The sequence below is a fragment of the Mauremys mutica genome, chromosome 9, assembly GCF_020497125.1.
Source record: "Mauremys mutica isolate MM-2020 ecotype Southern chromosome 9, ASM2049712v1, whole genome shotgun sequence".
Classification (NCBI taxonomy): domain Eukaryota; kingdom Metazoa; phylum Chordata; order Testudines; family Geoemydidae; genus Mauremys; species Mauremys mutica.
The window spans coordinates 53,597,426-53,659,996 of record NC_059080.1 but is presented as its reverse complement, the minus strand read 5'-3'; the positions used below and the strand labels follow the sequence as shown (position 1 = coordinate 53,659,996).

At 52.5% G+C, this 62,571-nt stretch overlaps 1 protein-coding gene across 1 annotated transcript; it reads right to left on the bottom strand.

Moving 5' to 3' along the window:
* Positions 1-12,433: 12,433 nt before the first annotated feature.
* On the bottom strand, positions 12,434-60,459 carry PFKL (phosphofructokinase, liver type). Its single transcript, XM_045029697.1, has 22 exons — positions 60,309-60,459; positions 45,165-45,238; positions 42,370-42,447; positions 37,990-38,179; positions 36,943-37,108; positions 36,634-36,678; positions 36,004-36,112; positions 32,006-32,101; positions 31,817-31,909; positions 30,853-30,978; positions 30,315-30,379; positions 27,665-27,728; positions 26,520-26,666; positions 26,131-26,201; positions 23,890-23,977; positions 20,762-20,914; positions 18,481-18,645; positions 17,381-17,442; positions 15,462-15,573; positions 14,915-15,014; positions 14,279-14,384; positions 12,434-13,769 (listed from the first exon to the last, which is right to left on the bottom strand). Exons 1-22 carry the CDS (start codon positions 60,397-60,399, stop codon positions 13,622-13,624), a joined length of 2,349 nt encoding a protein of 782 aa, XP_044885632.1. The 5' UTR covers positions 60,400-60,459; the 3' UTR covers positions 12,434-13,621.
* Between the last annotated feature and the right edge of the window lie 2,112 nt (positions 60,460-62,571).

The window sequence follows — 62,571 nt, the reverse complement described above, 5'->3', positions numbered from 1 at the left end:
GGGGCCGGGGGCTAGCCTACTGGACCAGGAGCTCAGGGGCTGGGCAGGACAGTTGGCCTGTGGCCCCTAGTTTGCCTACCTCTGGACTAGCACAACACCTGCAATGCGGGCTTCACTAACACCACTCTGCTCCTCAGTGCCCCTCTCCACAGCAGGGTCGGGGTTTACATACTGCTTTGTTCCATTGGCCAGACCTCACCACAGTAGATGTAGCATGGATGTCCTTCCCTGTCATTGCCAGGCTTGGGGAGAGGATTCTGGTCCCCAGTGTCAGGGAGGTCCCTTGCACATGGCCCATTAACCTGGCCTTTGTATAGGAAAACAGTGTTTGACTTTGCTAATCTAGGTCCAGATCCTCAAAAGGTATGTAGGGGCCTAATTCCCATTGATTTCAGTGGGGGTTAGGCCCCTAAATACCTTCAAGGATCTAGAAGTCAAACACTCCTGCACTCTGTTCTCAGGGTCCATTCCAAAGGCTCCAATCCCGCATTTCCATTTTTTCCGTGCTTTTTCCTGCAAAGTTGAACAGCATTTCTCAATCTCCTTCACAACTGTCCTGTAATCTGTGCAACTGAAATCAGTTCTGTTATTTCTCTCCCCGCACTAGGAGAGTCTGAAACAGCTACAGGTCAGAACTCATGAGCCATAAAATGCTATCATCTTCTTTGTAATTCTCTAAGTAGCCAAAAAGATTAAATTCTCTTTTCTAATTACTGCTGTTCATAAATATATAATTGTCTGTTCTATGGAGCCTAGTGTTAATGGTGCTTTTCAAAAAAGAAAATCCACAGCTCTGCAATAAAAACTTTCCAGCCAAGCCAGTGTCACCCACCTCTTTCCAGCTCACTGCTCTGCACGGCTTACCACTCAGCTGCTTTGGCAGATGATACTGCTGAACTGGGGGGCATGTGTGCATGGGATACTGTAAGTCCAGAGGGGCCTTACTGTGCAGAATGCTGTACTCTAATGAAATTGCCCAGCGCTCTGCAGAATTTGACACAACTCTTGCTATGGCATGCACTGTGTTCAAAAGGCAATGGCATTTTTCATCTGGTTTAGGAATGGTTTTCAAAGAGGAGTCCTTTCCAGGATGTGCCATGGGGTTGAATGGTGTATGAGGATTAATGCACTTACCTTTCTCCCCAATCCAATCTATTCTACCTGGCTTAGCAATCAGGTGATGTAAGTGGAATGATGCTCCAGCTTTGCTTATCTCCACCTATTTTCCTCCCCCCTGAACTCTGACAGCAAATAGCCCTGAGCACTAATGTACAGGGCAAGTCTGGAGACGGGCTTTATTCCTGACTCTGCTTGGGCAGATCACTTTGCTTCTCTGTGCCTCTGTTTTTCCTCACCCTGAGTTTGTCTTGTCAGGTCCCGATAATTTCCATATGAGTTTTAAAAGAACTGGCCAAGGAGCTTGCTGGATTATTAAGGTTGCTTTTCAATAATGTTTGGAACACTAAGGAAGTTCTAAAAAGCTGGAGAACTAAAGTTGGGCCAATATTTAACAATAGTAAACACGATGGCCTGGGTAACTATAGGTCTGTCACTCTGACATCGATCCTGGGCAAGATAATGGAGAGGCTGATACAAGAATCAATAAATAAAGAATTAAAGGAGGCTAATATAACGCCAATCAATATGGGTTTATGAAAAATAGATGCTGTCAAACTAACTTTTTGATGAGATTACAGGTTTGGTTGATAAAGATAATAGTATTGATATAACATGCTTAGACTTCTGTAAAGCATTTGACTTGGATGGTAAGATAGTTTAATTAAAAAACTAAGTAATACAGAGTCAACATGGCAGGCATTAAATGGATTAAAGACTGTCTAACTGTTTGGTTTCAAAATGTAACTGTAAATCAGTGTGGGTGTGTTTCTTGTGAGGACTCATAGGGCTCAGTTCTTGGCCCTATCCTATGTGAGCTTTTTTGTCAATAACCTGGAAGAAAACAAGCTCATCAATGATAGTGTTTGCAAATGATACAAAGATTGGGGGAGTGAAATGATGACAAGGACAGGTCAATCATACAGAGCAACCTGGATGTCTTAGTAAGCTGGGTGCAAGGAAACAATATGCATTTTAATATGGCTAAAGGTCAGTGTATATATCTAGGAACAAAGAATGTCAGCGATACTTACAGGATGAGGGACTCTCTTCTGGGAAGCAGCGACTCCAAAAAATATTTGAGGGTTATGGTAAATAATCAGCCCAACTTGAACTCCCAGTGCAACTCTGTGGCCAAACCTTGGATGCACCCCCTCCCACACCCCGCACTCCCTCCCAACCCCCTGCCCCGGCCCTGCATACAATTTCCCCACCCTGATGTGGCCCTCAGCCCAAAAAGTTTGCCCACCCCTGCCCTAATGTCTCAAAAAAAAAAAAGTGGCTTTGCGTTTTAATTTAATCGCATGATACGCTCTTTTAGTTTTAAAGTATGGATTGTTGTATTATGCAATAAGTGCCAAATTGTGTAATATAGATGTTGTAGAAATGTATAGAAAGCCCGCGTTTGCTCACAGCATGCGTCCCCACTACTGCGGCGGCACATTACCATTGGTCCTCCCCTCCCCCTCCAACTACTATTCTAGAAAATTCTTTGACCTATATAAGCGGCCGCGTCAGGTGTGCCCAGCGCAGTGTCTACAGTGTTTGTAATCTTTGTCACATGTACTCTATTGAAATAGCATAACAAGCCCCTGGCTTTACATTTTAATTCAATCATATGATACCCCCTTTAATTTTAAAATATGGATCGGTTCGTTGTTAAGATAAGAAAAGGAACAGACAAACTGAATTATAATGAATGTGCTGATAGTAGTGCAAATACCTTGGACTCCTCGGTTAAGAACTTACATGAAGATAATGCCGCCACCAGTTCCAGTGCATGCAGTAAAGTGAGTAATGACCAGCAGAAACAGACTTTTGTCTCTTAGTTCAAGTCAGTGTAGTTCCTATTCAAAGCCATCAAACATACCATCTAATGACCCGGTCTGTAATATTCCAATAAATAGATTAGAACGCCCGTCTCGATTATCTAGAGGTCCTTATCAGCCTAACTGAGCATGTTTTCTAGAAGTAAAACAGGGAATAAACAAAAAAGTTTTCAGTCCAATTGGTATGGAAAGTATAGGTGGTTAGAATATAGCCCATCAAAGGACGCAGCATTTTGATTTTACTGCTGTTTCTTCTCCTCTAATGATGCAGCAAACAAAGGTCACACTGGTCCAGCATTTATTGATAAGGGATTCAGAAACTGGCATAGGGCTAACGAATGTTTTAAAAACCACCAACTGTCAAAAAATCATGTGTTGAGCTGTTCTTCATGGTCAAGTTTTAATGAAGGGAAACCTATTGATGTATTGGTGGATGAGGGCAAGCAGGCTTATCTGTCTAAACAAGAAGAAGAACAGTGCCATAACCGAAGAGTAATGGAGCGACTGATTGACATTGTTCTGTGTTTGGTGAAAGGTGGGAGACCATTCAGGGGTCACAATGAAAAAGCTGACAGTTTTGACAAAGGTTTATTTCTAAATCTTGTCAATATGCTCCAAAAATATGATCCCGTAATGGCAAAGCATGTGCAACAATCTCCTCGAAACACAACCTGTCCGAGTAATCACATTCAAATGATTTAATTGTGGCCTTGCACAACATTGTGCAGCAAAAGATTGTGTCTTCGCTAAATGGAAAAATGGTCTCAATAATTGCCAATGACACTACTGACTGTGGACACCATGGACAGATTTCCATCGTGGTGCTGTATTTTGACAATGAAAAACATAGTCCAGTTGAACATTTTATGCCTGTTCAGAGAATATTAACAGTTGATGCTCAGTCTATTTTTGACCAGTTAAATGATGTCCTTGGCATTCGTAAAATTGACTGGTCATCAGTGATGTCTGTCTGTTTTGATGGCGTGTCTACTATATCTGGATGTACTGCGGGAGTTCAAATGAAATGTAAAGAAGGAAACAGTGAAATACTCTATGTACACTTGTGACGAACTGGGAATGTTCTTAATGTCTCTTAATGTCTCTGAATACTGTGTCGGTGCATCAGTGTCCCCTATGCAGTTCTTAAGTATCTAGGTGGTGGAATAAGGGTGGGTGATTGCTGCAGAGCAAAGGACCAGTGCACATAAATGCCTGACACTGTCTCCTAGCAACTGATGGCCTGGGCCCCTTCTCTGCAAAGGTGCCAACTGAAGGTGTTGGAGACAAAGAGATCAGGTGACCTCCTGGCCTGGGAAAGGAACTGAGCAGAAGAGGAGGGGCTGGAGGGGTTTTCAGTCTGGAGCTGGCTGGGGACGAGGAGTGAAGTGCAGACGTGGGGGTCAATGGTGTGCACCCTGCATAACCTGCTGCAGGCACCACTGCCCATTAAGGTCCAGAAGTACCAGAGATCCAGGGGGAGACAGTGTGGCTGCACCTCAAGTGATAAGCAACCGAATCAACTGTATGCATTATTGCTTTATTATAAAGGTGCACTGAGTGAAGTCTTTTATGAAAGCCTATGACACAGTGGGGATTAATATCATGGTAAAATCTCCGTATTAACACTGTATAAGGAATTATGGATACCCAGTGGTATTAGGCTTTACCCAGTCTGTGTCCAACCAAAGGGAGAAACAGGTCTCCTTCAGCTAGAAGGGAAGGCAGCCATCTACCTGTCTCCTATGAAATTAAGCAAGGTGTGACCAGAAACAATGGAAGCCCCATTTAGATAAAGGTGGGTGGGAAGCCCACAGAAAGGGAAAAAAACAGCATGACAGCATCCTGCCTCTTGACACAAAGTCATTGAACTTTGGAAGATAAAAGCAAAGCCAGAAGCCATCGTTGGTATCCATCACTAGCCAGACACAAGGGAACAGAGCTCTTGCATGCTGAGAACGCTCGGTCCTTCAACCAATGGGGAAGACTGAAGTCTCTGGAGCCTGAATATAGGTGAGAAATCTGCTTAGGCACAGCTCTTTCAGCCAGGAAGACAAGGGCAGTCTGCACCTCATACTGCTAGGGAAGGTCGTGACGGAGGGGAAGTCAGCCATGGCTGGGAAGAAGGGAAATTGGTGAGAGAAGCTATCTGGAACAAAGCCTGAATCTTGCTAGGTTAAATATTAGACTTTTAGGTGCATGTTTACACTTTTGTTTGCTAGTAACCCTTTCTAACTTTATTCTTTTTCCTGGCATCACTTAACCTATGTCCAGGGCCGGCTCCACGGGGTTTGCTGCCCCAAGCAGCCAAAAAAAAAAAAGCCGCAATCACAATCTGCGGCAATTCAGCGGGAGGTCCTTCGCTCCAACCGGGAGGGACTCTCTGCTGAATTGCCGCCAAATAGCTGGACATGCCGCCCCTCTCCGAAGGGACCACCCCAAGCACCTGTGTGCTAAGCTGGTGCCTGGAGCCAGCCCTGCCTATGTCCTATTGTTAATACATTTGTTTTATTTTTACTACCAACCAACTCAGTGCTGAGTTTCCCGGGAAGGGTGTATTTACCCCAGTTAATAAGCTGTGATGTGCTTTTCTCTCTTTAAAGGAGCAACAGACCTTATTATTTCTCTGAGCCCAGGGGAGGGCTAGGCACTTCAGGGCGCTCAGTTTTGGGGATATTCAGGATTGCGAGTGTGTTGCGGTCACCGTGCTGGTTGTAACCGAGGCTGGTGGAAGCCAGAGTGGGGCTGTAGACAGGCTGCTGATCCAGGGCTTTCTAGCACACGGACACTCAGGGTGTGACCTGCATGCAGGTAGCTGGTTGTAAGCGTCCCAGGCTGGGAGCTACAGCAGCAAAGCATTGTAAGGCAGCCAGGGTTGCATGGCAAGTGGTAACACAACCCCTCCCTGCTCTGGATTGCACTCTGAAAGCCATGACATAGGGCTTGGCTGTGAAGGGCCTTGAAAGTGAAGACAAGTAGTTTCTCTCTGATGCCGTAGAGATTGGGGAGCCATTGGAGTGATGCAAAAAAAGGGGTGACGTGGTCAAAGCGATGGGCCAGGAAAATGACCTTGGCAGCAGCATTCTGAGTGGATACGAAGAGGGCAAGACTGCATTTGTCAAGGCCAGAGAAAAGGGTGTTGCCTGGATGAGAGCTTTAGCTGTGTGGATGGCCAGCAAGGGCCGTATCTTGGAGACGCTGTGCAGAAAGAATCTGCACGACTTAGCCATAGCCTGGATGGGAGCACCTAGGGACAGGTCTGAGCCAGAGATGACGCCCATGTTATGGGCGTGAGTGACAGGGAGGTGTTGCTATGGTTAGCCAACATAGCAACAGGGGCGCATATGTTAGTAAATATTAACCTTTTCATCCTTTACTTTCTGCATTTTTGATTTGTTTATTCATTCCCTATTCTTTAGGATCTTAACAAAGAGTATGTTGAATTCTAAGGCCCAGAACGCTGTCCTTGCCGGAAAGGTACCCGTTCAGGCATTCTAGGTGTTAAATGGTACTGAACCATCTTGGGTGCCTCTATGTCCATGGAACGGCTAGGAAACCATTCCCTTGATGTACGTATTGCTTGCATAAGCATCTATAGACCGGGGAAAGTGATAAGGGATAATTGTTACAGCAGATAGGAAAGAATAATTGGGGGGAAGAAAGACCCACTGAACTATAGTCTCGTTAGCCCTCTCAGGTGTAAATAATTACATTTGCTGTTTACCTGATTTGGGTGTGAAATCATATAGAAATGACATCAAAACATGGTTGCTTTTGGCAAAGAGATTTTCTTCGTTTGGAACCCCTATATAATGACACTGGTATGGGGACTTGGTTGGGGAATGAAATCTACCGCATGCCTCCACATATAGTGAAGGAGATACGTAGCCAGCCCTTTATCATCACATCAAAGGGTGGTCATGTATCTATTCTTTCTGTATAATGCTGTACTAATCTCCAACTGATAATCTTTGATTGAATAATTCCATCCTGAGCCTGGTTCTCCACAATCTTGAGTCATCATTAACTCAGACCTGCAATGCCGGCTAGAGATGTTGTCTGCCATCCTCTGAAAACCCCATCAGGTACTGAGTTGGGACTGGACTTCTCCTTGCTCGCGGCCCAGAGATCGCAGACTTGGGGGAGCTGCTCCATACAAGCACTACTGTGAGCATCCCCCGCACTCCATGAAGAGGAGACGTGCATGTGAACTGGCCCCCTTATCTTGAACTCTGGGGGAAGGGAATAAAAATTCCTGCCAAGAAAAAACTGTATCTTTTGGGCTGTTTGAACTCTGAAGGGCCAGAGATGCTAAACTGAAGCCAGAGAGCCTCAGGGGCTGCCTCCTGGGGCAGCCCTGAAAGACACTTTGAATTGATGGGTCACTACAGCTCTGTCACTCATAGGATTTAGATGGTAACTCATTGGTGTGGATATCTTCGCTTTACCTGTAAATAACTCTCATTTCTTTTTCCAAATGAGTAACCCTTTATATAGTTTGTTACAGGATTGGCTACAGGCGTTCTCTTTGGTGTAGGATAGGATACCAATTGATCTGGGATAAGTGACTGGTCTCTTGGGATTGGAAGCAACCTGACTGTGGTGTGATTTTTGGTGTAGTGATGTTTTATTACAAAGTCCAGTTTGCCTGGGTAGCAAGATAGGCTGGACAGGCTAAGGGGACTGTCTGTGACTCCATGGGGAGACTTACGGAGTTCACATTTGTTGCTGGCTTGGTGAAATCTAATGCTAGAACACACCATCTGAGGTCAACACTCTTGGTTGTGAGCCATACCAGGCAGCACTGAGCATCACAATGCCAACTTTAGGCACTTTGAAAATCACTGGGATCCAGAAAGCCTGAGTCAGGCACTGTACACTGGTGCCATCCCAGGGCACCCCTTCATGCCCTACACACTCTGCCTCAGTTTCTCTCTGAGGCCCCAGAAATAACTTACAGCAAAATGTCTTTAAAGTAATATTCCCCCTCTCTTGGGATCTGGTTTATTATGCACCACCAACCCCCTGTGTGCACTGACTGAGAGAGCAGAGCCTTGCACCCCCCTCCCACCCCTACAAAACACCTAGTCCTGGCCCTTAAAGAAACAGTGGCCTGGGACGGCCCTATGCCTTTCTTCTCCCAGACACTGACTACTCCCCCATACCATCTTCCTCTTACCCAGTGCCTGCGTCGGTTCTTCCCGACCCCTGGGACTGGGCGCTCACCCTCCCTTAAAGGGCCAGGACCCTGCTAAAGCCACCCAGGTTCCCTGTACAATGCATGGAGAGAGACGGGCACCTGTGAATGGGATTCACACAGCCAGTACGCTCAGTGGGGAGCTGCCTAAGCCAGCCAATGGGAGATACCGCCAACAGTGTAAGAACACCGCTAGGGCTAGTGGTTGGGACACTCACCTAGGAGATGGCGGACCCAGCGTCCAGTCCCCTGCTCCAAGGGTTATTTATTTATTCGCCTCCTCCTCCAGCTGGATTTGGAGCAGGTCCAATCTGGCAGGCGTGCTCTGAGCAACCAAGTGGGGGCTGTGTGGCTTTCAGCCACCACCCAGGATTTGGGCACTGAAATCCCTATGCAGAGCTGGGCCAGAATCTCCACTGAGACTTTCTCCAGCCAACTCAGAGCTCCGTCTGTGTCGCCCCCTATGTGGGGCTCATCCCCACAGGCTCCTTGGAGCTGTGCTCAGAGCAGCAGGCCTGTCCTAGGTCCCCCTTCTTTGTGCTTGTGCAGTGACAGCTGCAGTAGGAAGGATGCCAGATCGCTGAGCCCTGTAATATTTTTTTTCCTGTGCACTTTCAGAGAACAGGCTGTTGCTTCTAAGTATCTGGTCTGGTCCCCATCAGAGCTTCCTGCCTGAGTGCTCTATTTATTTGGGACCTTGCCACATCTGTGGCCAGGACTTTATTTGGTGATCTGATCTATCAGTGAGAAGGAAAGTTGCTGGGTAATGTTTATTTGAGTTGTCCCCACAAGGCCCCCACAATACTCTACAGGTTTCTGGCCCAGATATGTTTTTCCAACCATAGGACGCATGTGTTATCTGCTCTCTAGGAGGAAGCAGAGCTCATCATTTCCTAGGAATGTATTTTGACATCCATGTGTATTTTTGCAAATTGTGAGGGTCAGAATTAAGGTGGGAGAGCAGTGAGCTGGGAGGACAATGGTGAGTGATGAAGGCGTCATTGGCATTTGGCCCAGAATCCTTCCCAGACTCCTTAGTGTTTCAGGATGTATAACTGTTGTAAAGGTGAAAGCCAATGTGCGGGTGTTTGCTGAACTCCACTGAAACACACTGTGATGTTAGCTGATTAAAATATGTTCATATAGATCACTGTTGCAACCACTGTTATATATTTGCAACAAATCTTGTATAAAATGTGGGATGTAAGATGTCTATGACAAGGTTATGATTATGCTATCTGTATGCATGTATCATTTCTGTATTTGAAGTTATGAATATTGGCTCTATACCTCGATCTTAAATGTTTGCTCCTGGGGTAGCGCCCACAAGGTGGTTGGCCAGCACACCTTGGAGGGACTATCAGGGGCAGCTCCAGGCACCCTGGGGCGGCAAGCCACGGGGGGCGCTCTGCTGGTCGCCGCAAGGGCGGCAGGCAGGTTGCCTTCGGCGGCTTGCCTGCGGAGGGTCCGCTGGTCCCGCGGCTTTGGCGGACCTCCCGCAGACATGCCGCCGAATCCGCGGGACCGGGGACCTCCTGCAGACAAGCCGCCAAAGGCAGCCTGCCTGCCGTGCTTGGGGCGGCAAAATACCTAGAGCTGCCCCTGGGGACTATTCAAACTGAGTGGCCCATCAAAAGACCATTTAACTGACAATGAACCATGAGAGACGCCTATTACACTTAATGGAATTTCCTGCTGTGACTAGGCAAAATGCATGGACATGTGACTCCAACCACCATCTTGTTACTGTACTTTTCCACAGTAAGAACAATGGGATTCTCTCCACATGGCAGAAGCTATAAAAGGCACTGGAAACACCTCCATTTTGTCTCTTTCCTGCCCAAAACTCTGGACTGTACTAATGGGAGCATTATAACCAATGGACTGAGGACCTTCCAATGATTTGGAAGCAACCAGAGACTTGATGTAAGCCAGCAGTTTATTCCATCACTTCTACAAGCCTGAACCAAGAACTTTGTTATTACTGGATGTAACTGATTCCTTTAAATTCCTTTAACAATTTAAGCTCTCACCTTTCTTTCTTTCTTAAACCTTTAGATTTTTTATACTAAAGGACTGGCATCATCGTGATTTTTGGGTAAGATTTGAGTTATATATTGACCTGGGTATGTGGCTGGTCCTTTGGGATCAGGAGAAACTTCTATTTGATGATACTGGTTGTAAAAAACCACTCACCTTTAAATCTAGAGGTTTTGGTGGTGATATAAGAACTGGAATGCCTCAGGAAACTGCTTTTATGACTTCTTGTTAGCCAGTGTGGTGAAACAGAAGTTTACTTTTAAATTAAATTAATGGAGATATCCTAGCTCCTAGAACTGGAAGGGACCTTGAAAGGTCATTGAGTCTAGCCCCCTGCCTCCACTAGCAGGATCAAGTACTGATTTTTGCCCCAGATGGCCCCCTCAAGGATTGAACTTACAACACTGGGTTTAGCAGGCCAATGCTCAAACCACTGAGCTATCCCTGCTGGTTTAGTATAGCTTATGGGGGGGATTAGCCACCTGTCTTGCGGTGTATCTGCCCTATTTCTCTGCAGTTTGTACTGAATTTGGCATCCTCAGTTGTGGCCCACAAAGGCATGATTGCACACACTTGTAACCTTAATGCCTTAGAGCTCAAAACACATCACAGATGGCGCAGAATCATTAGCCTCTGAGGTTGCATGGTCCTGGTGCCAGGGGACTGGCCTGGGAGGCAAGATGTGGGCTCTATTCTCTTCCAGTGACCTGCTCTAGGGCCTTGGGAGAGTCACAACTTCTCTGGATCTCAGTTTCCCCATGTGTGAAATGATGATCATTGTGATGCTGGCAGACCTGGTGCCAGCTCACACCAAAGCTCCAGGCCAATTCATGTGTGTATTAGCGTAGATCAGGGGTCTCAAAGTCCCGGCCTGCAGGTCATCTGCGGTCTGAGAACTGCCCCAATGTGCCCCAAGCACCCCTGCGGCCAATGGGAAGCTGCGGGGGTGGTGCCTGGGGGAAGCAGCGCACGGAGGCCCCCTGGCCCACCCCGCCTTGGAGCCCCAGGTAACCGCTGCACCCCCCCATTCCCCTCCCAGACCCTGTACTCCCTCCCCACACCCCCCCAGCCCCCAAACTCCCTCAGAGCCTGCACCGCCCACCCCAACCTCTCACCCCTTCTGCACCCAAACTTCCTCCCAGAGCCTGCACCCTGTACCCCAATCCCCTACCCCAGACCTCCTCCCCCACCCAAACTCCCTCCCAGAGCCTTAGGCATGTGGGAGGTGGAGTTTGGGGGAGCGGAATTTTGGGGGGGGGGAGGGGCTTCTCGATGGCATGAGTGACATTGGCCCGCTGGGAGGATTTGAGGACTGGCCCTGGCCCCAAGGTAAATTGAGTTTGAGACCCCTAGTGTAGATTAAAGCAGTTGTTAATTGTATCAGAGTGTATTTGGTGTTTAAGCTTCATGAAAACTAATGGGATGTTACATGCATTTTCACTTATCTGTATCCTGTTATGATGTAATAAACATTTACATTGTGTGTACCCCAGTAACTAAATAACCCATCAAATGAGCAAGAAGCCTTATGGAATGCAAATGAAGAACTTTAGCAGGGAAGTGCTAATTCTTGCGCGTTTGAAGGCAAGTGGTCATTGTGTGCGATGATCAGAGATCGAAGACTCTAAATGCCTTCTCATCTCTCCACCAATCAAAGAAAGAGCCCACGCGGGTGGTGACCTGTCAGCTTGTTTTCTGGGTGAAGAAGCTGTAAGTATGAACTCAGAAAGCTGCTGGATCTCTGGACTCTTACAGGGAAGGGTACTCCGTGGTATGGGGCCTTGCCCATTATTCCTGGACAGCTGCACAGAGTGCTTAGAGCAGACGCCTAGCACTCAGCAAAGGCCCATGGTGGGCTGCAGAGATGCCGTCTACACGCTGCGTGTGCAGCTGACGCTTAGCCAAACCATGGCCTCGCCTGGGATTTCATGCTGCATCGCTGCCCTGCTTCCCAGCGAGCCAGACACCGTGCTGAGGCCTCGTTGGGTGGGGTTTCAGCATCTGGATGGACAAGATCACCACAGCGCGGGGGCAGTGAACCAGTGACAGCAGGGGAAGAGGGGCCTGTTTTCCAAATTAGCTCACCCCCCTCTACGATCTACAGCCCTTCTCTCTCCGCTTCAGTGCCACAAGACTCCGCCAACACGGAGAGCTGGGAGCCGTGCTCTCCCTTGGTCCAAGCCCCCATGGAGAAAAGCCACACTGGTGCTCGGTCACACAGGCAGGGGCGCAAGCACCTCTTTCCAGACACAGGTTCGGGTTCAGCAGGTTTTATCGCTAGGAGACACAAGCAGCGCCACAGACAGCACAAGACACAGATTGCACAGAGAACACCGGGACACAGCACAGCCAGAGAAGGTTTGGCTACAGCCATGGTGACTACCCCACAGCGTGCACTGGACATGGCGGTTCACGAAGAACATCGGCAAGAGCCGGGAAGGGAGCTTAGCACCTCGGCCATGCTAGGAGCCTGCGTGGGAGACCACGGAAGCCAAGCACTCGTGTGAAACAACATCTTCTGGGTGCTTGCTGCTCAGCACACAGCTGGGCTGGGCTGGCACTCAGCGCCCAGAGAAGACTCCAGCTGCCAGGAAGAAATGCAATTTAGCAAGTGTCCCAACAGAGGAGGCGAGCAGGAACATGCAGGTGAAACACATCTGCCAAGTTGAGAAGAACAGAAGGGGACTTTATTGGGTGCCTACATAATGGTGAGAGAAAGCCACTGGGACGTGCCTGCGGAGAGCTGACTCTCATCCCTGGTCCCTTCCAGTTCATTGCAGGTGACACTAACACCTTTGGCCACGTGAGTGAACCATGAAGAATTCATCAGACACTGAAGACATTAAGTAACGGGAACAAAATCCGAGTGTGAGCTAAAGGATCTGCCCTGCGTGGACTGGATGTGAGCACGCTCCTCCCCCAGACACCAGCCTCCTGGGCCGATCTCTTCAAACGGGACGAGCCCACCAGAAGAGCCTTACAGGGGCCTGGCTTGGGCCCAGACCCTGAAGGATCTTTAGACACCTACGTCCCTCTGAAACCAGTGGGAGTTAGGCACCTCAGTACCTTTGAGAGTCTGTCCACAGAGCTTGCTGAGAATCAGGCTCCTGTAAGGTGGCTCTAGCCAGGCACCCAACGCACTGATCACCGAACCATCGGTAGGCCTGGGATCCTGTAGCCCAGATCCAGCAGAGGAGAGGCAGATCACAGACCTGCTCTGCAGGCCAGGTGGTAGAGAGAAGTGTCAACTAATCTCAGAGGCGGGTTGAAATCCCCAGAAGGCAGGAGATCCTGGGAGTCACGCTAGCCAGCGTGCCCAGCACAAGCACCTGGTAGCCCCCCTCCTGGCATCGGAGACTGGGGTTCAGCTAATACTGTGTGGAAAGGCAATAGAGACACGGGGGATGGGGCACTACAGCGTCCCTGCAGCTGGGGGGCGGTGCTAGAACCCCTTCTCGACGCTGAGGGTGCGCCGGGTGACGTGCTCCATCTTGCCAGAGATGTACTCAGTCAGGCTGATCTGGTAGTTGGCCAACATCTTCAGCATCAGGCGCAGATTGAGCCACCACTGTTCCTGCGGCAGCCTGTGCCTGCGGGGGAGAGGGACAGATCAGCCCTGCAGGGAGCCGGCTTGCAGCAGTGAAGGGTCTAGCCCAGAGACTCGTGCTCCCAGGAGATGGACAAATCCCCCCCATCTGGCCTTTCCAGCCCGTGAGACATGCTTTCCCCGCAGCGGATGGCTTTGCAAAGGGAAACTGGCCGTGTCTTGGAAACCCCAGTAACCCCAGGCTTTGAAATGCACCAGGAGCCCGGCGGGTGGAAAGCAAGTTTTCTGAGGGAGTCAGACTGAGGAGATCAAACCAGGCTGAAAGGGAAAAGTGAGTTCTGCTCTTGAGCTGTGGCGTCGCCCAGCCAGTTCTGTCCGAGATGCTGGGAACACTGCCGCCCTGGCCCATGACTGCTTCAGGCCAACTCCGGTCCCTGCCGCCAGCGCGTGAGAGGCATATCGCTGATGGTTTGGCTGGCAGAGGCCCCGGCTCCCAAGCAGGCAGGCGCACTGGGAGACGGGAACCCCCCTTGCTCCCAGCCCAGTACTCACTCAAAATCGGTGACTTTCTTGAGCTCCGTCACGGGGCTGAAGGCCACCGTCTTCTTCCTGAGCCCGATCACACAGGCTGAGTCTGCCGAGTTGGCAAAGACGCGCCCTGTGGGACCACAGGTGGGGCGTTAGCAGCAACATGGACATAGTCACGCAGGGTCCCGCGCCTCCCCTGCAGAGCGCTGACTAACCAGCAACACAACTCAGCCTCAGCAAGGGGCTTCCAGAATGCAGGGGCCGGCTCGCTGCACCATCAGCTGGGGCTACCTCGTAATGAGCCACTCCAGGCCAGGACTGACTGAGCTGTGTGGCCTCTGCTCCCCTTTCACCTCTAGAGGCTATTTCTGCAGGCCACGGCTGGGGCAGAATGGGAAATTGCACAGGCACTTCCCCATGCTGAGTGGGTCCCGCGGATCCCCAGGGCTGGTGGGGCCAGAGTTAGCAGCCCGGCTCAGCCGCTGGACACATGCCCGGAGGCTGGGGGGCGGTGGAGAGAAGCCTGCCCGATGGATCCCAGGGGCTCAGTGTCAATGCCTTGGCAGGCAGAGCGTTCTCTGAGCCCAGGGCAAGCACTGCATCCTCGCCCACATTCCCCGTGCCAGACAAGGCCTCCCCTTGCTGCAACGCTCGACCTACCCTTGCGATAAGCCTCCCGCAGCTTCTCCGACATCCACAGCATGGCCTTCACCCCCAGCTTGGTGCCATAGTTACGGTCAAAGGGGGTCGGCGCTCCGCCCTGCAAACGGAGACAGGTGACCCCACGGGGCACGGAATTAAGCCAGGAACAGAGGGAGCTTGTTTCACAGCCGTGGGGGGAGGCACTAGGCAGGGAGGGCAGTAGTGGCATCTACTCATCACTGTGTAACACGGGAAGCGGGTGCCCTGGAAATGGCCATCCGCCTCTGGGCCGTACACAGAGCATACAGCCCAGGCAGCTGCAGCACGGCATGTGCTGCACTTTCGGAGGAGGGCGGCCTGCAGAGCGACACTCAGACCGGCTAAGCACAGCGAGCGGAGGCCTCCGCACTGCCGTGAGTGCAGGAAGACAGTGAAAGCAAAGGAGTGGCAGGGTCTAGAGGTGACTAGGTCCCAGCCTCTCCTCCTGAGCTGAACAGGAGCCCATCTCTGGCCCTAGCCGCCTGCCCAGAGGGTTCCCAGCCCAGCCGAGGCGGCTGCCGCCTACCTGCTGGAGGTGTCCCAGGACGTTGATCCTGCAGTCGAAGATCCCTCTGCCCTCAGAGGAGTACAGGTTGTAGAGGAACTCAGTGGTGTAATGTTCATGGCACTTCTCGTTGCTTAGCGGAAGGCAAAGGAGAGCGCATTAGCGGGCCTGCCTCCTGTGATTCAGCAGGCCATGGTGGGGGGCAGAGGATCCTACCCACAGCTTGCTGCGCCATGGGCAAAGCGGGCAGGGAGCTGCACAGTGTTTAGAACAGGGGTTGGCAACCTTTCGGAAGTGCTGTGCCAAGTCTTCATTTATTCGCTCTAATTTAAGGTTTCATGTGCCAGTCATACATTTTAATGTTTTTAGCAGGTCTCTTTCAATAAGTCTATAATCTATAACTGAACTATTGTTGCATGTAAAGTAAACAAGGTTTTTAAAATGTTTAAGAAGCTTCATTTAAAATTAAATTAAAATGCAGAGCGCCCCGGACCAGTGGCCAGGACCCGGGCAGTGTGAGTGCCACTGAAAATCAGCTTGCGTGCCACCTTTGGCACGCGTGCCATAGGTTGCCTACCCCTGGCGTAGAACAATAATCTATGATCTCAAATTCCAGCACGACCTGGTCACTGCCACCCCCGGCCAGACTGTCTCTGAAACCTTCCACAGTTACCAAAGCTTGGCAGGTCAATAGCCTAGTGCAGGAAACTCCCCCCGCCCTGCGTGCCAAGCCCTGGCTTGGGGCCAAAGCCCTAGGCATTGGAGATGGAAGAGCCCAGCGAGATCTAGCCCTCCCTCGCCCTACCAGTTCTGGATTGCCCCGGCTGTGTGTTAGCCAGCTCTTTGTGGAGCCTTGCTTCAAACATCTCATGGGATGGGCCTGCCACCTCTGCCTAACCAAAGAAATTGTCCTGCCTGGGAACTTTCCCTCCTGGAGGCTACATCTAATTCATCCCGTTCTTAGACAACCCTCTGGGCACCACTCTGAGGAACTTCTCCCCAGGCTTCCACCCGCCAGGCACCGGAGCTGGTGAAACAGTCACTGCTCAGCTGTGCTAGATAGTGGCAGCTCCCCAAGGGTGGTCTCAGCCAGGACTGGAGAGATAGTCTCCGCACTGACCACACTGCACGGCACAGCCACGTCTCACTTGCTGACCTCTACCACCCGCAGGTCTCACCCCTTGCTCCTGCGGTCCCATTTCCTCTCCTCCATTCACATGCTTTCTCCCACGCTGGTTCGTCCCAGTTATTTCCTGCCCAAGTTTCTAAGCACTGGGGGCTTCACTAGGCTGATTTGGGTTAAAACTGCCAGGTTTGGAAATAAAAGCGTCTGAAGGCCGGAGGTCACAGCTTTTTGTTGGCCCTCAAATAGCTAAAGCTGTCACAGCCCCCTAAAAACAGCCCGGCGCTTGGGGTGCTGCTCTGTGATGGGGCTGACTCCCAGCCCCAAGCTCATGTCTTCAAACTGGTTCATTTCAACTCTTTGTGGTTCAACCGCAGCCGCACCAAGACCAATGTTCTCCACCATTGCATAAGTGATGGCTTCCCTTGAGAGTCCCTCCCCGATTCCTGTGTGCGTGTGTAGCCATTCAACGGGCAGCAGCTGGGCTGCCTGGAGGGTCAGGGCTCTGTCCTTCAGCCGGCACACTCCTGAACCCTCTACGCTCCAAATGTGCGTTCCATGGGGTACTCTCCTCAGCAGCAGCAAAAGGATTAAAACTACTAACCCCTCCCCTCAAGCAGGATTTAAGCAGGGCCGCCCCCCTGCCCAGCTCTGCGTCAGCTCTCCAGCCTGGCGCTCAGGGGGTGCCGAGGGGGCCGGCCGATGCCCGGCGCAGTCTGGTTGCGGGCTGGACCGTGGAAGCTGGGTTAGTTTCACAGCGGTGGTGCACCCTGCAGAGCTGCATTGCCACAGAGAGAAGAGCCCCGGGCTGACTCACCGGAGCACCAGGCCCCTCTGAATGTCAGTCTTCATCTTCTCAGTCAAGTGCTCAACGTTGGCCTACAAGACAGACACAGGGGGTGCTAGTACAGCACTCGGCACCGTCCCATCACCCATCACCTGCCCAGCCAGGGGCTTCCCGCCCCAGAGAAGGCCCTTAGCCCCACTCTTGCCTTCCCTCCATTCAAACCTCCGGCGCAGGGCAACCCCCACCCAGAAACACCCTTATCTAATCGGCATCATCTTCTCCTCCTCCTGGCAGGGCCCAAACAACGGCTGCAATGTGCTCTCAGGCAGGGAGAGGAAGCTGATCCAATGGGGGCATCTCTTCTGCCCTGCGCTAGTGCAGCCATGAACAAACCTTGGCTGGCCCCTGGGTATTGCCTGGGGGAAGGGAGTTACCAGGGCTCATTCCACTGCCTCCATGGGTGTGCTGTACTGCTAGGGCCTCTGGCGAATCATTTTCTCACCTCCCTGACGGCCCAGGCTCTTGAGACCCTTCACTCTCTGCATCAGAGGGACCCAGGGAGCCTATGCTTGTAGCAGGAGGTGATACCATCCTCACGATGGGAGGTTACCACATCAGCCTCTGCCACGGGGCCTTTGTGAATCCAGCGCTCAGATTCAGATCTGATGAGGCAATGAAAGGCAGCCATTCATTTTCCTCTGCTACCTCGTGGTCCTTGGGCCCAGGGATCCCTATCAGACCCTCCCAGCCCCATGTCCAGCACCGTGTCCTTCCTCCCCCATCACATCTACAGCTGATGTCCTCACCGAATTCCCACTGGTCACCCCCACACTTAGATCTCCTCGGTCCAGCGAGTGAGGCAGAGATCACGGCTCTCTCTCTCCCAGGAGCCATCCTATGCTCTCTCTCCTCCCTTTAATTAATGGCGCTGCAAAATAATTACATGTACTACGTCTGCCCCACATACTATGTCTGCCCCAAACACACTAAGGGAACGCTGGAGCAAAGCCACCTGCTGCATGCTCTTCCTGTTCCTGTACGTATCGTGTGGCTCACGTCACGCCCACAGGGAAGGACAGGCTCTGCACAGAGCTGGGCGTATCTCCGCGGGAGCCAGAGAGCGAGCTCACCTTCAGGTCGTGAATGGTGAAAGGATCCTCATAGACGTAGGCGGCGTCCGCTCCCACGGCGATGCCGGTCACTGTCGACAGGTAGCCGCAGTAACCCCCCATGGTCTCCACGATGAAGACACGGCGCTTGGTGCCAGAGGCTGACTGCTTAATGCGGTCACAGCTCTGTGCCGGGGACAGAAGAGAGGGCTCGTTAGCATGGACATCAGAATTGGAGCAAATATGAGATCCCCACCCCTGGGTCATGGACAGCTGGCAAGGAGAACCAGCCGTGAGTCAGAGCCATGTCTGCTGTCATCCTGAGCAGACAGGCTCTCCTCCTCCAGTCTGGCAGCCGAGGATAGCTCGGCCCTTCGCAACCCTTACAGCACCCCTGAAACACTAGACCCAACATGCACGCACAACCCAGCAGGACAGGGCCCTTGATCCCCGCTTCCAGGCAGCGCTCTGCCACTCATCGGCAGGTGTCTGCTCGGAGTCAGGGCAGCTCTGGGGTCCAAGCCCTGTGCCGGGGAGGTCCCTGCTGTCTGGCAGCCCATGGGGCATGGCGGGGGCACTGCGCAGGGCCCAGGCCGAGCGGGAAGAGGAAGGGGAAGTGCCCCTTTGTCCCCTCCCCTTACTGCACGTAACCTGGGGACACAGGCCTGGGCCTGTCTGTGGTGGAACCTTTCTGGCTGAGAAGGCCGGCAAGGTTCCCAGGGCCAGGCCTCCGGCTGGCTTAGCAGGGTGATGAGCAGAGCGTCTAGCCAGCGCGGGGAGGGAGGACAAGGCCCCACACAGCGATGGGAGGAGGAAGGGGCTGCTTCAGGGTGCAGGAGGCTGTCGAGGCTGGCCCCAGTAGGAGCCTGGGCTGCAAGGGGTGGGTCTCTGTGCTCTACGCAGGGAGTGAGCAAGTGCTCCCCAGACAGTGTGTAGAGGGGAGAGGGGGAGGATGGGGCTGTGTGGGTGACCCACGCTGGAAATGCAGGGGAGGGTGGGCAGCCAAAAGGCACTGCCTTCTTCCCCACATTTCCCTGTTCAACGGGTGGCAGGTTTTTGTGCTGATGGCTCCTAGCTGCACTGTGGAATTTGTCAGGGTGTGGGTGAGAGCGCCTGGAGCCAGGGGCCTGGATGCTGGGACTCACCCTGCAGGGGGATGCCCCATGCACTGGACCATAGAGTCATGCTTGCTCCCTCTCTGGCCCTGGCAGGGTTCCCTCCCCACTCTGAACTTTAAGGGTACAGACATGGGGACCTGCATGAAGACCCCCTAAGCTTATTTCTAGCAGCTTAGGTTAAAAACTCCCCAAGGCACAAATCCTTCCTTATACCTTGGATTAGGTAACGCTGCCACCATCAAGTGATTTAAACAAACATTTAGGGAGGGCCACTTGGAGCCCTACCTTCCCCAAATATCCCCCCAAACCCCTACACCCTTTTTCCTGGACAGGCTTGAGAATAATCCCCCAAGCCCCTAGATCCCCTTTCCTGGGGAGGCTTGAGAGTAATCTCCTCACCAGTTGGTACAGGTGAACACTGACCCAAACCCTTGGATCTTAAAACAATGAAAAAATCAATCAGGTTCTTAAAAGAATTTTAATTAAAGAAAAGGTAAAAGAATCACCTCTGTAAAATCAGGATGGTAACTACTTTACAGAATAACAAAAGACTCAAGAACACAGAAGATCTCCCCTCCGGGCAAAACCTTAAAGTTACAAAACCAGGTATAAACCTCCCTCTTAGACAAAGGAAATCACAAGCCAAAATAAAAGGAAGCTAACACATTCCTTCCCTACTTACTAATACTAATGGAGTTGGATTGCCTGCTTTCTTGATCTGTCTCTGGCAAGCACACAACAGACAGACAAAGAACAGACAAAACAAAGCCATTTCCCCCTCCCCAGATTTGAAAGTATCTTGTCCCCTTATTGGTCCTTTTGGTCAGGTGCCAGCTAGGTTACCTGAGCTTCTTAACCCTTTACAGGTAAAAGGATTTTGTGCCTCTGGCAGGAGGGATTTTATAGTACTGCATACAGGAAGGTGGTTACCTTTCCCTTTATATTTACGACAGGCCCAATGACGTTGGAAGCAGCAGCAGCCTAGCTGCCAACCTTGGGCTCTGCAGATTGCAGTGCTGGTCCCGGGGTTATCTGGGTAACTACAAGCTAGGCACTGCGAAGCTCAAGCCCCTTTGCAGATCCGGGCCTGCGATGGGAATGCATCTCCCAGCAGTGACATGTCTCCTGCTCACCCTTCAGGGAGCTTGTTGTCATGCCGCCCCCCGATCCCAGGTTTGCCTCACCTCCATGGCAGCATTGACGGCTGTGTCGCAGCCCAGGCTGAAGTCGGTCCCAGGCACGTTGTTACTGATGGTGGCCGGGATCACGCACATGACGATGCAGAGCTCCTCGTACTGCCCTCGTGCCTCCACCAGCTGCAGCACCCCCTCATACGCCTGCAGGGGGCAGCACAAGTGGAAAAGTAAGGACACGGCGGAGACTATAACCCACCCTCACCTTCACCCCCAGAGCAAGGCCAATTTGACGCTCCGTGAATTGACATGCTCACAAGGGTGCTGGGGCTTAGCAGAGACTCAGATCTCCTATCTACCCCACAAAGCAGCAATGCGCATACAACAGCCACAGGAGCTCCCCAACTGCCTGCTTCAGCGTTCCGCAGGGTAAGGCCTTTGGGATACGGACTGTCTCTGTTCCGTGTGTGCTGCACCTAGCGCAGCGGGGTCGTGGGCCATGGCTGGGGATCCTAGGCACTACCACAATATCAGTAATAAATAATAATAATAGTGCTAAGCTCAGCCACTGGCTTTCCCTGCTGAGCCTGCCAACTACTAATCCCAGTGCTAACACCAGCTCTGCAGGCCTTTGGGAAGATCACTCAACATCCCTTCCTAAAATGTGGCTGCAGTGGCTTGGGGAACCTGTCAGTGTAGAACTGATTTTATGAACTCTCTGTATAACTATCTCTGTATATTGAATTAGCCATCTGCTAATGGGGTCTGTCACATTCCACCGAGACTTGGCTACAACAGGAACAATGAAGAGTCATTAACCTTCCATTCAGGGGGAAGCACCCTAGAACAAAGAGATGGCTGCAGCAGAGGAGACACCAGTTCCCCAAGATGGCTGCAGGAGGTGGGGTTGAAGCCATGGAAAATCCCCAGCAGAAATGAAGGAACAAAGACAAGGAGTGTTAGGAGTTGCTGTTAAAAAGGAATATGCTCGCTGGGCAAAGGGGGACCTCCTGATGGAGAGCAACAAGGTAAAGAGAACTTATCTCAGGAGTCAGAGGAAACTCCACCTTCAGGAAGAGAAGGCTGAGCTAGAGGAGAGGGGTCCCAGAGGGGGGAATTGGGACCCCAGAAGGCACAGACCAAAATCCAAGGGATGCTCTGAGTTGGGAGGACCCTGAGGGAGGGAGTGGCGTACAGGGCTTTCTTTGTTTGCCTACATCTGTGTATCTCTTGAGCTTTGTCCATCAGCAAAGTGCGATTGGTTTAGAAATTCATCTGCAAAGTCTCCATGCAACTTGCTTCAATTGGCATGTGTCCCTGAAGGGTTAAACTATAAACCTGAGTGTCCATTGGGGTGGAGCTCTAGGGAGGGTGTCCTTGAGTGACTGGGCTGTCTTGGGAAGCCAGCACTGGTCCTGGGGACTCAGGACAGCTGGGCCACAGTGGCCTATTCCTTAGAAGTGGCATCAGAATCTCAGCCTGAGAGGCCAGAGCCAGAGAAGGTGGCTGGACCCTGCCCAGAAGCAGATAGATCCAGGGTGTGGGTCCAAATACATCTCTGTGGAGGGGTCAGGACGGGGACAGGTTAGTAACACATACCTGCCTCACATGGAGGCTGTGGGGCTCCATCAGCTGCAGAGCTTGTCAGTGCTATTCTTACGTATGACTGACGGGAGCAGTGACTGCTGCCATGACTCACACCCAAACTGCAGGCACAGAGCGTAGGGGCACAGCTTTGCCCCAGCTGGTTTAGAAAGGAGGCTCGTAGGCCCCCTGAGGGGGAGAGAAGCATCCTGCATGCAGTGGCCTAGAGCAGGAGCTGGTGGAGCCTGCCAAGAGGGGGTGCCTGAAGCCAGGTTACAACAGCGCCCATCGGACCCCAGGGCCCGTGTCTCACCTCACGCCAGGTGCACTTTGCCAAGCGCGTGCTACATCCAGCTTGAATGGGTTCAGCCTTTTGTGATCTTCTGACCCCAAGCAGGATAGCTGTGGTCCCTACCTCACAGCGTGAGGCTGGGGTGTACCCAGGCAGCTCCTGCACATGCACAGCATGTCCAGGGCCATATTGAGCACCCACATTTTGCAGTTTGGGATACACACGTCACAGAAATGGGTCTGTGGCTAGAGCACTAGGCTGAAACTCAGGAGATCCAGGTTCTAGTCCCAGCTCTGCCACAGACTGTCTGTGTGACTTGGCCAAGGTGCTTAATCCATCTGGGCCTCAGTTCTCCATCTGCAACATGGGGCTAGAACACCCTTTGCCTGGTCTGTTCAGAACTGTAAGCCCTTTGAGGCGGAGACTGTCTCCTACCATCAGCATGTCTAGTGCCTAGCAGTGGGGCCCTGATCTCAGCTGGAATACAAGTACAGTAGAACCTCAAAGACCCAAACACCAGAGTTATGGACTGAGTGGTCACCATGTGGAACTGGAAGAACGTGATCAGGCAGAAATGGAGACCAAAAAAAAAAAGACAAATACTGTACTGTGCCTGCACTGCACCTTAAAGGTAGGCACATCTGGGCTGCCTGTTCCCACCCTCACCCCACGCATGGGCAGCCATTTACAGCTAGGAGGTGAAGATGCTGAGGTTTGCAGGCACAGCAGTAAGCCCCTGCTGCCAGTCTGAGCCGGCAAAGCAGGAACAGCACTGGAGTCTGTGCCCCTTTCCTGTAAGCTGTGGGCGCTAGTTTCATCCCCTTGGTCGGAAGGGGGACAAGCTTGCAAGCTCAGTCTGAGCCTAGGAAAGAAGCTGCTGCTGCCCGAGCTGCTGATGCTACAAGGAAGGCGCTGGGGCGGGAGCTGCTCTCTTGTAGCCAGAGCCTGGCCTGGAGTGTGAGCTGCTGGAGTCGGAGGCCGAGCGGCTGCCAGCACGCTGCGCTCTGGAGGAGGATCTCAGTTTTAAGGGGCCACAGCCTGCACTGCACACTCACTGACACCACGGTGCCCCAGGGTGCCTCACTCCTCACGCTTGCAGCCAGGGGGCTAGACCCAGCTGTCTGTCCCCACCCCCACGTGCGGGGCAGCCGCTTACAGGTAGGAGGTGAAGACACTGTTCAGAGTTCCAAACAACCTCCATTCCCAAGGGGTCCATAACTCTGAGGTTCTGCTGTCATACAAAATAATTCACCAGCCCCCTTTGCCCAACAGACGGTCGAAGGGGGTGGCAGCCTCACCCCACCTCAAAGCCTCCAACGACAAGGAGGCCGTGGATGTTGAATTTCCGCACGTTCTCCACGATCTTTTCCATGGAGGTCTTTGGAAGAGTTCTGTGAAGTGAAACAAGGGGGTGGCTGAGTAGAGAACGTACCCCACACACCACACTGGTTCTACAGCCGGGAGCTCGGCTGGCCACACCCAGGGAAGAACACACACTAGTGAGAAGGAATCCACTTCATCAAGGGACAGTCACCTGAAATCTCAGCCCTGACTGGATGGCAAGAGAATTCCCTCCCTGCCACTCAGTCATTAGTGCTTAATGGCTATTAGCCAGGATGAGCAGGATGGTTTCCTAGCCTCTGTTTGCCAGAAGCTGGGAATGAGCGACAGGGAATGGATCACTTGATGATTACCTGTTCTGTTCATTCCCTCTGGGGCACCTGGCATTAGCCACTGTCAGACGACAGGATACTGGGCTGGATGGACCATTGGTCTGACCCAGTTTGGCCATTCTTATGTTCTGTTCAGGATGAACAGAGTAAGGATAAGGTGAGAAACTTGTCTGGAAATATGCTCTAGCTCAGCCACAAGATACGGGCTTGAAGCAGGTACCACTAGGTGACGATCTCTGGCCTGTGTTATATGGGAGGTCACACTAGTTCAGGGGTCGGCAACCTTTCAGAAGTGCTGTGCTGAGTCTTCAGTTATTCACTCTGATTTAAGGTTTCACGTGCCAGTCATACATTTTAACGTTTTTAGAAGGTCTCTTTCTATAAGTCTATAATATATAACTAAACTATTGTTGTATGTAAAGTAAATAAGGTTTTAAAATGTTTAAGCAGCGTCATTTAAAATGAAATTAAAATGCAGAGCCCCCCGGACCAGTGGCCAGGACCCGGGCAGTGTGAGTGCCACTGAAAATCAGCTCACCTTTGGCACACATGCCATAGGTTGCCTACCCCTGCACTAGATGATCACAGCAGTCCCTTCTGGCCTTCACATCTATAACAGAGAGGTCTGCATAGGGCAGTGGTATCTGGCTATTGCCTGGGACACCTTAGGAGACAGAGTCTCTCTCACAAGAACACGAGCAAACAGACACACAGCACACCCCTTCACTGGGTCCCAGAGCATGAACTGCACTCTTAGCACCCCAGGGAGCAGCGAGACCACAGGGATCGTTAAACCCACCTGCTCCTAATCTCCCGGGGATGCTAGCAGCTGCACTCACAGCTCGGTTTGTCTGGGCTGGGAGGACACCGATAAGGATGGCGGGGAAGCCAATCTGCCAGTTTACCGAAGGCTGTCCTGCCAGCCCCACCCTGCAAGTGGAGCGAGCTCGGCCCTGGACTCCAGTGCCAGGTAGCGCAGAGGGAGTGGGCCGGGTGAGTTTACTCTCTCCCTTGGGTTATTTTCTAGGACACACTGGCAGCCTGGGAGAGGGCCGGCGACCATGCTGGGATGCACCATAGCCACAGCCCAGTGAGCAGGTACTGGGGACTGTCCCGGGGCCTGGGTCTCCGGCCGAGCTCTGCAGAGCTGCGGTGCGCCTAGCGCTGAAGCAGACGCTCCTTGCCAGGCACAGCTCCGCGCAGGATTCAGGCAGGCTCCCCAGAGCTGTCACCCAAGAACCCACATCACGCCGCGTGCCTGGGGAGCAGAGTGGAGACAGGAGGGAGGAGGGAAGCCTGGTGACCCACCTAGGCCCAGAGATCTCAGGCCATTGCACCAGGACACCTGACAACTGAGCCCCAGGGTCTGATTTGCGCCTTGTGCAAAAGGGATGGACAACACAGGCGGCCTGAGCAGGCAGCGTTTGCTCTCGTTCCACACAGGTGCCTGCAGCTACCCTATGAATTCACAGCCGGATCAAAGGGATGCATCCTGCAGCAGGATCCCAAGAGGCCAGTTGCTCCCCCCGCCTCCCATTTTGGGAAAGTTTCTTTTTCACATGAGGCCTTTTCTCCTCTCAACAGCAATGGGAGATGTTGACTCCAATGAACCCTGGAGTGACCCCTAGGCTGCCGTGGGGCGACCCCAGGCGTCAGCAGGCAGCAGGCAGGCCAGTTCTAGACACAGGTTTTGCTTCAAGGAGATTAACGGGTGTTTGCTCAGAGTATGTGTGAGACCAGCCCTACCTCAGTTTGTCACGGAGTTCCAGAAGCTTGTGCTTGGCCCGTCTCTCTGCTCCTGCCCTGACGCTTTTCACTGTGCTTAGCAGCAAGCACTGCTCAGATTCACCCAGCCCGTCCGTGGCACTTACCGCTTGGTGCCCAGCATGGACCCGCCGCGTCCCAGCCAGCCTGCTACGTCGTGCCAGCCCACCTTGCGTATCTGCAAGGAGCAATGTCTTGGTTCATGCTGACGACAGCCTGAGACACCCGTCAGCAAATCCCCTGGCTCGGGGCAGTGAGATGATGGCACGTTTTGGAGGGGGCGCGTGAGGATGGAATGTGGCTGCTTATGCTTTCTGTGCTGGCTGAGCTCAGCCTGCCGATATCACTGGACGGGGCCAGCTTACTGACGGCTTGCTGACGTGGCAAATACTCGCCAGGGGTGTTAATACGAACCCACCCGAGTAGGTTCCCCAGAGGTACATGCCGATGTCTGCCCCCAGCTGCCTCCACCCGCAGTCAAACTGGAGAGGTGTACCTGCCCCTTCGACAAGCCTTCAAAGCCATCGTTCACCACGTAGACCGTGTGCCCCTGGGAGATCCCAATGCGCACTGCCGACCTGACAGCTGCGTTCATGCCGGCCGCCGGGGCGCCAACGTTCAGAATCGCCAGGCTGAAGTGAGTCTGCCGGAAGGGAGACAAACAGCACCAGTGGGCGCAGACAGCCGCAGCAGGGAGAGCACACGTGTGCCTGGGGCACTGCCACACCCCACGCCAGCCAGCCCCAGCCCAGGCGACCTCCAGCCACATCAGCTGGATGGCACCAGGGGCACTCTGCTCCCTGACCCATCGGGTTTGAGGCTCCAGGGATCACTGTGACCACAAGTTCTCTGGATCAGCCCTGTCACTGTGGGAGGGGGCGCTCAGCTGTGAGCCGGGGGTGCTGGGAGGGGCAGCCCACCCTTCCCTGCTGCAGCTGCTCACCAGCTCCCCACTGCTGCGGGAAAGAGTGCAGAGTAGGTCTTGCTGCGCCACGGCCTGTTCTTTGCTGTCTGCGGGAGCCCCAGGGAGAGCAGGATCAGATACTGACCGGCTCTGCCTGTCCCTAGGGAGCCCCTAGCACACTTGGCTCCCCCTCCCCCGCCCAGCCCCCTCCAAGGACCACATGCTGCCAGGGACAGCCAGCATGCAGCTTCTCCACTAGGCCCCTTGCCGCCCCCTTAGCGAGGTCTCCATCCTTCTTAACAGGAGGGGTTTCCGTCACTGAAAAGCTACCGGAGCTAAGAGTGAACCTGGCCTCTGCCTCCTGATGCTTTTGGGGGATCTGGCTGTGAGACTGAGACCAGGTCTGTGGGTGGGTGGGTGTGTTGGTGCACGCATGCATGCGGGTGTGTCAGTGCACCCAGGTGGGTGTGTCGGTGCACACAGGTGGGTGAGTCCGTGCATGCATGCAGGTGTGTCAGTGCACGCGGGTAGGTGCATTGGTGCGTGCATGTGGACATGTTCGTGCACGCGCGTGGGTGTGTCTGTGTATGCATGCAGATGTATTGGTGCACGCGGGTGGGTGGACACCTTTTTTTAGTTTTTAATAACTTGCAGTTTATGCTAGATTAGACCCAAGAGCCCAAGCACTCTCTGCACCTTCTCCCTTCGACCCCGTGCCCCCCCTTCCCCCGACTTACCTTTTCATGGGCTATTTTCTGGTGTGCCAGGAGCTTGTAAATGTTCCAGTTATTTTCAAAGCTCCTGGAAAGAAAACCACTCTCGATGAGCCAGTCACCCCACACCACAATCACATCGAACCCCACCCGCAGGATCCACTCCAGAGTTAGCGATCAGCACCAAGCCGGAGATCACAGATTTAAACAGGGAGGGGTCAGGGCCATGTACCCAGGAGAACAGTGCCAGGGTGTCAGACTGTAGGAACTGGGTGTTCAGAGGGGAGGGGGGGAAAAGGGGGTAGAGCTATGCCGACGCACTCCAGCTCAGGGTGTAGCTAACGAAGAGTGAGCCCCGTATCTCGGCTAGTTGTGCGTCTGCATTCCCCAAGGAGGGAAAGGCTGGACAGTCGATGTCATTATGCTATCGTACTTCCAGAATTTAAACTAGTGTTTTTCGTTGCTTGTGCATGAACACTGGACTACTTTGAATCTCCCTCTCCCAGATCCCAGTTAATTCTCCCATTTAGAGCAACCCCCTCCCAATTTCATCTTTTTTGAGGCAGTTTTGTACATTTTAGTACTCACAAAGCCTTGGGAAATGGCAAAAACATTTTCCTTTGGTTAAGTTAGTGTTAAACTCATCAGAATTCCAGGTTCCCGCCTTATAAATGAGATTTTAAGTCATGGCAGCTGAGTGAGAAGAACTTTGCTTTCAGGATTTTCTAACAGAAATGCTGAGTAGCTCCACGTGCAGATTTGATTGCATGGGCTGTGCTGCTAATTAACTGCCTGCACTTTGCTAACGAGTGAACGTTGCCGAATGGTGCCTCATGCCCTTCCAGAATGATGAGCTCTGCTACACAAACCAGGCAATACAGGGTTAAGGAACATCACACACACACCCCTCTACCCCCGGGAGCTGACAATAGCCAGTGCAAATGGCACACTCAGGCTGCCGCGATGAGAAGCAGCCACGAAGAATGACCAAGAGAACCTGTCATTGTCTGTGTTGTGTTGCACAGTTCTGAACTGCAGCATTGCTCTGCATGCCCCCCAGCTGCGGTCGCTGTGCTAGCAGTAGCTGTAGTGAATGGAGGAGGGAGCAGTTGGAGCAGGTTGGCAGAGCTGTTGTAGTGACAGTGCACGTGTACTGTGAGGTTCAGGGCTGCCCTGAGTGCTGGGAGCTGCAGGGTGTGTCAGTGGCAGGCACGGGGACTGCACCATGGGACTGCTGGCGCTCTGCGGGCAGACGTGGCAGTGGTCTCTGGACTTAGCAAGGGGTCAGCGAAGGCAGTATCTCAGAAGGGCTCCTCGGGGCCAGGGTGAAGGGGAGGGAGCAGCAAGTCGGCGGGGTTGTGTGGAGCACAACCCCCGGGGTAGGTGGCTCCTGTTTGCCGTGCCTGGCCTGAGCCCGAGAGTCGTCTCAACAAAGCGAGGCTGTCTGTCTGTCCCCCGCAGGGCTCGTGGGCTGTGTCCCCTGCGTGTACAGAGCGCTGCTCCGGGGGCGGGCAGCAGGCTGGGACCTCGCCCGCAGAGGGCAGGGGAAGCTGCAGTGCGCGGCTGGCGTCATTCTCACTCGCCAGCTGCTCTTTGCGGAGGCAGAGGGTTAGCTGTCTCCAGAAGGGCCCCGCCCCACCGGGCGGCCAGAGCCGTGTTTTAACAATGCTGCTGCAGTCCATTTCCTTGGCTTTCAAAACAACTTCTCAGCCCCTCCCCATGTCCCACAGCCCAGCTGTCCCTCCGCCCGGCCTCTGGCTCCGTGGCAGCGACTACCCAGCCCCAGTATGCCCTGGCTGCACGTAGCGCCCTCACTGCCCTGTGCCATCTGCTCGTCGCCCCCCACAGCCTTCCTCTCTGTAGGCAGCAGGCGTTGGCAGGGAACCCGCAGGGTGAGGGGCTGGGCAGAGGACATGGGAACAGCACAGGGACTAGCATGGAGCTGGGGGGGAGGATGGGTATTTTGAAAGGGGGGCAGAACTGAAGGGCAGGGATGTGGGGGAATTGGGGGGAGAGCAATAAAACCTCCCCAACCTCACCCATTGCACAGCTCTGATCCCTTCCCACCCCACTTCTCCCTGCACAGCTTCCACCCCCACCTTCCCTCCGCCTGCTCACTCCCCCAGCGCCAGGAGAAGGGCCAGGACCAGCTGAAGGCAGGGAGGGGCGGGAGAGTGGAGATGCAGAGTCCCTGTCCCTGCCCTGGGCCTCGTGCACACACATTTCACTCCCTTGGGCGCGTCAGTTTAGCTCTCACCCCCCTGCAGTTCCAAATTTCACTCTCAGTAACTGTCAGCATCTCTCCCCCAAAGTGCCAGGGGTGCAGTGCACAAGCTGAGATCAATCCCAAGGAGTGAGATCAGTTTGGGGAGGATCAAAGCCATCGCCTGGGCCCCAGATGTGCACAAAAACCATTAGAAGAACCAGGTGATTTCGTAAATACATGATTTCCTTGGGGGGCAGAGGGACTGCAGTTTGGAAACCCCTTGCTCAAATGACCCCAAATTTGCACCATTGACCCTATGCCACATCCCCATGAGCCACAGCAAGTTTCAAAGCAATCTGAGTGATCATGTGCATTGTACAGTACTTAGAATAGTCATCTTAAAAAAGGTGAGTGACTCAACCGTAGCTATTGCAGAGCTGCTGCTCCACCATAATCAGGGTGCCTCACCTCCCCCGGAGCTGGATTGCCTCTTCGAACCTCTTCTCATCCATCGCTTTCTGCACGTCCTTTGTCTGGGGGGGAGGGAAAGTGATGGGGAAGTCTCAGTAAGAAAGAAAAACCCACGTAATTCAAGGGAAGTCAGCTAAATGTGAGACACGGGTGAAAATGAAATGATCTTAGTAACCCCCGAGCCTAGCTAGGGGGCAAACAGGCAGAACAAGGCCAGAAATGGATTCTCTCCCCCACACACACAGACTCGGGCTGTGGACGACAGCAGAAGGGATGTACTGGGACTTTAAATCTCGAGATACAGGGGATGTGTGTGTGTGAGACTCCAAATGGCTAATGACACATAAAACCCCACCTGCGCATAGCTAGAACAGACCCCCAGATACGCAGATCTCTGGGGCCGTCCTCCATTTGTTCTGGACTCTCGAGTGCTGTTTCTCCCTTGCCAATTGCTGTCATGTGCCACAGCAGAGTACAGTATAAAAGAGAGGGAGGCAGTAAAACTTGTCCACCCAGAGCTGCCCCATAGACTCACCACCAGGACGCACTCCATCAGGGGCAGGCGGACAGACTGGTTCCCGGAAAGGCTCACCACGCAGGCGGGCGTGTCAGGCGTGGCCTCCAGCAGCGCCATCACAGCCTCCATCCCCATCTTACTGCTCTGCGGAGGACACAGAAACCTAGTGCGGGCCCGCTGCTGCCACGTGCCCCGCTGCATGACTCAGCCCACCTGTCAGAGGCAGCCGTGCTAGCGGGGAACCTCGTACAGACACGCTAGTGGGAATCAGAGCATTGCGCGGGCTTGGCTACACAAAACACACCACATGCTAAGGAGAGACTGAGCTGGTGAGGCACAAATGTACCTGACCACTGCCGCTGAAAGATCCTGCAGCCACCCAGATCTTCTTCCAGACACCCACATGCCAAAGAAACTCCCAGGGAGCGAGCCCCTGCCCCACACATACACCAACGGAGACAGGTGCTGCTGCAACTCCTGCAGGGGTGGTTTTAATTCTGTGCTCGAGCACCAGACAGTACAGCTACATTTCCCCCTTGTTAACTCACTTCCCCACACAGGTATCAAAGCCATGGGCGACTGGACAAAGCTCCGGCACGGCCCCTCCGAGGGGGCAGGGAAGAAATGGGTGGATTCTGTGGCTCAGTGGGTTTGTTTCTCTAATTTAGATGATTAGGATTCCAGCTCGTTACTAGGCTATTAAGACTAGGACAGTTAGCAGTGGATTAGGAGGGGGCCGGTCTCTGTTCTGCACAACAGGGTCAAGCGCCAACGAACGCTGCACTGTATGTGTGACTCCAGGCATTCCCCCAAGCCTGTAAGTGAGTGCACCTGGCATCGGGAACCTTCCAGGGGCCCACTTCCTGCTCATCATGCTGGGACTTCACCATCCCAAATGCAGGCACACCAGACCCGTCGCTGAGATCACACACAGGGCCTGCTTGCACACAAATCCCCTCTCAGCTAAACCGATTGTACCTACCAGCACGCGATCGAATGCCGAGGGGGTCCCGCCACGCTGCACGTGACCAAGGACGGTCACTCTGGTGTCAAAGCCGAGGCGCTGGACAACCAGCTGTTCAGCAGACAAAAGAGAGCAGGTTTGTTACAGGCCAATGTACTTCCAGAGCCCGCCAGCAAAGGAGCACGCGCCCCAGAGTGCGTCACTTACATCCTTCACGTAGCTGGAGGAGATGGGTTTGCCATTCCTGTCGATGGCGCCTTCAGCGATGATTATGATGTTGAGCCGGGACCCTCTGCTGCGCGTCTGCCGCAAGAGAAAGAAACAGCCAAACTTAACCAGAGCTGGCAGGAGCAAACAGACTGGCTCCGCTAGCTGTTCAAGGAGCCCATTGGTGCTCAGCACTGATCATTTGCTACCTTGCCTGGAGCAGGGAACCGCAAGTTCCTTGGTAAACTGATGGAGAGGATGCACCGTGACTGTGTGTTTCTGTGCCCTCTGCTAAAACGCAGTGACATCCCTCACTCAAGTCAGGGAGATCTCTCAAAATCTTCTCCAGCCACTGCAGCTCAAGGCCAGAATCCTGCTGTCCAGCAACGTGCTGCTGCACCCCAGGGACGCAGCACGGCGCTGCCCGGTCTGCAGAACTCTAGAAAGCAGCCCCCTCCTCCCCACGGAGCTCCATTAACTTCAATAGGGCCCTGCCTCTGTGGGATTGGGCCCTACCTGCCAGTCTTCTCTGGGCCTCCCAAGGCACGTTTCAGATGGATTTGTATTCAGTGTCGTATTTTGTTTCATTAAAGAGACTGGCTCATACACTCCCCTTCATGCACCGGCTCTGCTAGAAATGCCCGGTTCAGCCTTCACAAGGGGACAGCTCCTCAGCTGGGGGGGAATCAGTGTTGCCTAGTGATTGCAGTGGAGCAGTTCCAATTCACAGCAGCTGGGGATCTGGCCCAAGCTGTTCCTAATCATAGAATATCAGGGTTGGAAGGGGCCTCAGGAGGTCATCTAGTCCAGTGCTTCCCAAACTGGGGTTCATGAACCCCTGGGGGTTCGTGAAATGTTACAGGGGTTTCTCAGGGAAAAATTCTCTAATGGCAGACAGAGTTGTCCCTAGGAACCCCGGGCAGCATGGGGCCAGCAGCCCAGAGCGCCTGGACTTCCAAGAGCTAAGCAGATCAAAGCAAGCATATCTATCATACTGGGGAGATTTAAACGTCAAGACTCCTTATAAGTAATGGAAAGGGATATTTTTTGCTGTTTTTAAAATTAAATAGGCAGCTAGTATTGTTTTTTAAATTATTATGAAGAACAAGTTTAAGCTTTGTTGTAATGTGCGTTGTTTGCCTGAACTGCTCAAGACCTGAATGCTTGTGTAGGAGGAACTCTTTGAGGCGGCTTCTTAAATACCTTCATGCTGTTTCACATCTGATACTCCATGATGAAACATAGGAGCCTTGTCTTTTAACAGGCTTATTCAAAGTGATACAAGCTATGAAAGTGAGATCTTGGAAGAGTGGTGCCATTTTCATAATGTAATAAAAATACTATAATGATAAATAATAATTAATAATAAATAGTGTGTAATAATCATGTGGCAAAAACAAATTTAATATTTCCAAGATCACTGCTTTTATAACTTATACTCAGGTAAAGGAGAAAATCCCTCGAAATATTTATTTTTAGGAGGGGGTTCGCGAGACTTGACATTTTAGTGAAAGGGGTTCACACGTTGTTAAAGTTTGGGAAGCACTGATCTAGTCCAACCCCCTGCTCAAAGCAGGACCAATCCCCAACTAAATCATCCCAGCCAGGGCTTTGTCAAGCCTGATCTTAAAAACCTCTAAAGGAAGGAGATTCTATTACCTCCTTAGGAAACCCATTCCAGTGTTTCACCACTCTCCTAGTGAAAAAGATTTTCGTAATATCCAACCTAAACCTCCCGCACTGCAACTTGAGACCATTACTCCTTGTTTGGTCATCTGCTACCACTGAGAACAGTCTAGATCCATCCTCTTTGGAACCCCCTTTCAGGTAGTTGAAAGCAGCTATCAAATCCCCCCTCATTCTTCTCTTCTGCAGACTAAACAATCCCAGTTCCCTCAGCCTCTCCTCATAAATCATGTGCTCCAGTCTCCTAATCATATTTGTTGCCCTCCACTGAACTCTTTCCAATTTTTCCACATCCTTTTTGTAGTGTGGGGCCCAAAACTGGACACAGTACTCCAGATGAGACCTCACCAATGTCGAATAGTGGGGAATGATCACGTCTCTCGATTTGCTGGCAATGCCCCTACTTATACAGCCCAAAATGCCGTTAGCCTTCTTGGCAACAAGGGCACACTGTCGACTGACATCCAGCTTCTCGTCCACTGTAACCCTTAGGTCCTTTTCTGCAGAACTGCTTCCTAGCCATTCGGTCCCTAGTCTGTAGCTGTGCATGGGATTCTTCCATCCTAAGTGCAGGACTCTGCACTTGTCCCTGTTGAACCTCATCAGATTTCTTTTGGCCCAATCCTCTAATTTGTCTAGGTCCCTCTGTATCCTATCTCTACCCTCCAGTGTATCTACTACTCCTCCCAGTTTAGTGTCATCTGCAAACTTGCTGAGGGTGCAGTCCACACCATCCTCCAGATCATTAATGAAGATATTGAACAAAACCGGCCCCAGGACCAACCCTTGGTGCACTCCACTTGATACTGGCTGCCAACTAGACATGGAGCCATTGATCACTATCTGTTGAGCCCTATGATCTAGCCAGCTTTCTATCCACCTTATAGTCCATTCATCCAGCTCATACTTCTTTAACTTGCTGGCAAGAATACTGTGGGAGACTGTATCAAAAGCTTTGCTAAAGTCAAGGAATAACACGTCCACTGCTTTCCCCTCATCCACAGAGCCAGTTATCTCAACATAGAAGGCGGTTAGGTTAGTCAGGCATGACTTGCCCTTGGTGAATCCATTGATTGTTCCTGATCACTTTCCTCTCCTCTATGTGCTTCAGAATTGATTCCTTGAGGACCTGCTCCATGATTTTTCCAGGGACTGAGGTGAGGCTGACAGGCCTGTAGTTCCCTGGATCCTCCTTCTTCCCTTTTTTAAAGATGGGCACTACAGTAGCCTTTTTCCAGTCATCCAGGACCTCCCCTGATCACCATGAGTTTTCAAAGATAATGGCCAATGGCTCTGCAATCACATCCGCCAACTCCTTTAGCATCCTGTGATGCAGCGTATCTGGCCCCATGGACTTGTGCTTGTCCAGCTTTTCTAAATAGTCCCAAACCACTTCTTTCTCCACAGAGGGCTGGTCACCTCCTCCCCATACTGTGCTGCCCAGTGCAGCTGTCTGGGAGCTGACCTTGTTCATGAAGACAGAAGCAAAAAAGGCACTGAGTACATTAGCTTTTTCCACATCCTCTGTCACTAGGTTCCCTCCCTCATTCAGTACAGGGCCCAGAGAGGAGGGCACAAGAACGAGGCCAGGCCCAGAGCATGCCCCCTTGTGGAAACCCTAAAGGGAGAGTGGGGGGGCTTGCCCCATCACTTGGCTCTGTCTGAAGACACTGTTACCGTTGTGCTGTCGAACCCAAAACAATTACAGAAGCTGGTTTTCAAGGAAATGAGCCCGTAGTGGAAACTCTAGTGGAAAAGACAAGGGTTGTACACAACCATGTACATGTACATCATTGCATGTGACTCGGTGGGGTCCGGGTGGGCACACAGATCTGCTGGCATGGAGCAGAGCGCAGGATTGGGGCCCTAATACAGATGTGCACCCTATTGAGGGGTGCCCATTATGCAGTTAACAGAACAAATGACCAGAGATCACGGCTTGTGAACGACCAGTGAAGACGAAATATTAAGCATTTGAGTCAGCCTTGCCCACACGCTCCATGAGCATTCTTTCCAAGCACCCGAGTAGCCTTCTGGTCCCACGGTGGTTTTGAATTGAAATTTATCAGGTGTTTGGCTGAGAACATTTGACTGCTGATGCTAAGACTAGACTCCTGCTTTGAAATGGGGGCGTCACTTCATTAAGATCCTTTTTGCCCAAGTGGCAGGACTAAGAGAAGGGCAGATGAAAAGGAGAGACCAAGGAAGAAGAATAGAAGCTTGGAGTGGCATTTCTCTCTGGATTCCCCACCGAACCGAGCTCACTTCCCCAGCTGACAGAAGATGATTGCCGCGTCCCAAACAGGGCTCACCTCCCCAAGTCTCTCGCACATGAAATCCTCCCAGCCGTCCTCAGGAGGGGCCTCTGGGATGAAAAGCCAGTCAGCACCCGAGGCCAAGGCAGACACCAGCGCCAGGTACCTAGGGAGGCAGACTCAGGTTAGCAGCCATGACTGTCATCCTGCCAACAACAGCACACAATGGAGGTAAGAACCGTGTGGCTTGGATCGAAACAAGTTCAGACCTCTCATGGCTTGGGAGTAAGCATGAGAGATCTTGTCCCCACGACAGCACCTGACAGAGTTAGTGGCATGGTTAGCTTGCAATATGCCTTGTGCCTGCACACACTATGGTTATGTTGCTAGTAACCACAGAGGCTGGCAGCAGTCTCCTTTCCACCAGATCAAACCACTGCCTGGTTCCCATTTGCCTCAGGGCGCATTGCTAATTAGGGACTTCTTTTGCTTGTTGTGCAGTGCAGTCCACACAGCCCAAACCTCCCACTGCCCTCAGCCCCGCTTCCTCCCCTCCTACCCAAAACCCACTCTCTTCCCCTCCCGACACTGCCAGCAACCATCCCCACCACACACCCCCGGTTCTCCCCCTCTCCCAGCCAGCCACCCTCGCCCTCCCACCTCCGAAGAGTGGGGGCCTCTCCTTACCCACAGTGTCTGCCCATCACCTCCAGCACAAAGGTCCGCTGGTGGCTGCAAAGAGAGAACGAGGATCAGAATTTGGGGAATAGTGTCTCTCTACAGCAAGGCTCCTTGGTCAGAGTCACGTTCGGTCATCAGAAGCCCCCTCCCCCCCATCACAACCCCCAAGAATCTGGGTCAGAGGCGAGAGCTGTGCAGCGCCAGGCGCGCCGTGTTACTGTTCAGTACGGAGCTCTGGCGCTGGCCCTGCCGAGCTGGTACACCCTCTTGTACGTTCTGTGAGAGGGAGCCAGCTGCGAGGGACTCCCCGCTCACCTCTGGGCCGTGGTGGTGATCGCGTCGATCACCTCCATGATGCGGTGCAGTGCGGAATCCGTGCCGATCGTCATGTCAGTGCCACAGAAATCATTGTCGATGGAGCCCACCAGGCCGACGATGTTCAAATGACAGTATTTCTTAGCCACCTCCTTGGTGATCTTACCTGGGGTTAAACATAGAGAGGCTGCAGCAATCAACTCCTGACTTTCCCTGCAGAGCAAGACACTGATCCGGCTGTGGGGCAGAATAGGCCCTGTTTATAGGCATGCAAAGCAAGCCGTTACTTTGACAATACATGTTACATCTAGGTATCCCTGTTCTGCTTGAACAGTGTGAATGAAAAAGGCCATTGTCCTGAGTCTTCCAAGCCATTTGCTTCAGACAGCAGGAAGCAGCCATGCAGCTCCCAACTGATCCACCAGAAAAGCAGATTTGACAAGTTGCAGTAAAGAGAGTTGTATAAAAAAAGACCAGCCTACAAATTGTGGTTAATTTCATGGTGATTTCCTCTGTCAGGCCTTTAAAGCCATCAGACCAACTTCACGATCATACCCCGCTTCTTCCTGGATCAAACGGAGAGCTGCATCCTGACTAACTCCTTTCTGATATAATTTCAAGGCTTCAGGCTCACGTTCGTGATTTAGATTTTGCACCTAAGCCCACATGTGCCTTTGCGCAGAGAAAGGCAGACCAAGAACCCACAGTTCGAAGCTGATGCCAGGCAAGTTTAACAGTGAGGGCAATTCGCCATTGGAACAGAGGGCCAAGGGACATCTCTTGATGTCCTCACATCCAGACTGGAGGCCTCCCTGGGAGACGCTTTAGCCAAACACAAGTTATTGGGCTCAACGCACTGAGTAAAATGTATGACCTGTGATGTACAGGAGGTCAGATTAACTGATCTGATGGTCCCTCTGGCCTTAAAATCTATGAATCTGATGGCATCTCATGCCCAAGCTACCCTTCCTTTGGCTTTAGCCCTGGGGATTAGCATAGTGCTTGTATTATGCTGCAGTTCAGACTGCAGCCTGTGCTGGCACGTACCGTCTTTGACCAGCTCCTCCAGCAGGCCGCCCCATTCCGTCCGGAAGATGTTGGCCCCTGTCAGGCTGCCGTCCCCCCCAATGACACACAGGTTGGTGATGCCGTGCTGCACCAGGTTGTGGGCAGCCAGGAGGCGCCCCTCTCGCGTGGTGAAGGCTTTGCAGCGGGCACTGCCGATGATTGTGCCGCCCTACAAACAGCAGAACAAGGTGAGAGAGGAAACAAACAGTCTGCACAGCTGGTGGATGCAAGGGGCCAACTGGGTGGGACCGACCCTCAGGAGCACAAGCTCTTGGGGCAAATCCACCAGGCAATCAGCCCCTACAGCTAAAGGGTGGGGAAGGGCGAGCAGGTTACCTGTGGGTAGAAGGGAGAAAAGAGGGTGGAGGAACCTTATTCCGGCCCATGCCCCAGCAGGCCAAGATTCAACCGTACCTAGAGCTCTGGAGGGGTCCAACACTTGTGACTGCTGACGTTGCACTGGCTGGAGGGGATGCGGTCTCCCAGCTGGGGGCAGGCTCTGGCCAGCTGTCCCCTCTGCTGCCCGCTGCAGCATGCACTAGCCAGGGGAAGATGTTGCTCTGCGTTTCCACCTGTCCTTCCCCAGTACCACCTGCCTGGAGCCAGCCTGTGCTGTGATGGCAAGCTGCCACCCCTCCCCACACCGCAGCAGCGTAGTTTGGGCAGGATCCACCCAACATTTCCATTTCAAATCTTCCCAGTCTCCTTTGGTCCCAGGGTAGAAAACAGCTGGGGCACAGTTAACCAGCAACGTAACAGTTTCACTTAAAACATGCCACCCACCCCCTCCCTGACCGTGCCCCTCGCGTCCATTTGCTGAGACCTCGACTCTTCGCCTCCCAATGGAACAATATGGAGTGAGGATGGCTGTCCTCCTGGGAGCCGGATTGAGCCAGCTGGGACAGGCCTCCCACAAGCTCATCACCGGGGCACCAGACCCACAGCTTTCATAGCCTCTTTGCAGCCTTTGTATTTGTCTCAGACACTTCCTCCGGCTCCGATTTCAAATCAAGCCCAAAGAAGTGGTTGTGACCCTTCTGCCCCGAAGAGAGCTAATGTGCCCCCACCCCTTTGCACCACTAATGGCCTGTCTCGCTGCCAGACGGCTCTCCTTTCGGAAGCAGACTCTCCAAAAGGTGCTGGCGAGAACAAACGCTCCCTTGGGCACTTGGTGGCTTGGCACCTGGCCCATCCCCGTGAGAGATTGCCCTGTTTTGTTCTGGGTCACAGCTCAGCATGCAAATTGCTTCTGGTTCATTCAGGGGCATGTCCTGGCAAGGAGCCTGCCTGTCTCTGGCTTGCATTTGCGCCTGGGGTTTGCTACAGTTTAGCTGATGTACCTTAACTCACTTTTATCCCCATGGATCCTGCTGCCTTGCTACATACTCCCAACCCTGAGCATGGGGGAGAGTCAGGAGCTGGCCTGTTCTCCCCGTCACCCCACACTCACAGCTGCATAGACAGCAGCTCCTGGCTCAGTAGCACATCCCACACCCATGGCGGTAAAAACACTGGCACGTGCAAAACAGAGAAGGGCTTCGGAGAAGGAAAGCGAAGGAGGGAAGACAAGGGAGGCAGAGAGACAAAATGCCACAGATTTCAGGAGCTCGCTACCACGGTTGGCTTTACTGCTTTGGAACGGCTTGGCGTAAACGCAGGGGGACGTGCCAGGTCCCTCAGGCAGACGTGGCAGGGACACCAATGTGACATCCCTACCCCTCTCCCCCGGAGCCAGGCTTCTGAGGTCACTCCCCACGGCTGAGTGGGCGGCACTGCCAAGCGAAGCAAGGCGTAGCATGCTGAGTACCAGCGGCTGTGGAACAGCAGCACACAGACAGGAGTGGGGAGGGCATGCAGCACCAGAGCATTACCTGTGAGCAGAGAGACACACTGCTCAAATCAGGGAAGATGCTAGAGGGAGAGGGGAGAAAACACAAGAGAATGGAATGAAAGGCTCAAGGAACTGAGGGATGCTCCCAAGTGGCCGGCATAGCTGGCTGGTTTCGGTCCTGGCTACACAGCAGTTACAGCTTTCTTGGGCGCCTGGTAGATCCAAGCTGGGAACCAATGGGGCTAGCACCCCATCTCGGTCAGTGACCCAAACTGGGGCAGACAAAGCCAGTGTTTCCAAGGCAGAGCCCTCCCCCACCCCACTGAAGCCCTTGCCCCTTAAACACAGGCTAAGATGGTATTTCTGTAAGAGTCAAAGTCCCTGCTCCAGGACCCCCACTTCCCCAAAGTCTGTTACACCAGGTCATGGCAGAACCAGGTTATTTGCAGGGGGGGTGTGGGGCTGAACCACGCTCTAGCCTGGGCCTCTGTGCTGTGCAAAGAACCACGCTGACATGCCGTTGGGAAGTATTTTTGTGGCCCTGATTGGTTGGGTGTTTTCACGCTGCACAGCCGTGTTTAAATGTGGCTGTTTTTGTGGAGTAGGCGGGGCCTAGAAGGGGACCTAGCAAGGAGAAGCAATAGGGCTCGAAGGAGAGAAACCACTGGGAAGATACATCAAGCTGGTTGGTTTTGGAAGCGTATCTGGGGGAGGATTGGCTACTTGCTTGTTTTTGACGTTAGACATTCCAGTCCCTCTCTCCTGTGTTTCTAGCAGGGCTGTGACACCATGCCAGCAGCACCTGTTTATATCTCCTTCAGCTGGCTCCCTAGCCGGTGTAAATCAGCGCTCCCCACTGACTACAGGGGAGACTGTCTGTGTGATTTCAATAGAGCCATGCTGATTTGTGCCAGCTAAGGATCTGGCCCTTTGGTTTGTTAAAGCCTATTGAACTCAAATGCCTCAGAAACCTGTGGGAGACAAGATGGCTTTAGGTGCCTTTATTACAGATTCAACAACCCCTTGTTCACTGAAGGACCCAGAAAGCCTCAGTCCTCATGTGAGACCTCCAAGGAGACTTCCAGCAAACCAGGGTAAGCTCAGACGCGACAGCTCAGATACTTCAAGGTAAAACCGCAAGCAAACACACAACTCAGAACCACATCTTTTACATGTCAGAAAGAACCAAGACAGGGACACGGACCAGAGTGCCTAAACCCAATTCATTTCCCATCAGCGGGTCCCCTTTAAGCTGGGGTCCCATCTACACTACAAGTACATTGTGAGGGGCAGAGTTTCCACTTTGCAATGTAGATGGGCCCTAACCTTGTGTTCACCATGAATCAGAATCTCGCTACGGCCCAGGTCTGTCCGAGCCTACAGCCCAGTTCAGGGACACAGTTATATACACAGTTAGGTCCCATCTACGCTACAGAGCAAACTGTGGCAGGGACAGTGGTATTGCTGACACAGCTGTCTTTACAGTGTAGGGTCAATGGGTCCTTAAAGAGCCAAGCATATTTTTAAACACAGTTTGAGGCTGTCTACACAGCTGACACCAAAACTGTGTTATCACACCGATCGACCACAACTCGGTGCACCAGTCCTCGATTAGTCTGGCTGTGCAGTCAAGACCAAAGCTGCTGCAGGACCTTGATGTGAGAAGCACAGACTGAGTGGGAAGGCAGGAGAGACGACTCGTGTGAGGGGGAAGGAGGTGTCTAAATCATACAATGGAGTCAAATCAACCCAAAGGTGTGTTTCAGTAGGACACAAATCATTGTTACCAAGAGGGACAGAGAAAGGAGACCTGCTCCCTGCCTCAGGGGCCTTGGGAAAGGGGCATGCACAGACATGGATGGAACTCACACGCAGCCATTTAGCAAGTGTAATGAAGTGTCACCCCTGAGATGGCTCCCTTCTGCTCTCAGGAGGAAAAGGGCACAGCTAACACTGTTTCTCCGGCCTTGCTATGCTGCTGGATGGCTTACACTGACTTACCCGCCAGGGGAACAGCCTCTTTCCAAAAACACTTTCTCCACACTGTCTCCTACTAGCAGAGGACGGAGCACACACAGCGCTGTATAATCAATCACCCACTACTCCCAGCATGCCCTGGGCCTGCAGCTGCAATCATTAGGACAGGAAGAACAGCCTCTATCCCCAGGCTAAAGAGTGTGCCCTGGTGTTCAACATGTGCTAGATGGATCCAGCATCTAGAATCCATCGAACTGGACTAGAACATGGTTTAGCTTTGCCCAACGTGACCAGCCAAACTGAGCTATAAAACCGAGCTCGGCAAACTCAGTGTGAGCCCAGTGTAGATGGGACCGTGGGGAGCAAAGACTAGGATTTTATACGTTATTACTAAATCATTTCAGAAAACCCTCTCCAGCTCTGACCCCCGCAGACCAGAGGAAATTGCAACACTGGGCAGATGCGTCAGAGATGCACGTGAGCTGCACAAGTTAAAAGGGAAGGACTGAGAGGCCTTTATACTCACAGAGGGCAATGGCAAAATTGCTTACCAGCTGAATGATGTTCGAGACGCTCAGCCAGTTTGCTCGCTTAATGTTCTCTCCTCCTTCCACCAGCCCCTCATAACCCTGCAAACAGAAAAGGAAAGGAGCAGACGTGAAAGGACTGCCTCGCTGAAGCAGGGCCTGGCCAGCCAGCCAACACCCAGCAGCTCCTGTGCAGCTGATCACTGGTCCATTTTGGCTACGCGTCTCTCTGGGCCTGGGTGAGGGATCGGTGAGGCAGACACCTCACAAGAGGGTGAGACTGTAAAACAGCTCCTTGGCAGGACTGCAGGTAACCCTGGTGTGAGCCCCATAATGGCGACCGCACACTGGGGTTAGTACAGAGCCTGCTAGGCGCATCCAAGGCAGCAGGAAGGTAATGCCACCCCAGGTGACTGACAGTTTGGTTCAGGACCTGGCGTCAGTTACTGGCAGTCAGAAATTCCTCCCTCAGCCACAGAGCATCTCCCTGTGCCCACTAAGGGCTGAAACAGACCAGGAGGGACACAGCTGGCCTCCCCTCTCCCGCTCCCCCCATCCCTGCCTTTCTCCCACAGGAGCGAATGGGGCATGGAAACCCTCACATCTCACTGTGCGTGTGGGGTAGGGTTGCCAACTTTATAATATTTAAAAACCGGACACTGAAGCAGGAGTGCTGGAACCTCCCCTGCCCTGCCCCACCCCACCTCTTCCCTGAGGCGCTGCCCCCAATTTGCTCCTCTTCCCGTCTCTCTCCCCCATTCCCCCATTGCTTGCTGCTCTTTGCCTTTCCCCCAACTCTGCTCAGGAGAGAGGGTCCTGAGAGGGTCGAGAGCTGCAGCTGCCCGATTCATATAGGAGGCAATCCCAGCTGAGTAGGGGCTGGTGCGGTGATGACCTGGTGCCTTCCTACCCCCTCCCACTCACAGTGACTGGACACTGTCAGGCCCCCTTTTCAACCAGACTTTCTGGTCGAAAACCAGGCACCTGGCCATCCTAGTGTGGGGGGAAGGGAGAAGTTAGCTCCCTTCCCCCCACACTACGGGCCAGATCCTCAGCCTGTGTAAAGCCAATGGAGTAAATGGCACTGTGCCACTTCACACCAGAAGAGGGCCTGGTTTCCATGGTCCTGCGGTGGGAAGTGACTCTCATGAGCGCCAGGAGGAGACCAGGAGCACTAACATTTTGCTGCACAGAATCCACCCAAACTAAAGGCTGCTATGAGATGCTTTGGCTGCTGGGGTGGCTGGAAGCAGCATGGAGCAGTCCCACAGAAGGAACAGAACAAAGCTCAGGACGTCCCGAGAGTTCAAGCGGGGATCACTCCCCACACCCTCCCATTGACTGTTACTGGGCAACAGCTGCAGGGGTGAATGGCCGTTAAAATTTCACTAGCTCTCCAAGCAACTAGCATTTGTAATCCAGTTCCTTGTGGGGAAAGGAGGGGTGACTGGGACGGGAGAGGGCTGAAAGAAGGCAAAGGGGAGGTTCTAAATTGCCCCCTCCCCAAAATAGCCAGCTGCTGTGTTTCATCCACTTTTACATGCATTTGCTAGAGCACAAGCTCAACAGCCCAGATCTGACTTTGTTCGAGGCTGGAGGAGTCCAGGGAAAAAGAGCAGGGATCATAACAACGAAGCGTGGTTAGATGTTGCTGCATGTGTGTTTATTTAGGGAGCAGTTTCAGCTTTGGCAGACAGCGGAGATAGCCGACCTTAATTAAACCTCCCACGTCAGGGTCACCAATGAGGTTAGATGTTGGCTGCACGTGTATTTATTTAGGGTATGGTTTCCGCTGCAAGCCTGGGGCCAGCCCTTGTTGGCAAAGTGAGCAAGACCTGCACCTTCCATTTGTAACGGCACAGTGAGAAAACCCTCCGTCCTCAGTGGCACACTAGCCACTGGGCCAATGGGGCCCATCCCCAGGGACCCTGACCCTCTCTGCCAGCCCACCCAGAGCTCCTTCCGGGGAGTGGGGTCAGAGCACAGGGGCTTGCCCCACTCCGTCTGCCGCCCCAGCGCTCCTGCTGGGGAACAGGGGAAGCCCCCACCCCCTCTGCCCAGCAGGCGCACCAGGTGAGGGGGGTGGGGTGGCATGCCTCCGTGCCCAACCCCCTTTCCCTAGCAGGGGCACGGGGGGATGGGGGGTGGGGAGAGGCCCCCCACTTGCTCTGGCCCATGGACCCACAAAAGCTTAATCTATCTCTGTCAATCCCTACTGGATGCGGCCACACAACCCGGCTGCGCACCCAGGAGCAACTGTGCCAAGAACCTGGCAACTCTCTGCCTTAAACTGAAGTCACCACAAATGAAGCTGAGCAAGACCGTGGGAGCGAAGAGGGGAGGGAAGAGGGGACCCTTGAAAAGAAATGTCCATGATTGTAGGGATCACGATACCAAGGAGCTAAGAGAAAGGGCTTCTCCTGCCCAACAGCTCTGCCAATGAACCTGCCACGAGCTATAGCTAACCCATCTATCCCAGTTTGAGGTTTCTCCCGGGAAGAAGCCACCAGTCACGTCAACTTGACGTTAACACACTGGAGACTAGGAGCCACGACTCCTGGGTTCCACCTAGGGCAAGTCCCTTCTCCTCTTTTGCCTCCATGTAATCATTTGCAAAGCAGGGGTGCGATCATCCTTCCCTGTCACAGGCAGGCTCTGAGTAGAGGTCACTAGGTGAAAGGATGCTGCACTATCACAGCATAACCAAGCCCCAGTTTATTTCCCCCTCCAAGTTCCATAGGTGGCACTCAGCCATTTACAGGACAAAGCTATACAATCTCTACCCCTTGAGAATGACAGAAAAAAATATTGAATTGAACCTCATAGATCAGGAAAACTTTTGCGCCAACGTATATTCCCATGCGAGTCACGGCACGGACGGCAGCATTCATACCTGGAAAGGGAGTACAAAATAAACCACAGGCAATACTGAGCACTTGGGCATAGGGGCCACAAAACAGGGACCGGTCCTTATAGTCCTGAGTTTCAATATGGTTCAGGTTGCTATTAGATCAAAGCTTCCCGATTTATAATCTCGATAGCAATCACAAAGTTGGGGGAGTCAGAGTATAGGTTTATTACTATTTCTCACCATCAAAATGATGGACTAAGGCAATTCAACAACAGATACATAGACCAGGAGTAGGCAAGCCAGCCACACTTAATACAAGTAAGTAGCTTTCATGTGCAAGAAAGTAACACATTATAAATAACCACTTCCTCATCTACAGCTAAACCAGACCCAATACAATAAATAGGCTCACAGTACCTCAGTCCCCCCAGACTCCTCTTGCACTGTGCACTGTGATTATACAGATTACCAGGCCTTCCCAGTGGCTAGCTTCAACCTTGGGAAGAATTATAAACCTTGCCCTCAGAACATTCTTTGTCTTGACAGTGGGTGTTAGCTCTTGTATTCCCCAGCATGTGACTAATGTCTTGCCTGCCCGGCAGGGTTAAATGGAGAACCCCAGATGGCTTCTGGGAGAAAAAGAGAAGAGACTGAAATGAAGATGGGGGGAAGGAAAGTAGAAATGAGAAAGAGAGAGAATAAACAAGAGCGGATGAGGAAGGAACATGTGAAAGCTAAGGTGAGGAAGGAGAGAGAGACATGAGAGCAGGACCAAGGAAATGAGGAAGTAATTTTAGGAATAAGGGGTGGGGTTTTTTGGGGGGAGAGGGGTGTTTGCTTGTTTTTTGTTGTTTTTGTTTTTTAGTTTCTTTCAGCTACTGCTATTAGACTGACAACCATAGCAAATTTCACCATAAAGTGTCTCACCTAAAGCTTTGCAATTCCTCCCCCATCTGAAAAGATGTGAGAGTGGGGAGTACACCAGACAGAAACACTCAAACCCATTTGTTACAACCAAAATTAAAGTGACCACCTGTGAAATTGCTGGACTAGAAGGAGGGCGGATAAAAATCGGAGTTTTTTAAAAATTAGCTGTAAATGTGAAACATGTTTTGATAGGTATCCAAAACATGTAAGGTTGTTTTAGTACAATAAACTTCACATGCTGTTGTGTGTGTTTAATTAAATTCCAGTCACCATCCTAATGCAGTTTGATGCAAATCATGCACAAAAAGTTAATTATCTAGTATAAGTATCTCACAGTCAGTTAACAGCCTTTCATCTCCAAGCAGTTGGCGTCAATCTGATTTAGGCCAAAAGTCAGATGATCTGAAACTGCCTTACTATTTATTCCAGGCTCAGACAACTCCTGATTAGAGACAGCCAAAGCGAGTGGTGCTTGTGAACGAATATCACAATGGACTAGGATGAGCCCTCCAGAATCATTTGACTTTTGACCTAAATCAGATTGACTCCAACTGCTTGGCGATGAAAGGCTGTTAACTGATTGAGAGATAATCCTCTCCATGGCTGGTTCCACACTAGGTTACCACATCTGACCATGATTAATGTTATGTACTGTAGAGCAAGTTCCCCTTAACGCTCTTCCTTCACATCTATCCCCTTTTCCTGTTACTTATCACAGCGCTAGAACCGTTCGGTTCCTCCCTTTCTCTAAGTAGGAGGAACCAAACGGTTCCTTTCAACCCAAGCCTATTTCAGGCCCTTGGAAGATAATGTAGCAAGTCTCATCTGTTTTCCCACCTGATTGGGCAATTTCAGTTTCAGATCCCACAGCAGCTCCTCACATCAGGCAGTCCTGTGTTTGGCACTGCCACTTCATACCGAACAAACTTCCCTGTCTGTCCCTTGGGGTTAGAGTTCTGCCAATGGGGAACCAGGATGACTAGCAGTTCTTTGAACAAACCTCCATGTCCTGATGCTTCCTATGAAGATTTAGGCTGTATTAACTTTGGCTCAGGAGACCACACTGCCAAACAAGCCAGACTTTCATTCGTATTCATGATGGGTCAACTCCAGTGACACTGCCAGAGATTAATCTGACCCAATAGATTTCTGTGTGTTAAAATGCATTAAAAAACCACTTTTCTTTGTTAAAAAAATTAAGCCAATCACTCAAAGCAAAAACACAGTCGGCCAGATGAATCCCTGCCCAGACATACAATCCCCCTTTATCAAGGGGCAGGCCTTGAAAATGTACCTGGCATATACCAGCCAAGGGGCTTAGGCTACCAGCTATGGCAAAATACACTGGTGCTAGAAACATTGTGGGTTTTTTTTAAATGACAGCTCAGATTCTACAGAACCCCAATGCTGCAGGAAATTGAACAAGAGGATTTCTCAAGTATCTGCCAAAGAGGATCCTTCTAACCTTTGTTTACAGGTGACATGCAAAAGCATTACTCAAAGTTACAAGCTTGCCCACAAAGATGCCACAAGAAAGAAAAATGGAGATGGGGCTTTATGAAGAGAAGCAGTGCTGTACGGTCAAACAACCCCAGAGATTTACCACTGCCTTGCAATCCAGAGAAATGTGAGCTGCAGCCCTCCTGGGGCTCCTCGACACACAGAGTGCCATGCCAGCTACCCTGAGCAAAGGCAAATGGAAAAAAGGGTTAGAAATGGAACAGTTTGTTCACGCCTTAGCCCTGGTCTACATTACAGGGTTAGGTTGAATTTAGCCATGTTAGGTTGATTTTGTAATGAATATGTCTACACAAGCAACCCCATTGCGTTGACCTAAATGGTTCTTAAAATATTTCTGTACTCCTCCCCGGTGAGGGGAGTAGCGCTAAAATCAACTTTGCTGGGTCACATTTGGGGTAGTGCGGACGCAAATCAACGTTATTGGCCTCCGGGAGCTATCCGAGAGTGCTCCAATGTGACTGCTCTGGACAGCACTTTCCACTCCGATGCACTAGCCAGGTACACAGGAAAAACCCCGGGAACTTTTGAATTTCATTTCCTGTTTGGTCAGCGTGGCAAGCTCAGTAGCACAGGTGACCATGCAGTCCCCCCAGAATCGCAAACGAGCTCCAGCATGGAGCGAATGGGAGACACTGGATCTGATTGCTGTATGGGGAGAAGAATCTGTGCAAGCAGAACGCCGATCAAAAAGAAGAAATGCTGATATATATGCCAAAATCGCACAGGGCATGATGGACAGAGGCTACAACAGGGACACACAGCAGTGCTGCGTGAAAGTCAAGGAGCTCAGGCAAGCCTACCAAAAGACAAAGGAGGAAAATGGTCCCTCTGGGTCAGAGCCCCATACATGCCGCTTCTATGATCAGCTGCATGGCATTCTAGGGGGGGATCCTACCACTACCCCACCACTGTCTGTGGACACCTGCAAGGAGGAAGTCTCACACAACAGGGAGGAGGATTTTGTGTGGGAGGAAGAGGAGGAGGAGTATGCTCAGCAGGCAAGCGGTGAATCCGTTCTCCCCGGTAGCCAGGACCTATTCATCACCCTGGAGCCAATACCCTCCCAAGGCAGGATCCCCAACCCTGAAGGTGGAGAAGGCCCCTCTAGTGAGTGCAAATTTGTAACTACAGTACAGGGTTTAAAAGCAATAGTGTTTAATGTCTGATTTGCCCCAAAGACTTGGATGCATTCGTGGCCAGTACAGCTACTGGAAAAGTCTGTTAACATGTCTGGGGATGGAGCGGGAATCCTCCAGGGACATCTCCATGAAGCTCTCCTGGAGGTACTCTGAAAGTCTTTGCAGAAGGTTTCTGGGGAGGGCTGCCTTATTTTGTCCTCCACGGTAGGACACTTTACCACACCAAGCCAGTAGCAAGTATTCTGGAATCATTGCAGCACAAAGCATGGCAGTGAATGGTCCTGGGTTTTGGTCGCATTCAAGCAACTTTCGGTCTATATCTTTCTGTGTCAGCCTCAGGAGAGTGATATCATTCATGGTCACCTGGTTGAAATACGGGAATTTTTGTAAGGGAACAGTAAAAGGACCCCGTTCATGCTGGGCTGTTTGTGCTTGGCTAAAAGGGATCATCCCTGAGAATAGCCACGCGGCAGGCGGGAGGGGTGAAGGGATCATCCCAAATAGTCACATGGAGGGGTGGGGGAGGTGTGTGCTGCACATCCACCTGAAAACCACAGCCCCTCCCTTTAAAAGTGAAACCAACCTATTGCTTGCTCTGGGAAAGGAGGGCACTACAGTTTTAAAACATTCCCACATGTTATGAAGGAATAAGAAGCCAACCTCACATACCAAAAAGCTTACCATGGCTGCCTGGAAACTGAATTCTGTTGCCCAGCCATGTGTAATGTGTCACCATACCAGCAGGCACTCAATATAAAACGCAAAATGCAACCTTGTACCTAAAGGACATGTGCTGCCTGCTGTGAATTGCTTGATTCACTATGAAAGAGTCTCCCTTTTGTTCTCAGAAATGTATCTTCTTAAATTTTACTCTCCCTTTTTATCCCCCTGCAGGTGCAAATGTTTCTATGCTCCCCCATCATCTCCATCCCTGAGATTATTGCAGATTAGAAGGCGGAAAAAAACGCACTCGCGATGACATGTTTTCCAAGCTCATGCAGTTCTCCTGCACTGATAGGGCGCAGCTGAATGAATGGAGGCATTCAGTGGCAGAGTCCAGGAAAGCATTAAGTGACTGTGATGAGAAGAGGCAGGATGCAATGCTGAGGGTAATGGGGGAGCAAATGGACATGCTCAGGTGTCTGGTGGAGCTGCAGGAAAGCCAACAAGAGCACAGACCACCGCCGCACGCACTGTACAACCGCTTGCCCTCCTCACCCAGATGCCAAAGAATGTGTGGGGGGGGGGGGAGTGAGGAGGCTCCAGGCACCCAGCCACTGCACTCCAGAGGATGGCCCAAGCAACAGAAGGCTGTCATTCAAACAGTTTTGATTTGTAGTGTGGCTACAATAAGCAATGTGGCCTTGTCCTTCCCTCCTCCCCCACCCCACCCTACCCCACCCAGGATACCTTATCAGTTCTCTCCCCTTTTTTTTTAATTAATAAAGAATGCATGGTTTCAAAACAATAGTGACTTTATTTCCTTTGCCAGCTGTGATCAAAGAGGGGAGGGTGGTTGGCTTACAGGGAGTTAAAATCAACAAAGGGGGCAGGTTCACATCAAGGAAAAACACACACAACTGTCACACCGAAGCCTGGCCAGTCATGAAACTGGTTTTCAAAGCCTCTCTGATGTGCAGCGCGCCTACCTGTGCTCTTCTAATCACTCTGGTGTCTGGCTGTTCAAAACTGGCAGCCAGGCGATTTGCCTCAATCTCCCACCCCGCCATAAATGTCTCCCCGTTACTCTCACAGATATTATGGAGCACACAGCAAGCAGCAATAACAATGGGAATATTGGTTGCGCTGAGGTCTAACCTAGTCAGCAAATAGCACCAGCGAGCTTTTAAACGTCCAAAGGCACATTCTACTACCATTCTGCACTTGTTCAGCCTATAGTTGAACTGCTCCTTACTACTGTCCAGGCTGCCTGTGTAAGGCTTCATGAGCCATGGGAGCAAGGAGTAGGCTGGGTCTCCAAGGATAACTATTGGCATTTCAACATCCCCAACAGTAATTTTCTGGTCTGGGAAGTAAGTCCTTTCTTGCAGCTGCTCAAACAGCCCAGAGTTCCTAAAGATGCACGCGTCATGCACCTTTCCCAGCCATCCCACGTTGATGTCGGTGAAACATCCCTTGTGATCCACCAGTGCTTGCAGCACCACTGAGAAGTACCCCTGGTGGTTTATGTACTGGTTGGCAAGGTGGTCTGGTGCCAAGATAGGTATATGCGTTCTGTCTATCGCCCCACCACAGTTAGGGAAACCCATTGCAGCAAAGCCATCCACTATGACCTGCACATTTCCCAGAGTCACTACCCTTGATAGCAGAATGTCAGTGATTGCATTGGCTACTTGAATCACAGCAGTCCCCACAGTAGATTTGCCCACTCCAAATTGATTCCCAACTGACTGGTAGCAGTCAGGCGCTGCAAGCTTCCACAGGGATATCACAATTCGGTTCTCAACCGTCAGGGCAGCTCTCATCTTGGTATTCCTGCACTTCAGGGCGGGGGAAAGCAACTCACAGAGTTCCAGGCAAGTGGCCTTACGCATGCAAAAGTTTCGCAGCCACTGGGAATCATCCCATACCTGCAACATTATGCAGTCCTACCAGTCTGTGGTTGTTTGCTGGGACCAGAATCAGTGTTCCACTGTATCAACCAGCCCCACTGCTGCCATGATGTCCCAATTGCCACAGCCTGTGCTTTCAGGAACATCTGCGTCCATGTTCTCATCACAATCGTCCTCGTACTGCTGCCTCTTAGCCGGGTTCTGCACATACTGCAGTATAATGTGTGAGGTGTTTACAATGCTCGCAACAGCAGCAGTGAGCAGAGCGGGCTCCATGCTTGCCATGCTATGGAGTCTGCACAGGTAACCCAGGCAAAAGGCGTGAAATGATTGTCTGCAGTTTCTTTCACGGAGGGAGGGGCGACTGACGACATGTACCCAAAACCACCTGTGACAATGTTTTTGCCCCATCAGGCATTGGGAGCTTAACCCAGAATTCCAATGGGCAACTGAGACTGTGGGAACTGTGGGATAGCTTCCCACAATGCACCGCTCTGTGAGTTGATGCTAGCCACAGTAGTGAGGACGCACTCCACCGACTTAATGCGCTTTGTAGGGACATACACAATCGACTGTATAAAATCGATTTCTAAAACTCGACTTCTATAAAATCGACCTTAGTTAGCTGTTCTTTGTGTTGTTACTGACTCTGGCAGCAAAACTAGGACATAAGCAGCTCAGACTATCGGAGAACACAGTGATGTCACATGAACATTAACATTACAGTAGTACCTGAAGCCAACCAGATTGGAGCCTCATCATTTCAAGCACAAACACAGAAGTGACAGCCCATCCCCCCAGGAGTTTACAATCTAGGTGAATGAGACAGACAGACTAATGGATTAGGGTGGGGAAAAGAAGGTAAACAGCTTAAGTGCAGTTCTCAATCAGGAGCAGCAATAACAACTTGTCACCTGCCAGAGCTTAGCTGTTATCAGGTCTTGTTAAAATAAAAACTCTGGAGCAGTGGTTTTCAACCTTTTTTCATTTGCAGACCCCTACAAATTTTCAAATGGAGGTCTGTGGATCCCCAGAGGTCCGTGGACCACAGTTGAAAACCACCGGCTTAGTTACACCGGGCCAGATCTTGCAAACACTTACACACGTGAGTGGCTTTACTACGTCTATTAACTTCTCCAGGGCTATTCATGTGAGTTGAGTTACAGGTCTGTGGCATCTTAGGCGGGGGTTCCGTTCCGTGGTTATCGCGTAAAGCAAAAACCGCGTATAGTCAGAACCCCCAAGCCCTTTAAATCCCGCCCGCAGCTCCAGCCGGTGAGATGGGGGGGGCATTTAAAGGGCTCCGCCAAGCTTCCCGCTGCAGCGGGGAGCCCGGTGGAGCCCTTTAAATGCCCCCCCGGTCCCGCAGCCGGAGCTGCGGGCAGGATTTAAAGGGCTCTGTCAGGCTTCCCGCCCTGGTGGGGAGCCCGGAGGAGCCCTTTAAATCCCGCCTGCAGCTCCGGCGGTGGGAGGGGGGGCATTTAAAGGTCCCGAAGCTCCACGGTGGCTGGAGCCTTGGGCCCTTTAATTCACCCCAGGGGCTACCAGCCACCTCTGCAGCTGGGAGCCCCCTGAGTGATTTAAAGGCCCTGGGACTCCCAGCCACAGCTGGTGCCCCAGGACCTTTAAATCTTGAGGCCACGCCCCCTCTGGGACTCCAGGTCTTTCAGCGTAAAGCTGAAATCGCGCATGTTAAATACGCATAAGTTGCGAGAGACCCATACTTACCTGCTAGTGTTTACAGGACTGGATCCACTGTGCCTAACTACAGCTATGTACTGTACTTTCATCATTAACATGCTCTTTGCCCTGCCAGACAAACATCAGTGAAGTAGGAGTGAAGTTGCAAGAACAGATTGTGCAAGCACTTGTCTACAGGCCAGAGGAGTCTTAGAAAGATCTCCTTCAGGCACAGCCACTCCCAGAATTCCAACGAGGAGTCTTCTGGCACCTTAAAGACTAACAAATTTATTACAGCATAAGCTCTCGTGGGCTAATACATTTGTTAGTCTTTAAGGTGCCACAAGACACCTTGTTGTTTTTGCTGAAACAGACTAACATGGCTACCCCTCTGAAACTTGTCCCAGAATTCCAGCACTTAGCAGACTGTAATGTTGACTTTTTAGCTAACCCTTGGACTGCAGCACGTAAAACAAACTAATCCACATGAGACTTAAACAAGCTCTCTACAGGTTTAGCCTATGGCTGAGAATGAAATGGCACAGAGGAAAAATACAGTAATCCCAGCCATGTGGATCTGAAAGAGAAAATGCATTGGCAGGATATCAGTAAGTGCTGGGCTGATCGCTAGGGCCCCGATTCAGGAAAGCATTTTAGCACATGCTCATAGACCTAACTTTAAATATGTGCTTAAGTGTTTCCCTGAATCGGTATTTGGGGAAATGGGATATTTTCTACCAGGCAGGCAGGCTCCTCCTTCTCTGGTTTCATCAGTCCCAACACCCTACAACAAAGCTTAGCAAGGTTAATTTAGGCACCACCAGACCTCTGTTTTCCAACCTATCTCTGCCATTGTCACTAGGGAAGAAGAGGAATGTAAAAAGGGGTTGTGATATTTATAATAGTAGGAGGTGCATTATCTATACAATAAACGTGCTGAGTCAGATCCTCAGCTCGTGTAAATCAGCGTAACTTCATTGAAATCAAGGGATCTATTCTGATTTACAGGTTGAAGATCTGGCTCATAGTGCTCAACATGTTCATATTGCATGCAAATAAATTTTACTGCAACAGTAGGATTCAGAAATTGAGGCACAAAGAAGCCAAGAAATTAGGAATTAAGGCCAGATTAGGAGATATAAGTGTACAAAACTTTGCCAAATGACTACTAATGGGGGAACATGATAACTACAAGTATTTGAAGGATGTAAACAATAAGGAAAGAGGAATTGTTTGGGAGGGTTTCTAGGGTATGTCTGCACTACAAAATTAGGTCAATTTTATAGAAGTCGATTTTTAGAAATCGATTTTATACAGTCGATTGCGTATGTCCACACTAAGCACATTAAGTCGGTGGAGTGCATCCTCACTGCTGTGGCTAGCATCAACTTACGGAGCGGTGCACTGTGGGTAGCTATCCCACAGTTCCCGCAGTCTCGGTTGTCCATTGGAATTCTGGGTTAAGCTCCCAATGCCTGATGGGGCAAAAACATTGCCGCGGGTGGCTTTGGGTACATGTCGTCAGTCGCCCCTCTCTCTGTGAAAGCAACGGCAGACAATATTTCGCACCTTTTTTCCTGGGTTACCTGTGCAGACACCATACCACGGCAAGCATAGCTCAGCTCACCGTCACCGCTGCTGTTGTGGGCAAGTCTACTGTGGGGGCTGCTGTGATCCAAGTAGCCAATGCAATCATTGACATTCTGTTGTCAAGGGTAATGACTTTGGGAAATGTGCGGGCCTTTTTAGATTTTAGGTGCATCATATTCCTGTCCTTTGTCACTGGTGAAGAAGTCTTGCAGCGGTACATTCCAGTCCAGTTGGCGCTGTAACACCCCATAGCACTTCTGTGGTTGACACATGTAATAGCTCCAGGGCTCTTGCTCTTTTGCCTTGGCCGAGGTACCTTGCCCTACCCAGACCACAAAGCATTCAACACAGAAGCACCTGCAGCAGCTGGCATTGCTACACAGCAGCAGCTCCTTACCTTCGCAGCAGACGGTGCAGTAGGATTGCTAACCATTGTCATCCACCGCTTCCACTGCAACTCTGCTCTCCTGCTCTCCAGTGACGAGCTTGGGGGATCGTACTGGTCCACGTGGATGCTGCTGGCAGCAGACTTTGCAGTAGGACAGCTAACTGTCGTCATCCACTGCTTCCGCTGCAACTCTGCTCTCCTACGACGAGCTTGGGGGATCCGTACTAGTCCTCCTGGGTGATGCTATAAGACTGGTAACCGTCCTCGTTGGACATGTAGCTTGGCTGGGGGTTCTGGGAATGTCTTCCCTGCCAGGCTCCTAGCAACCTCCAGGGCATGGTGTATGGCTCCAGCACTTCTCCTGCAATCTGCTCTCCTGCTCCCCAGCGACAAGCTCGGGGGATCCGTTCATGAAGCCTGGACAGTAGTAAGGAGCAGATCAACTATAGGCTGAGCAAGTGCAGAATGGTGGTAGAATGTGCCTTTGGACATTTAAAAGCTCGCTGGCGCTGTTGGTCAGACCTCAGCGCAACCAACATTCCCATTGTTATTGCTGCTTGCTGTGTGCTCCATAATATTAGTGAGAGTAAGGGGGAGACATTTATGGCAGGGTGGGAGATTGAGGCAAATCACCTGGCGTCCGATTTTGAGCAGCCAGACATCAGGGCGATTAGAAGAGCACAGCAAGGTGCACTGTGCATCAGAGAGGCTTTGAAAACCAGTTTCATGACTGTCCAGGCTTTGGTGTGACAATTGTGTGTGTTTCTCCTTGATGCAAACCCGCCTACTTTGTTGATTTTAATTCCCTATAAGCCAACCACCCTCCCCACTTCAAAATAAAGTAACTATTGTTTTGAAACCATGCATTCTTTCTTTATTAATTAGGAAAAAAATGAGAGAACGGACAAGGTAGCCTGGTGGGATGGGGAAGAAGGGGAGGATAAGGCCAGTGATGAGCTGCCAAAATATTAACAACAGGTTCCCTCTTCCGCACCCCATGAGGGGGTCGTGCCCCCCTCCAGGGGGTTATGCCCCATCCAACCCCCCGTGTTCCTTGATGTCCTCCCGGGACCCCTGATCCATCCACCCCCTTTCCCTGTCCCCTGACTGCCCCCTGCCGCCCCATCCAACCCCTCCCCTCATTCCTGATGGCCCCCTGGGATCCCTGCCCCATCCAACCACCCCTTCTCTCTGTCCCTGACTGCCCCCCACCACCTCATCCAACCCCTGCTCCTTCCTGACTGCCCCCCCGGGACCCTTGCCCCCATTCAATCCCCCTGTTCCCTGACCTCTGACCGCCCCGACCCCTATCCACCCCCCCACCACCCACCGAACTCCTCTGCCCTCTTCCAACACCCCCTCCCTGCTGCCTGCCCCCTTACCACACTGCCTGGGGCCAGAGCCGGGTCCGCTCAGCCGAGATCGGGACTGAGAGCCGCGGGGCCCAGGACTCCCTGGGCCGGGCCGGGCCCGCTCGGCTGGGACTAGGACCGGGAGCCACAGGGCCTGAGACTCCCCGGGCCAGGGCCAGGGCCGGGACCGGGAGCTGCGCCGCAGGGCCCGAGACTCCCCGGGCCAGGCCGGGACTGGGAGCCGCGCCGTGGGGCCCGAGACTCCCCGGGCCAGGCCGGGACCGGTAGCCGTGCCGCGGGGCCCGAGACTCCCCGGGCCGGGCCGGGCCCGGTAGCCGTGCCGCGGGGCCCGAGACTCCCCGGGCTGGGCCGGAGCCGTTTGACCAGGACCGGTGCTGCAGGGCCCAAGCTGGGCCAGAGCCACTGGGGCCAGAGCCAGGGGTGCTTGGCCGGGACCGGGCTGGTGCGCTCGGCCAGGGCCAGGCCAGGGCCCAGGGGAGCCGGACAGGGCCGCACCGCGCTGCACCTCCCTGGAGCCCTCCTCGCGCCCCCCAGCCTCAGTTTACCTGCCTGCTGCTGGTTTCAGGCTTCTCGCGAACATCTGATTCGCAGGAAGCAGGGGAGGGGGAGGAGAAGGAGGGCGGAGTGTTCAGGGGAGGAGGGGGACGTGGGCTGGGGCTGGGGGCGGGGTGGACAGCTGCCTGCGCTTTTGTTAAATTTTAAAGCTTTTTTAGAACCGATTGTCTTGGAACAACCAGTTCTAAAAGGGTTTCTAAATTTAACAACCGGTTCCTGTGAAACGGTGTGAACTGACTCCAGCTCACCACTGGATAAGGCCACATTGCTTATTGTAGCCACACTAAAAACCAAACTGTTTGAATGACAGCCTTCTGTTGCTTGGGCATCCTCTGGAGTGGAGTGGCTGCGTGCCCGAAGCCTCCCCCACACCCTGCATTCTTGGGCATCTGGGTGAGGAAGCTATGGAACATGGGGAGGAGGGTAGGCGGTTATACAGTGGATGCAATGGGGGGCTGTGCTCCTGTTGGCTTTCCTGCAGCTCCAACAGACGCTTCATCATGTCCGTTTGCTCCCCCGTTAGCCTCAGCATCGTGTCCTGCCTCCGCTCTTCGCGCTCACTTAATTCTTTCCTGGCCTCTGCCACTGAATACCTCCATGCATTAAGCTGTGCCCTATCAGTGCGGGAGGACTTCAAGAGCTCTGAAAACATGACATTGTGAGTGCTTTTTTTCACCTTCTAATCTGTGATAACCTCAGGCATGGAGATGATAGGGGGAGCGTAGAAACCTTCTACACGCTACAATTCTGGGGGGGCTGCACGGTTGCCTATGTTGCTGAGTTCGCCATGCTGACAAAAAGGAAATAAAATTCAAAAGTTCCCGGGGCTTTTCCTGTGTACTTGGCTAGCGCATCATAGTTCAAAGTGCTGTCCAGAGCGGTCATAATGGAGCATTCTGGGATAGCTTCCGGAGGCCAATACCATCGATTTGCATCTGCATTACCCCAAATTCGACCCAGCAAAGTCGATTATAGCACTACTCCCCTCACTGGGGAGGAGTACAGAAGTCGATTTTAAGAGCCATTTAGGTCAACAGAACAGGGTTGGTTGTGTGGACGCATTCATTTTTAAATTGACCTAACACAGCTAAATTCGACGCAACCCCATAGTGTAGACCAGGCCCAAGGGACATAACTAGCAGTATTATGATGATCTAGATAGCACTGCTGGTGTGGATGGCCGTTTTAGACAAGTGAAAAGACAAAGGTTTTGCCTTAAAGTTTTACAATCTAATTTAGACAGATTACTCAATAAGAAATGACAACAGATTATGGAGGGAGGAGTCAACTGAAAACAAGGGGAAAAAATAAACATTTGTATAGTAACCCCATGTTTTCAGTTGCTGATAGTTTTCCAAAACTTTCACTTTTCAAGCTCAAGTTTTCCAGAACTGTTCTCTGTCACAAGGTGAAATTTCTGGAATGCCTGGGCACAACTGGTTCCACCCCTTTGGAGTGTGAGAATGAAAATATAAATGATACTGTCACCATTATAAAATCTGTTCTAGATCTTTATTTTAAACCACTTTAGTGCTCACAGGGCTGCGGTTGTGAAGATGGAATTGGCACCCTAATATTCCCCTTATTTTAGAAATACCGTGTGTGGAGCAGCTGTTGTTATTACATGAGGATGCATGGGGCAGATACAGACACTAAAACTCATTCTTCATTTTGGAAGGTGGGCATTGGACTGCAGAAGTCAGAGCAGACAGTAGCAGGCTGCAGATTCCCCATGCCCTTGCTGCTGTGTTAAGCAATGTTCCTTTAAATCAAAGGAATCTATGCCTTAATAAGAACAGCACCCTGTGCTCATATCATTATAGATTCTTATAAGGGGTAGAGTTTAGATGCACTCTTGCCATTTCTTGATGTTTCAGTGCTTATTATTATTAATCACGGTTATTACAGTAGTACCCAAGGACTAACCAAGACCAGTGCTCCATTGTGCTAGGCACTGAACAAACAGAATACTAGACAGGCCTTGTCCCAAAGAGCTGACAATTGAAATACACCAGACAGACACAGGAAAGGTGTAGCTCACGCAAGCAGAGTGAACAATGTGATGGTAGCAAATGGCATGTTAGTGCCCTGATTTTTTTTACCCATATAAAAGGTGAACAGATTAAAAAAAATAAAATAACCATTTAAGATGCCAAATGCTCCTGAAGATTACATTTAAAAACAAAAAAGATATAATATAGGAACTCCGTTTCTTTACATCCTGACTAACTGAGCAGATCTTTCATTACTCTGAAATCTCTGCTATCACTGTAAACACCCAGTACTACAATCACCCTAATCACAGATTCAATAACTGTGCCACAAAGTGGTAATACACTGATCTCCTGGTAGGGACAGCTGTAGACTGTTCCCTTTATTTCCAATCCCTAGTCAGTTTCACTGCAGATCACTCCTGGGCCACCATCTGGTCTGGCTCACACACTTGGCAACTATATAAGAGAAGCCAGTAGGGCAGCATAACCCCATAATGGCCACTAGACGAACAGGCAGGCCACAGGCAGGCAGTAGGCACAGCCGCCGGGGGCAGTGTGGCAACGTGCCCCATACGTTTCACCCTGCTGGGTTTGTGCCCTTCACAGCAGCTGTGGGGCTAATACAGCCCTATGGCAGAGCTGAGGGTTGTTAGGGCTGGCTCTCAGAGGTGCTGAGTGCTCGCAGCTCCAGGTGCACAGTCCATGTGACCAAGTGCAGGACACCATGGCGACAGGCAAGACCTGGCACCCAAGAGGCCTGGGTGCTGCACCTGTGGGTGTCAGGGCGAGAGGGGATCCCCACCTGGCTCCCCTGCATTGCCCTGACCTCTGTGCCAGTGGCCAGGCCCTCTGCCCGGGCAGGGCCCCTGGCATGTCCTCCTCTGCCCTCCAGGACCCAGGCACTGCCATGCCACCTGGGCTGGGAAGGGCTCAGGGATCGACTGGCGATGTCTGGCCCCCACACAGGCTCTGCGATGGACCTCTCAGGGCTGCCCACCCGGCCATCGAGCGCTCTGGGGGCGATTACAGTGGCGCCCCCTCCTTCGCGAGGCTGCTCAGAGAGCGGAACCTCGCCTCTGGGATCTATTGCTCAGGCCGGTCGCCATGACTCGAGGCACGTTCACCAACAGCACACGTGACTCGGGTTTGGGCACGTGCGAACCGAGACCCTCGGGCCCCCTCGGGGGAGGGGGAAGCGCGCGAGGAGCGAGCCCGGGAGGCGCCCGTGCAGCCCCCTCCCCAGGGGCGGGGGGGCGGACTGGGCGCAGCCCCCCGGGGAGGGGAGGGGAGGAAGCGGGGGGGGGCCGAGACGCAATCCCCCGGGGCGGGCGTGGGGATTGGGGGGCCCGGAGCGATGGAGCGGGGGGCTCACCTTGTGCGTCCCCCCCGCTGGTGAGCACCGCCAGGGCCATACCGGCCCCCGCCATCCGCAGCATCTCCAGGTCTAGCGCCGCCGCCGCCATCCCGCCAGCTCTGCGCCTCCCAGCCGCCAGCACAGCACGGGCAGCAGCGAGCCGAGCGCCGCCTCCCCGCGACCTTCAGCCTCGCTCCGCCCTGCCCGGGCCCCCGCCCCGCTGCTGCTGCTGCGGCCGGGACACCCGGCTTCTGCCAGTCCCGCGTGTGGAATCACCCCAGCCCCCGCCCCCCCATAGAGACAGCCCCGACCCCCCCCCCCGGCCACTGACTCCCACCTGCAGTGACACCCCCTCCCCAGCAACCCCCACCTGCCCCCGACACCCTGCCCCCCATATAGAGACAGCCCCTTCCCCCCGGCCACTGACACCCCCCTGCAGTGACACCCCCTCCCCAGCAACCCCCACCTGCCCCCGACACCCTGCCCTCCTTCGGATACATCCCAGCAACCACCTGCTTCCCACTGACACCTCCCTGCAGTGATACCTCTGCCCCAGCAACCCCCCTGCATTCCAATGATATCCAGCCCCAGATACACTTCAGGAACCTCCTCCTGCCCCTCACTGACACTCCCCTGCAGAGACACTGTGGCCCCAGCAATCCCCACCTGCCAGTAACACCCACCCCTAACCTGTCCAGAGACACCCTGACCCCACCAACCCTCTGTCTGCCACTGACACCCACTCCACCCTGGCCCCAGCAACCCCCAGCCCCCTGTCCTGAGATGCCCCAACCCACTTCTCCGTGCCAGTTACACCCAGCCCCTTTGCAGAGACACCTCGACCTCAGCAATCTGCTTCCTAGCAGTTATACCCAGTCCCAGACATTGTTCCCCTTACAGACCTGGCCCCACTCAGTACCACCCCCAGCACTGCCACCATATCGCCTGTGGGTGAGCAATTGACCAAAGCAATCACTGTGTTTAACTTCAGCCTCAAAGAAACCCCCAACTCTTTCATAAGAGGAGCCAGCCCCCAGCCTGCTCTGAACCTGCACTACACCCTGCTGGCCCTTCCCTCCCGCAGCCTCAGCCAGTCTCTCCCCCATGAGCATCTTCCCCCTTGGCATTTGCCCATGCCATTGGCTTCCTCAATCCCTCCTGTCTATTCCCCTGACTACTACTACCGTCCCACGTGCCTCCTCCTCCTCACCATACATGCTGTCTGCTCTGCTCCTCTCCAGGGCCCCTGCAGTCCAGCTCCCCTGAAACCACCCCCACCAAGGGCAACAGTCACCTTCTCCCAGTCAGGTCTCAAGGCCTCTTCCACTCCATCCACCACCTTCATCCTGGTCACACCCTCCATTCCCAATAGCCTTACCCAGAGGAGCTTTTGATAGTTCTTGTGGTTCCCTGGACTATGTCACATTGTCACCCTGTCCCTCTAGCACAGGGGTGGGCAAACTTTTTGGCCTGAGGGCCACATTGGGGTTGCATAACTATGGAGGGCCAGGTAGGGAAGGCTGCGCTTCCCTGAACAGCCTGGCCCCCACCCCCTATCTGCCCCTCCCACTTCCCGCCCCTGACTACCTCCCTTAACCTCTGACCCATCCACCCCCCCCCACTCCCTGTCCACTCCCGGGACCCCCTCCCCAACTGCCTCCAGGGCCCCACCCCCACCCAACCCCCCTGTCCCCTGACTGCCCCGACCCCTATCCACACCCCTTCCCCCAGAAAGGCCCCCTGGGACCCCACGCCTATCCAACCCCCCTGTTCCCCATCTCCTGACCCCTATCCACACGCCGCCTGACAGGCCCCCAAGGACTCCCACGCTTATGCAACCCCCCCATTCCCCGTCCCCCAAACCTCCGCCCCATCCAACCGCTCCCTGTCCCCTGATTGCCCTCTGGGACCCCCCACCCCTTATCCAACCCCCGGCCCCCTTACCATGCTGCACAGAGCAGCATGTCTGGCAGCCGCACCGCCTGGCCAGAGCTAGACACACTGCCACTCCACCGCCCAGAGCACTGCCCACGTGGCGGGGGATGGAGGACAGCAGGGGAGGGGCTGGGGGCTAGCCTCCCTGGCCGGGAGCTCAAGGGCCGGGGAGGACAGGCAGGCCATAGTTTGCCACCTCTGCTCTAGCGAGCGGTAGACTGGCCCGTTGGAGCTGGGTGTTAGCACCCAAAGACCACCAGCCTTTCAGCCACACAAGCACTCTCCTCTGGACTATTCCTTGCAAATTAACAATATGTGAATCCATGTCCCATTGAATCATTCCCCT

Excerpts from the sequence above, each read along its gene's own strand:
- PFKL (XM_045029697.1), bottom strand. The coding sequence starts at position 60,399 with ATGGCGGCGGCGGCGCTAGACCTGGAGATGCTGCGGATGGCGGGGGCC. Across the intron at positions 36,113-36,633 it reads GTGATGGGCAGACACTGTGG|GTACCTGGCGCTGGTGTCTG; the intron begins GTAAGGAGAGGC and ends CTGCCTCCCTAG. Across the intron at positions 18,646-20,761 it reads CCGTCAATGCTGCCATGGAG|AGCTGTGACCGCATTAAGCA; the intron begins GTGAGGCAAACC and ends TCCCCGGCACAG.